This window comes from Tenrec ecaudatus, chromosome 16 (genome assembly GCF_050624435.1).
Source record: "Tenrec ecaudatus isolate mTenEca1 chromosome 16, mTenEca1.hap1, whole genome shotgun sequence".
NCBI lineage: Eukaryota > Metazoa > Chordata > Mammalia > Afrosoricida > Tenrecidae > Tenrec > Tenrec ecaudatus.
The window spans coordinates 12,397,910-12,469,777 of NC_134545.1; the positions used below are offsets into that span (position 1 = coordinate 12,397,910).

General features: G+C 49.6%; 1 long non-coding RNA gene across 2 annotated transcripts; it reads right to left on the reverse strand.

Moving 5' to 3' along the window:
* Positions 1 to 1,665: 1,665 nt before the first annotated feature.
* On the reverse strand, positions 1,666 to 49,677 carry LOC142429105 (uncharacterized). Of its 2 annotated transcripts, none has more exons than XR_012780412.1 (7): positions 49,451 to 49,677; positions 19,102 to 19,401; positions 15,704 to 15,947; positions 14,911 to 14,955; positions 12,400 to 12,543; positions 8,386 to 8,509; positions 1,666 to 7,246 (listed from the first exon to the last, which is right to left on the reverse strand). It is a non-coding gene; the product is annotated as an uncharacterized LOC142429105 (long non-coding RNA). The 2 variants fall into 2 exon arrangements; XR_012780413.1 differs by lacking the exon at positions 49,451 to 49,677 and adding an exon at positions 34,124 to 34,349.
* Positions 49,678 to 71,868: the final 22,191 nt, after the last annotated feature.

The following is a 71,868-nucleotide window of genomic DNA, read 5'->3' on the forward strand; positions in this document are numbered from 1 at the left end:
CCTTTTGGTGTCACTACTCCCATTTCTGTTCCTGAGGGGTTTATCTGACCTGCATTCCATGTGTCATGAGCTTTTATCTGTACCAGTGTACATGCTCCGGTCTAGCCAGAACCAGAGGAATACTGAGTGTTTCATCGGGGTTATATTGCACCCTGGTTGACTCATCCCTTCATTGTGACCTTGCTGTGAGGAAGTGTCCTATTGTCTACAAATGGGTTTGGGGTCTCTGCTTTTACCCCCATTGTTATCAACAATATGTTTTTGTTTTGTTTTGGGTCTTCTGATGCCTGTTACCTTATCCTGTCGACACTTTATGATCACGTAGGCATGTGTGCTTCTTCCGTGTGGGCTTGTTGCTTCTCTGCTAGATGGCCACTTGTTTACCTTCAAGCCTTTAAGACCCCAGATACTATATCTGTTGATAGCCAGGCACCATCAGCTTTCTTCATCACATTTGCTTATGCACCCATTTTGTCTTCAGTGATTGAGATAGTTTATTGTGCCAGCCTGGCCGATAAATACAAGTGGGATGAATTGAAGGGCGGAGAGATAAGTGGCTCGGTGAGCCTCGCCTTTCTTGTCTCTTGCTCTTTAATCATCGGACCAGTGTGCAGCTGCCTTGCTTGTTCTGTGCCTCAATTTAAAGGCACACTACCTGTGGGACGCCTAGCATGTGGACTGTGTCGCTGTAAGTTGAGGTCCCTTTAAGACCACACGAATGAAATTTATATCTCCAGAGCTGAGGACTGACAGTTGGTAACCTAGCTGATGGTTGGTGACTTGCCTTGCTGTTGCTGCCTGTGCTGGTATAGCCTAGCTCTCTCTCTCTACAGAGGACTACAGACAGCCTCAAGACTTGAAGGACTGCTAGTGTCTCACAACTCTCTCACGGGAGTGAGTTGCACTGAGCCATTTGTACTGCTTTATAATTTAACTGTTCATTTCTTGTATTATATATCTGTTTATAATTTAACTGTTTATTTCCTGTGTTATATATCTTTATATATATATATAATCAGCAATCTGGTTTTATCTCTCTAAAGAACCCTGTCTAACACAGTGATCATGGCACGTCAGGAGGGTGAGCATCACAGAATGACAGGTTATTAGAAAAAGTGTCTTTACATTGAAGAAGGGCTTGAGCAGAGGCCCAAAGTCCATCCACTTCCTCAGTGTAGTGGCCTAGGCCAATACCTCTATATTTATAAATTAATATATTTAAATATGTATACACCTATGTTTATACCTCTATCCATAGGTTTGCTTTCTAGATCTTTCTTCTGTTTCTTTTTACCTTCCTCCTGTCCCACCATTATGCTCGCCCTTCATCTGCCTCTTAGTAATTCCCTCAGCTAGATTGCTCTTGTTTCAACATCACCAGGGTCTCTATGTCCTCTTTGTTGCTGATTTTAATTCCCTAGTTGTTCCCCTGTCTTTGGCATTGTTTGCTCACTGCTCCCTTCTCCTGCCTCCTCCTCCCACCAAGTCCCTCCGGAACCATCAGCCCCGTTGCTTTTTCCTTGGGCTTGCTTCTAATGCCTATCTTATATAGATAAGCAAACCAACAATAATGGAGACAAAACATTGAATAAAAAGAGAAGGAAAAAAAGCTAGCACCCCCCCCCCCCAAAAAAAACCACACAAAAGCATACATAATTCCTGGTCTTTGACAGTTTATTCTTTATGCTTTGGGGATGCATGGTATTCCATTATATGTATGTACCAAATCCAGTATCTTTTAATTCCATTTTTCCACGAACTTTTGAAGTCCCCTGGTTTGTCGTGTGTGTGTGTGACCAATATAGGTGAGACGTTCAGAGCTGTATCTGTGTGACTTTTTCAAGGTGCAGCCTCTAGGTACGCTAGCCGCATTGTCGTATGCTCTCCCAGGACAACGTATATCAGCTCAAAGCTTTGGATTCAAAACACGTGTCTGCTCTTTATTACTGGTGTCAGGTTACCCGCATTATTCAATTTCCCTAAGCCTCTGTTTCTTCTATAACAGAAGGAACAAACTGCTGGGCTCTGAGTTGCTGAGATTCATGCATGAGTCAGGGCATTTTGTTTCTTAACATACCAACTCAAGTCCTCGGGAGTACAAGGGGAATGTAGTGTTGCATGGCACCGGAAAGGCAGAGGTATGACTGGCTTCGGACCCTCCTGCATCCCGGGGCTCGGGCCATGTCATCAGGAAGCTCTCTCCAGCCTTCATCTGTGCTTTCCCAGGTGTCAACGTCATTCTCCGCCAGGCTCTCCCAAGGCAGGAGCAGGGGTCAGCAGTAGCAGCTCACAGCTCAGCCCCGTAGTAAAGCCAAGCGAAAGTAAGATTCTCTTTCCCAACAATTCAACAACCTTTCACTTTGTATCTCACACACCCACCCCTGGATGATCTCGACTCTGAGTTGCCAGGCCAGGGGCTGAGAGAAAGAGGTCGCTTCCTGAAGAGAAAATCGGCTGCTGTCCCCAGAACATTGTGTCAGAGATGCTGAATGGGCAACAAACACAGAAAGACATGTCCTACCTCGTGTCACGAGCACTAGACAGTAAGAACCTCCAAGCACGCCCCAGACCCAGTGCTGGGCGTGTAGTGATATCCTGCAGATACACAGATGACACCGCCTTGCTTCCTGAAAGCAAAAGAGAGCTTGCATCCCTTAATAATGAAGATCAAAGACCGCGGACTTCAAAGCGGATTTCAACTCCACAAAAGGCAAAACCAAGATCCTCACAACCGGCCCAATGAGCAGCTGCACAGCCCACGGAGAAAATGGTAACCTTGTCAAGGATTTCATTTCACACAGTCAGCACTCAAGGAAGCAGCAGTCGGAAAAATCAAACGCCATATCCGCATCGGGCACATCTGCGGCACAGGACAAGGGAAGCGCCAAAGAGACAGGTTGTCACTTTGAGGACTCAGGTGGTCCTGACCCCAGATACGGTATTTTCTACCACCTCAAATGCATGTGAAAACCGGACAACTAAATACAGAAGATGGGAGAAGACTTGATGCCCGTGAATCACGGTTCTGATGAAGAATCCTGGAAGCATTGGACTTCGAGAAGAACGGATTCATCTTGGAGGGAAGAAGGTCAGAGGGCCCCTTAGATGGGAAGATGGCGACACTTCGTCTCAAGTGCTGTGGACATGTGATCAGGAGAGACCAGCCCTCAGAGAGGTTACGTAAGGAGGACCTGTCATTAGGTGGTGTCATGTCAGCTCCAGCCCATGGCTACCCTTTGTTCAACAGAGGGGACCACTGCTCAGTCCCGAGCCATCCTCGCAATTGCTACATTTGAGCCTATTGCTGCAGCCACTGTGTCAACCCCTCTTGACAACCATCTTCTTCTCTAAGGGAGGATTCCTTGGGATCCTCATCTTAAAGATGAAGCAACAAGGCCTAAGAGGTTACATACCTTATGCTCAGGCTACACAGCTAGTAAATGATCCAGAGCAACTTGCCTGACTGCCTCCGTGAATGGCGGCTGGTTAACGAGGCCGCACACCTGGCCGGTGGCAGCCTCACTAAGAAACAGGGGTCCCAGTTCCTCTCTAGTCCCTGGGCCTCCCCGTGGCTCCACCCTGCTTTCTGGTAATTACTAAGCCCAACAGAAAGAGGAACCGCAACAGAGTGTATGTGAAAGACACCTTGCAAAGAGACCGCGTGATTCCAACCCGGGAGAGAGGAACTCAGACGAGGCAAGTGGAAGACTGGGTGAATGGCTGAGTTCCCTATGACTGACATCGATTAAGTCCTTGGCATCATAGCTGCGTCACGCCAACCTCGGTCTCTGACTTCACATGACCTGCTCTTCTGTGTGTGTCTGCGTGTCCTCTTCTGTTGGGACCCACCGGGGTCATCCAGAAAGGTCCATCTTGATGTCCTTATTAATGACACCCTCCAAGACCCTGTGTCCAAATAAGGGCAGAGCCATAAGTCCCAAGGATTAGGCCATGGGCATATCTTCTGGGGAGCCACCACTCAACCTGTCAGCTTGCCCTGTTCTGGTAGCTTGTGTGGTGCTGTGATGCAGGAAGCTCCGCCCCCCTGCGTCTCGAATACCAGGAGGAAGAAAGGCCTGGTGATCTATTCCTGACAATTAGCCAAGACAACAACAAAAACCTCTATGGCTCCCAACAGAGCCCTGCCCACTGCAGTGCTGGGAGTGAGCCCCTAGGCTAGAGGGCCCTCCACAATGAACTTGAGCTGACCAACCATCCCCACAGGGATGGAGTCCTGAGAAAATGACACTGTGCCTTTCTCTGGCACCTGAGGCCTCCAGGCGACAGAGCCGACTCTACAACAGGTAACAATTCAACCCACTACAGTGGGGAAACCAGGCAAAAGTCCCTTTCAGGGGCATTGCTGGGCCTGCGAGAGGGTGGGAAGTGCAGGGAAGAGCCCTGTTTGTTTGTTTGTTTGTTTGTTTGTTTGTTTGTTTGTTTGTTTTCCCACATGGCTCCTCCAGCTCCAGGACTCTGGCTCCATCAGCGGTCACTCCATGTAGAGCCCTGGCCTCGGATGAGGGAGTGCATGACAATGAGTTACTCACGGTCTCTCAGTCTCTCTCTCTGTCTTTTTCAGTCCTTTCTTTTGTTTTGAGCGTTTTTGCCCCATTTTCTGGAAGGTGCACAATGCTTGCCTCTGTGGTTATTTTTGCCTAACAGCTGTGTTTCCGGTGAGCAGCTGGGGGATCCTTCTGACTCAGCAGAACCATAGCAGTAACCGCCAAGAAGCCATTCAAGCAAGGCTAGAAATAAAGAGCCTGCTTCTTCCCCCACCCCCTCTCCCTTTCACTTCCCCACCCACGGGTCTCTTTGGAAAGTCTCACAAGAGCCAGTTTAGAAAACAAATAAACAAACAAACAAACACCGCTTGGACCGGTATATTCCAGGGCTGGCTTGGCCATCAACTGAGCTTGATGGGGGCAGGGAGACAAAAAAGTACATGGATTCCAGAAAGTTCTCTTGCAAAACCAGCGGGGCTTTGTCTTGGGAAGGCACGTTCCAAATTTCGCTTTACAAGTTTCCCACAGGCCCGAGCAGGGAAAGCCACGGCCGAAGGCTCTGGTGTGGTTTTCCAGGGTGTGGCTGTAAGCTGCCTGCACTAGGCTCAGTAGCATCTATGTTTTGTTTTGTTTTTCCCAGAAGGTCATGATTTCACCCTGGGTCTGGGAGGGGAAGGACAATTTCTACCCACTGGCACAGGAGCTAGCCCGGGGCTCTGGAAACTTCCTTTGGAGCTGGAGGGGACACAACAGAAAGGAATCCGGGTCTTGGGGAACCAGCCCCAGCCTGTGTGCTTGCAGGAGCCTGCCGACGCCTTGGCGGAGCAGACAGCTGCACCCTGAGCCTCGTCGCTGCTGTGCGGAGAAAGAACCCAACAAATAAATTTAGCTCCAACCTACGCATCCCCCACAGCTGCTTACTGGCCAAACGGAAAGAGGCCTCTATTTCACCCCGGCTTGTCCAGTGTTTTCTTTTCGTGTTCCCTGTTGGGTCTGCGAATGCCCTCTATGCCGGATTTTCCAAGGAGGTAGCTAGCTGGTTCTGGCCTTATTTCAACCCTCAACTAGAGGCTGCACAGGGAGGACTTACTTGGCCTTCCGGAAGGAGGTTCTTATCATCATCTTGAAACAAAATGGTAGCCGGGGGATGTTTCTTTTCTCTTTCTTTCTTTCTTAAAATCACTTGTATCAGGGGCTCTTACAGCTCTTCCAACATTCCATACATCCATTGTATCAAGCATATTTATACATGTGTTGCCATCATCATTTCTAAAACATTTTCTTCTTGAGCCCTTGGTATCAGCTCCTCTTTTTTCCCCTCCCTCCTACCCTCGTGCATCCTTGATCAATTATATATTGTTATTTCATATCTTACACTGTCCGTTGTCTCCCTTCACCCACATTTCTGCTTTGGGTGGGTGGGTGGGCTATATATCCAACCTTGTGATGGGTTCTCCCCTGGGATGTTTCCAAATGGCCCTTAATTCCTAGGATTTCTCACCTATTTCCATGGGAGCCAGACCATGGAGAATGTAATAGAGAAGCGGTTGCTCAGAGGCCAGTCTGTGTCCACCCCACGACGCCATTACTTCAACAGCAAGTAGGAGGACAGGCATGACGCTCGGAGGAGGTTTCATGGGCCCACCAGCATGGAGGTGCTTTGGGGGAACAGGCTGTGGACTCAGAATTAGACCAACCTGGTTTCAAGTCAAGTTTTCTTCTAGGCAGGGGAACCCATTTGTTCTTCTGTGAGACTCTAGCCTTGACATTGAACCTCTCTGCTCCTGGTTCCTGACCTGTAACACAGCAATGCTAGCAAGGCTTGATACAAGGATTAAATGGCGTTGTGTTCCAAGCGTGCCTTCCCAGCCTGCCATGTGCTGTGGTGGCTGTAGTGACCTGTTTCACCCGAGGAAGCTAATTATCTTTGGATCCCACTTTCTCTCCTCTCACTCTCAAGCTTACCCTCGAGCTTGAGGTGAGTCTCACACCAGTGTGAGTCTTGCCAATATGAGTCGTACACACCTCTGACCATTTGGATGGGCATGCCACACCAGCTGTGCCAGTCATAGCCAACTTTAGGAATATTAATGCAGCTCTCAGGATAGAGGGAGGCCTTCTGCAGAGTTTCTTAAGTGGGCCAAGTTCAAAACTTGGCGCTGAGGTTTGTTCTCTGTACATAAAAGAGGGGTGATTCTGCCCGAGAATGAAGACAGGGAAAAAACGGAGCAAGGGTGACCATATCACAATTCAGGCCCCTTGATCTCGTCACCCCTGAAGCTAGAAACCGGTCAAACTTGATAATTTTATCAACCAATCCCTTTCCTTTTTGCTGTTGAATCCAATCTGGGCTAGGTCTCTGCATCTCGCAGTACAAACTAAAAACAAACAAGCAAACATGCCACTCACTACCGTGGAGTGAATGCTGACTCAGAATCCTGCTTTGGACAGCATTGAACTGCCCCTGTGGGCTTCTTAGCCGGCCACTTTTTCTAGAAGCAGAAAGCCTCTGCTTCCTCCGGCCGAGCGGCTGGCCTTGCTGTGAGAAGTTCAACTCCGACACCAGGGCACCTTGACTCGCAGGCAGAAGAGTAGTATGTCCTGAATCCAAATTCTCCTTGTGGCCTCCTCCGGAACCAGAGGCAGGTGAGATGACTCATGCTGCCTCTCGTCATGAGATCTGTGGAGACTCTCTGTCTTCTGCACCAGTGGTTCCCAAACGGATTCTGCCTCCCGCCCCCCTTTCAGAGAAAAAAAAAAGGAAAGAGAAATTACTCAGCATCCACCTGGCATTTAAAAACCTTTGTACTATAATCCAAGATGAAACGTAGCCATCTACTTTTGCAGCCCGCCCCCCTGAATTGCTCCAGTGCCCCCTGTGGGGGGTGCGGTATCTCCCTCTGGGAAACACCGTTTCTGCACACCAATTTCTAATCGGCGCCTCCTGACCCTAGTGGCTCAGTGGTTAACCATGAGGTTGGTGGTTCGAACCCAACAGGCTGTGAGGGCTACAGCCCTGGGGAAAACTCTCCTCTGCTTCATCGGTCACTCTGAGTCAGAGGCCACTCCCCGGCAGTGGCTTTGCCGCCAACAGAAACAAATCCACACAGAGCAAAAGCCATGTGTATGCTTCCCTGGCGCTGGAGAGTGAGTTGGAAGACTCCCTTGGAATCTTCCAGTGATCGGTGCCTGTGGGAGGGAGGGCAGGAAGTAGTAGCAATAGAGCAGCGGTTCTCAACCGGTGGGTCACCCGATTCCTAACAGTAGCAAAATGATAGTGATGAAGTCGCAATGAAAATAATTTGAGGGTGGGGCCAGGGGGATCACCACCACATGAGGCCCTGTCTGAAAGGGTGGCGGCATGAGGACGCTTGAGAACCACTGCCATAGAGGAAGGCCAAGGATCATACAAGCAAGCACAAGCAGTGCCTTTGTTGGGACAAATGGTCAATATGGGTGTCGTCCACAGAGAACAGTGCTTCTGCAGTAGCTGTGTCCCCGAGGTGGGGATGGTACACAGAGAAGCACTCCTGGCAATTGTGTGGATGGCTCGAGGGAGCCGGGGGCCAGTGGGGGTGCGTAGCAGGACTGCATGGTCTGCCTGGAGCCCCTGGGAAGACTTGGCAGGGGAAACCATGTTGGTTAACCTCCTGAGTGGGCTTAACCAACCGCCCAGCAAACAGTGAGGCACCAAGTTAGTTGATGGCACCATGCAGGGACTCCTCCCCCTGTCTGTCGGTCTGTTGTACTGTGGGTGCTAGCGTGTGGCTATGACACTAGGAGTTATGTCCCCTGTATTTCAAATACCGGCTGGGTCGACACCGTAAGCAGGTTTCATCGGAGTCTTGGAACTAAAATAGACCTAGGAAGACAGGCTCACCGATCTGCTTCTGAAAGTTAGTCAGTGAATCCTCTTGTGGATTCCACGCCTTTCTGTCAATGCCATTGTTGATCTCATTCTTGCCCCAACTTTTTCCATGTCACTCTGCTTCAAAGCTCGATCTCTGATGATAGAGGGGATAATGGTGAACAGTGGTGGCTCCCGGTAGGAGTCTTGCTTTCCACACCAGAGACCCAGGGTCAGTTCCTGGCCAAGTGCGCTGCACGTGAGGCCACCACCTGACTGTCAGGGCAGGCTTGCGCGTGGCTAAGATGCTGAGCGGGTTTCAACAGAGCCTCCCCACCAAGACAGACTAAAAAGAAGGGCCCCTCCACCCGTTTCTACAGTTCAGCCAATGAAAACGTATGGATCACAACGATGGGATCAAAAACCGGTTCTGGGGATGGCACAGGACTGAGTAGCTTGGTTCACTGGGTGTGGGGTTGCCAGGAGTCCTGCCCACTGGGCAGCAGTTAGCAGCAACTGATGGTGCACAGACACCCCATATGTTGTTCCTGCCTGCTGAGCACTCTTGTGATCAGCACGCTTCTCCACGGTGGACACCGTGGCCCCCTCTGTCTCCTTGTCCTGGTCAACAAAACACCGGGAGGAGCCTCTGGGTTACAGTCTCGGTACTCTTTGCTCCTCAGGTATCACAGATTACTGTCCAGGAGGCTGAGCCTGACAGTTCTGGCTCCCTTACCACCACCACCCTTGATAGTTTCCAACTTTTTTACTGGGTAGAAAATGGTTTCTCAAGGATTTAAAAAAAAATTATTTCCTGGATTACTTAGGGATTTGAGCATCTTTTCATATACTTCCTATGACTTGTCCATTCACGTGTCCCCTTTCCTATTGGATTCTCCATCTTCTGACTGTGGTTTTCAAGGACGGCTCAGTTAGTGTGAGATATAACCACTTGTCAGCAGTTCACCACCCGTCTATTAACCTTACTTAAGTATGACCTTTTATCATGCTGGCCTTTCAGGTTTTTTTAAAAAAATTAATTTTCTGTAAGAAATCCTGTCTCATCCCAGAGATACAATGGTAGTCTTAGACGTTTCAGTGAGCATGGTCATTTTCTTTTCCTGTTGAAGATTTTCGTCTCTTTGCAGTTCGTTTTTGTGTATGGAGTGAGGTAGGGGTACAGTTTTATTTTTCTGGATGTGTAGAGTGAGGCAGATTTATTTACACCATCTTCTTTGTTTTTTTTTAATCATTTTATTGGGGGCTCGTTCAATTCTTATCACAATCCATACATACATACATACATTGTGTCAAAAACATATGTACATTTGTTGCCATCATCATTCTCAAAACATTTGCCTTCTACTTGCGCCCTTAATATCTACTGCTCATTTCCCCCTCCCTCCCCACTCCCCCTACCCCATGAACCCTTCATCATTCATATATTATTATTATTTTGTCATATATTACACTGTCTGATGTCTCCCCCTGCCTTCTTCTCTGCTGTCCCTCCCCCAGGGAGGAGGCTATATACGTAGCTTCTTGTAATCAGTTCCTCCTTTCTACTCCACATTCTCTCCACCCTCCAGACATCTCCACTCTCATCACTGGTTCTGGAAGAGTCATCTGTCCTGGATTCCCTGTCTTTTCAGTTGCTATCTGTACCGATGTACATCCTCTGGTCTAGCCAGATTTGCAAGGTAGTATTGGGATCATGATAGTGGGGAGGAGAAAGCACTCAAGAATTAGAGGAAAGTTATATGTTTCATCATTGCTGCCCTGCACCCTGCTTGGTTCATCTCCTCCCCACAACCCCTTAGCAAGGGGTGTCTGGTTGGCTACCCTTAGGTTTTGAGTCTCCACTCTGCACTCACCCACATTTTCAATGATATGATTTTATGTTCCTTGATGCGTGATACCTGATCTCTTCGACAGCTCGTAGTCACACAGGCTGTACACCATCTTCTTAACAATCTATCCTTTCCCTCCACTGTTAGGGAGCCACCCCTGCTCCCTGTTTGTACCAGCTCCACACAGTTTTATTTATACTATGTCCTGATACCGGAGAGGCGAGTCTTCCCTCCTCTTCTCATCCACCTCAGCTCACTGTCATCCATCTTTGTCACTCCAAATTTTCTAAGATTAAAATATATATCACTATTGAACTTCGCTCTTCCTTATAAATTTTCAAGTCACCTTGTCCAGTGCCCCCTTAAAAACCTTGATAATAGATTTATTTAAAATCGGGTTAAATGTGTTAACAAACCAAGGGACAAGGGAACAACATGGGATCCAAATTGGTGGTGAGGGGGCAATGGCAGGCCTGGTAGGGAATGATCAGGGGTAAGATTACGTAAAGAAGAGGTATAGCTGTAACCCAAGTGAGGATGGAGCATGATAGTGGGGCAAGAGGAAAGTCAAGGGAAATAAAGGAAAGAGCTAGGAGGCAAAGGGCATTTGTAGAGGTCTAGACAAAGACATGTACATGTAAATATATATGAGAATGGGGAAATAGATCTATGTGTCTATATTTATAGGTTTAGTATTAAGGTGGCGGAAGGACCTTGGGCCTCTACTCAAGCACTCCCTCAATGAATGAATACTTTCTTCTATTAAATTGGCATTCTATGATGCTCACCCTCCCGACACAACTGCTGAAGCCAAAGCGGGTGAACAAGTAATGTGGTGAAGAAAGCTGATGGTGCCCGGCTATCAAAAGAGATAGTGTCTGGGGTCTTAAAGGCTTGAAGATAAACAAGTGGCCATCTAGCTCAGAAGCAACAAAGCCCACATGGAAGAACACACCAGCCTGTGTGATCATATGGTCCCGAAGGGATCAGTTATCAGGCACTAAAGAACAAAAAATCATATCATTGGCTGCACACCTCAATGATACAATTGCCGAGGATAAATGGGTGCATAAGCAAATGTGGCGAAGAAAGCTGATGGTGCCCGGTTGTCAAAAGAGAGTGTCTGGGGTCTTAAAGGCTTGAAGGTGAACAAGCAGCCATCTAGCTCAGAAGCAACAAAGCCCACATGGAAGAAGCACACCAGCCTGTGTGATCACGAGGTGCCAAAGGGATCAGGTGTAAGGCATCATCATCATCATCAAAAAAAAAAATCTTACCATAGTGAACGAAGGGGGAAGTGCAGAGTGGAAACCCAAAGCCCATTTGTCGGCCACTGGAGATCCCCTCACAGAGGGGTCTAGGGGAGGAGATGAGTCAGTCAGGGTGCGATGTAGCACTGATGAAGAATACAGCTTTCCCCCAGATCCTAAATGCTTCCTCTCCCCTAACTACCATGATCCGAATTCTACCTTGCAATTCTGGATAGAGCAGAGGTTGTACGCTGGTGCATATAGGAGCTGGAGGCACAGGGAATACAGGGTGGTGATACCTTCTGGACCAGGGGTGTGAGGGGTGATACTGGGAGGGTAGAGGGTGAGTGGGTTGGAAAGGGAGAACTGATTATAAGGATCTACATGTGACAACCGAAAAGGGGGTGAAGGGAGACTGTGGATAGGGCAAGATATCACAAAATAATAATCTATAAATTATCAAGGGCTCATGAGGAAGGGGGGAGCGGGGAGGGAGGGGGAAAATAAAGAGGACCTGATGCAAAGAGCTTAAGTGGAGAGCAAATGCTTTGAAAACGATTAGGGCAAAGAATGTACAGATGTGCTTTATACAATTGATGTATGTATATGTATGGATTGCGATAAGAGTTGTATGAGCCCCTAATAAAATGTTTAAAAAAAAGAAATAGGGGTGGGATCGGGGAAGGAGGGGGACGGGGGAAAAAAGGGGAAACCGAGCTGATTCCAGGAACCCAAGTGGAAGGTGAATTATGTGAATGACGAGTGCAACGAATGTATAAGGGTGCTTTGCTCAATTGATGTATGTACAGACTGTGATAAGAGCCTTATGAGCCCCAACAAAAAGATTTTAAAAAAAAGAAATAGATATGCATGAAGACAAAAAATCAGGTTAAATGTATAGATTAATTTGAGGAGGTTTATCATCATTCTGTGCGAAGTTTTATTACCAGATAATGTGAAGCAGTTGGTACAGTGGTTAAGAGCCTGAGATCTCGTGCTGTTTCCTCCTGGGTTCGAATCCAGGATACTCCACTTGCTAGTTGTGCAATCTTGGACCAGTCACATAACTTGTCTGTGCCTCAGATTTCTTCCTTGTGAATTGGGAAGGAACATTACCACCTATTTCTGATCAAAACCATAAAACACATAGCCACAATATTTAGCTTTTAAAAAAAGCTAAAACTCATTCCACACACTCAAATCTTTGAAATCCCTAAAAGAAATATTGGACTTTTATCCATTAATCCCTGTGTATTCCTAGATACTTTATTGTTTGGTTACAATTAAGGTAGATATCTTATTTTTCTAATGCCACAGGTTTTTTTTCCTGGCTATATTTCTCTAAAGGAATAGTATTGATTTTTTAGTCTGGGCTGCCTCTTTAGCAGCCTTGCTAAACTCTTTATTTGTTCTAGGTTGGTCTGTTGATTCTGTTTGGCTTTATGCATAGGCGACCATGTCATCCTCACATAAAGGCAAGTTTTATCTCTTCCTGTTAAGTCCTTCATCTTACCGTTTTGATTGGAACGCCCAGTGTTCCCTTGGACATAAGAAGTGACAGCCCATATTCTAATTTAATTCTTGACTTTGACTAAATAGAATGTATTTATCTTTTCTATAGTAAATCTGATTTTTGCTTTTGGTGTGGGGTTTTTTCCTCTTCTTAAAACCATTGGGTGTGTGTGTGTGTGTGTGTGTGTGTGTGTGTGTGTGTGTGTGTGTGTGTGTTTATGGCTAAATATCCATGAACAGTTCAGTGGCATTTGTTACATCTTCCACACAATTTCACCATCTGCCTCTGCCCATATTGCTTCATCATCATGAACCTAAAATTTTCATCTGTGCTTTTGATGGACTGTCATCTGACTACACTCCTAACGTCAATTCTTCAGGAACCCTGCTGGCACAGTGGGTTAGGCATGGGGGCTACTAATCACAAGGTCACTGGTTCAAACCCACTAGCCTCTGTAGGAGAAACATAAGGCTCTCTTGCTCCTGTAAAGATACACAGCCTCAGAAACCCACAAGGAGAATTCCCCTCTGTCCTATGGGGTCATTAAGAGTTAGAATCAACCCAATGGTAGTGAGTTTAAGTTTTTGTTTTTTGTTTTCAAGATAATTCTTCATAAGAGCACTGTGCTAGAAGCAATTTTTTAAATTGGGCTGGCTTGTTATTTACCTTAATGATGGTGTACATTTCTGTGCATATTATCCGTCACTCCTAATTTTCTAAGATATAAAGTTACTGTGGAACGTTAGCAAAAACTCTTCTACGGCTCAAGCCCAGGAACAGTCGTGTGGGTGGCATCGGACTAAGCAGTGTTTCCTTCGGTTGCACATAGGTTACCGGCTCCACAGCACCTAAGAGCTGACAGAGCTAAGAGACTAAAGTACAACTTCGCCCCCTTCAGTTCATGAATGGGCGACTTCATTGATGACGTTTCTGATAGGGTCCCGCCCTTGCCTCCCATTTGGTTATATGTATCTTTTGTGGTGCTTCCTTTAGCTGGAGAACCCAGGGGTGAGTGGTGGGCTGCTTTAACTTCAAGGTCAGCATTTCAAACACACCGGCAGCTCTAAGGGAATCAGACGAGGCTCTCTGCTCCCGTAAGCATTCACAGCCTCAGAAACCCCAGGGTCCATTCCATTGTGCTGTCAGGTCACTATGAGCCGGAATCAACTGGCAGGCAGTGAGGCATTTAATGTTATCTTAACTGTATGTATTTAAACACTTGTGTGACTATTTCTTGAAAGTTTATCTTCCCTGTTACAGTGTTTGTTGCTAGAGAACAAGAATTGTATCTGTCCTGTCCACAATTTAGATAGCATCTAGCTTACTAGTAGGTGCTCAGTAAATATCTATGAATAAGTTTATCAATAGATGAATAAGTTCATCAATAAATAAGAAACAATCACATTTAGACCAGTTTGCTAATTAAATGTGCTAATCAGAACTCTTTTGAAGTAAACAGTATTGAGACTGGCTTATGCAAAAAAGAAACTGTGTATAGATTTACATAAGTGAAAAGTTAAGGCCTGTCTAGCTTCAGGCATAACTGGCTAGGAATCTCTGTTTATTTCATCTCTTGCTTTTTCCCTCTGGACTAGACTCATGCTAAAGCCCATACCAAATGAAATCCTTTGTCATCAAGTGATTCTAACTCATAGAAACCCTATGGGACAGTGGAGAGAGGACCCTGTAGGGTTTCCAAGACTATGACCTTGATGGGGTCAAATTGCCACATCTTTCCCCTGTGGAGTGGCTGGTGGATTCGAACTACTAACCTCTGGGTTAGCAGCCAAGTGGTTAAGCACTGTGCCGCCACGATGGCTTTATTCTCTGGCGAGTTCTCCCTGTGTGATCAGACAGTTCTGAGCAGTTACGGCTTTATTATATCCTACAAAGTTAACACCTTATAAAGAAATCCTCTTAGTAGTTTTAGCATCCTGGGGCTTACCTTCTTTGGGTCTTCTGAGGTCACCTGACCGCTTAAAATCAATCACTGTGAACAAGGATATTGTGTAGTCATCTATGGACCCATGGCTCTCCCCCGTCCCTACCCCTCCCCTTCAGAGTTGGATGTTGTGGTCAGCTCTCTTGAGCCAAATGGACTCCAAGGGTAGAAGGAGCAGACCCCAGTGAGAAAAACAGGATACTGTAGCCAGTAGAACAGAGAATAGATACCAGGTAAGCAAAATCAACACATACCCCTGGTACCTAGTGACTACAGACTCTGTTGACTTGCCTTTCTTCACAGACCACCTTTTCCCATTTTCCCTCTCCTGGCACAATCAAGGGCAAGTGCATGTTTTTCACTAAAGGGACTTGGAATCAAGTCTTACCTCCATCCTCACCCTTCTTTCTCCATTAGCACCCAAATGGAAGCTCAACACATCTCTTCCTCATACCACAATCTATTGGTGGGCATGCCAGCTGGAAGCAGAAAACTCCAACTGGGTCACTTAAAGAGTGTTGTCAATAAAGGAGCTATTTCTAAAGGTGTGGACAAAGAATAGGTAGACTGAAGGGGATTGTGCAGGAACCCATTGGCCCTGAGAAGATGGGTGTGTTGGTCTGGGTAGACTAGAGAAACAAATTCATAGATACTCATATGTGTATAAGGAAGAGCTTTATATACAAGAATAATTGAATATTGAGAAAACATCCCAGCCCAATCCAGATCAAGTCCATAAGTCCGATATTAGCCCAATATGTCCGATACCAATCTATAAAGCCCTCTTCAGACTTACCCAACACATGCAATGACACCAAATACAGGAAGATCACAGGCCAGTGGGTGGGAAGTCTTGTGGATCCAGTTGCAGTGGAAGTGTCTCAGTGCTGGCAGGGGTCTCCATGAGGCTCTTTCAGCTCCAGGGCTCTAGCATAGCTCCATGTGTCTTCTCAATGGGAATGTCTCACAGGGAGTGAGCATGTGTCCTGCCCTCCAGTGAGCTATTTATCTCCTTAGCACCTCCACATGAGGTCGTCAAGCTGCAACGTGATTGACAGGCTAAACTCCACCCCTTCACTCTTAGTAAGTCTCAAATTGACAACAGATTATGTAACTATCACAATGGGTATCTGCTAAGAGTGAGGTAACCAATCCATAGAGACCTTACAGCAAGGCAACTAGGAGAATAAATACCCAAGACTCACTCTTTCCCCTTATTATAATCTGCTTGTATCTCAATGGGCCCACTGGGCAGGAAGCCTGTGATGCAGTCCATGTCGAATTATCTCCCAGGCACAGAGCAGAGCAAAGGGGTTTGGGGAATGGAACTGGAAGGGCAAATGAAAGCTGCCCAGCACGCAAATGCTCATCGCTAAGACCCAAAGATCAGGTTCAGCGCGTTCTAGGCAAGGTCTGAATCCTTGACTTTCTCTGAACATTTGAATTTTTCTTAGACCATTCTCTCAGAGACGATTACTGGTAATTTGCATATATGCATATGCATCTATAAGCATATCTACGTCTATATAGAGCCCTGGTGATGCAGTGGTGAAAGAGACTGGTTGCTAATAGAAAAGGGCACTGCTTCAAATCTACCCACTCACTCTAAAGGAGAGAGATGTGTTCACCTGGTTCTGAAAAGATTTACAGCCTTAGAAACCGTATGGGGGCAATTCCATTCTGTCCCACAGGCTCACTGTGCGTTGGTATCGACTTGATGGCAATATGTTTGTATACATCTACTCATACCTCCATTCATCAATCTACCCATCCATCCATTTATCCATCTGTCCATTTATCTAACCCTCCAGCTGCCTATATTTACATTCATCATTCTTCTATCTATCCATCTACCTATCTATCGATTTATCCTTCCGTCCATCTTTCCATCCATTCATCATTCATCCATCCATTCACTCATTGTACAGGTTTTCATTGAGTGCCCGCCCTGTGCAGCGTACACAGTAATGAACAAGACAAACAGGGCCTCGCCCTCCTGGAGCTCATCATTAGTGAGGAAGACAGACATTAAACTAATCATGATTTAATTAACAAGTGTGATAAGCTCGGCAAAGGAGAAGAACCGTGCCTAGCATCAGGGCGGGTGGGGGGCGGGTCTGACATCACCTGAAGGTCAAAAAAGGCGTCCCTGCAATGGTGGTGTTGCGGCCTGAAGATCTGAGGGATGGGTAAGAAGCAAGGGCAGGCCATGTTCCATGCAGGGAGAACAGCTGTGCATGGTCTGAATCTGGAAAGAGCTCGATGGTCCCAGGAGGTGAAAGAAAGTCAGCAAGGGTGAAGTGCAGGGAGGGCGGGGGAGTAGCCTGAAATGCGGTTTCGGAGCCAACATTGACCCAGGGATCCTCACGCTGGCAGTCAGGAGTCACGAGTCAAGAATGAGGCCCAGCCTGTCTCTGTGGCTCCCTCTGAGGCCAGCCGCCCTCAGTTTGCCAAGAGAGGGGAGTAAGAAGCGAGAAAGCGTCCGTTCTCTCAGAGATGCCTGAAGACCACTAGGACTAGAGTGGTTATGTAAATCCACCTCGGATTGCCTGCATTCACAGGAATGCCTTCAGTGAGCCACACAGGTAGCAAGATGAAAGGAAGGGCCACACTTGGCCTTTCTCTGGTTCTTGTTTCTCTGGACTCATCCTGGAGCAGGAGGACAAGATGGTCAAAGGTGGGTCATTACCAATGAAGAGGCAAAGATACTGTGAGGCGAAGTCATCTCCAAGGTCATGAAGCAGGCCCGTGAAGGGCTAGGGTGGTAGACAGGCTTCCTGCCTCTTGGTCCACTGCCAGACACATTACTGCCAAGGCAGAGAGAAATTGCCTTTCGCCATAATTGGAAATACCACCGAGAGCTCATTTCTCCCCAGTAGATCCAGAGTGGAGAAGAGCACTTGACCTAGAGTTTTGTTAGCGGGGTAGTCGGTCATGTAGACTGTGAAAACAATCAAAGATAGTCATGACATTTCCATTTCTCTTGGACTGCTCTTTTGTGTGTGTGTGTGTGTGTGTGTGTGTGTGTGTGTGTGTGCACCTGCATGCACACATGTGCACGCTCACACACAGACACATGCAGAATGAGCCCTGATCATGGCTGGCATGCTGGATCTGCAGCACATCCACTCCAAGCTGTCGATAATTGGGTTTTACGGACGTCCAGATTCAGAGGCTATAGCTTAGTGCCTCTCCATCGATTTAACTATCATTTCAGGTCCACGGCTCACAGCTCGAAACCAGCCTACATAAATCCCCACATTATGACGCTTCCCTTCTTGTTTAGGACACTGCATTCCATTAGGAAAGCCAAGCTACTTAGAGGAGAGCTTGATAGATGAGCCTGACGTGGTAATCTTGCTGAACAATTACCGGCTGTCCTATTAGAGGGAGACGACCCAGTACACACGGGAGAGAGAATCGCTGGGAAGGCAGAGGTGGGTGGGAAAGCCCAGCAGCCAATCCTTTCGGGAGCCCCAGGTCCACCCTGGGAAGTCTTAAGTGTCAGAGAGAGAGAGAGAGAGAGAGAGAGACCTTGGCCCTGATCTAATTTCAGAGTCAAAACAAAGAATATTAATTACTTAACAAATATTTATAGACTGTCCACTATATCCAGGTTCTGTGTTAGGTAGTGGGGAAGCAAAGGCTTTAAACTCCAATCCCAGATTTCAAGGAACTTAAGATCTACTTAACAAGGTACATAGGTAGTGATAAAGTGATAAATGATGAATAGATAGGTGGATGAATTGAAGGAAGGATGAATGGATGTTTAACTGGATGGATGAATGGGGGCTTGGATTTATGGATGTGTAGGGATATAGATAGATAGATAACTAGTATTCATAACAATCTAATTATTTTCAACTATGTGATACCAAAAAGAAGTCCTCTCTTCTCACCCGTGATCCAAAGGCAACCCCCTGCTGCTGAGTCAATTCTGATTCATAATGACCTTATAGGTAGAGTGGGACTGCCTTCCAGACTTTCCAAGGTTAGAAACCTTTCTGAAGCAGACTGCACACTGCAACAGGTTTCTCCTGTGGAGCAGCTAGTGGGCTTGATCCACTGACCTTAAGGTTAGCAGGTGAGCACTTAATCATTGTCCACCAAGGCCCCTCTCACCCATGACCCAAACCTATTGCCATCGAGTTGATCCAGACTCTTAGTAACCCAGAAGAGCAAGACATCACTGACCTGTAGAGTATCCAGTGCTGTAACTCCTGAGGCAGACAGTGACATCTTTCTGCCATGGAGCCACTGGCGGGTTTGAACCACCCACCTCTGGGTTAATAGCGCAGTGCATTTAACCTGTGAACCACCCGGGCTCCTTCTCATTTGTGACAGACATCATTAGTTGCTCACAGTGTCATCCATGCCATCCAAGAGCTGTTTTCAGCATCCTCCTGTCCACAGTGCTCCCGGTGGTGGTTTGGTGCTGTCCAGGTGAATCCAACTCACGGTGATCCTCCCGGATTGTCCCTAGGGCTTCCTAGGCTGAAATATTTTTTAATTTAAATAAATCATTTTATTGGGGGCTCTTACATATATTATAACAAACCATGCATCCATTATCTCAAGCAGATATGTACAACTATGGGCATCAACAATTCCTAAACATGATCTTTCTTCTTGAGCCCTTTGATATCACCTCTTCTTTTTAACCCCTCCCTCCCCCACCCTGACACCCCTTCGAACCCTTAATGTATTGTTATTATTATTCATACATACATATCTTACAAATCCCATTCTATCCCTTCACTACTATCCTGGTATTCTTCCCCTGATGGGGGTTATTCTGCCATCATTGCTATCCATTCTCCCTTCCCTTCCACTATCCTCCTGGCATTGTTGCTCCCATTACTGTTTCTGAGGGGCATTGTCTTTCCTGAATTCCATATTATTGAAAGCTCTCGCCTGTGCCACTGTCTGTACACCGGTCTAGTGGGAATTGTGACATTGGACTGAGATCATCATAGTGGGGGGAGGGGGGAAGGATTAAAGAACCAGAGGAGTAAATGTGGTGAAGAAAGCTGATGGTGCCTGGCTATCAAAAGATATAGCATCTGGTCTTAAAGGCTTGAAGGTAAACAAGCGGCCATCTAGCTCAGAAGCAGCAAAGCTCAGAAGCAGCAAAGCCCAGCCTATGTGATCACAAGGTGTCGAAGGGATCAATTATCAGGCAACAAGGAACAAAAAAATCATATCATTGTGAATGAGGGGGAGCACAGATTGGAGACCCAAAACCCATCTGTAGGCAACTGGACATCCCTTTATGGAAGTATGGAGAGGAGATGAGCCAGTCATTGTGCAGTGCAGCAATGATGAAACATAAAACTTTCCTTTAGTTCCTAAATGCTTCCTCCCCTCTCCCTACCCCCCAACTACCATGATCCCAATTCTATCTTACAAATCTGGCTAAATGAGAGGATGTACACTGGTACAGATAGGAACTGAAAACACAGGGAATCCAGGACGGATGCTCCCTTCAGGACCAGTGGTGAGAGTGGCGATACTGGGAGGGTAGAGGTAGGGTGGGGTGCAAAGGGGAAACAAGATTACAAGGATCTACATATAACCTCCTCCCTGGGGAATGGACAACAGAAAAGTGGGTTAAAGGAGACACCTGACAGTATAAGCTATGACAAAATAATAATACTCATTTATAAATTATCAAGGGTTCATGAGGGAGGGGGAAGGGGACGGGAGGGGCAAAAATAATGAGCTGATACCAAGGGCTCAAGTAGAAAGCAAATGTTTTGAGAATGATGATGGCAACAAATGTACAAATGTGCTTGACACAATGGATGAATGTATGGATTGTGATAAGAGCTGTACGAGCCCCCAGTAAAATGATTTACAAAACTCCAAACAAACCAGAGCAGGGTTGTGTATTTTGGCAGTGCTAAACTGTCTTAGGCTGAACCCTTAGAGGAAGAGTTAGCCTGCTCTATTCTCTAACAGAGCAGCTGGTAGGCACTGCCAGCTTGACCTGACTCGGGCACTTGAGATGACACATGTTTGCTCCCCCTGATTCCCCACCATGTTCGGTACGTTCAGAGCGGCCAAGCGAGGTGCCCTGGATGGGGAGGGCTGGGATTTGAAGGATAAGCCGTAGATGCAGGGAGCCTGGTACAGAAAGTATTTTGAGACAGGCCTCATTTCATCCATTTCCATCTCCCTCCCATGAAGCTCTGATGTGATCCAGGAGCACCATGGGCGAGGTCACTTCAGGGCAAATTTGTAGACATCTGCTTTGCAGATAGACAGCGAAGCACTCATGTGTACGCGCACATTCACACACACACACACACACAGAGTGCATGTATTCTAGGCATGCTCATTATCAGCTAACTTTAATCAGCTTTAACGCTCGCATCTCAAATACCAAATACTCTGATCTGTGCTGTCTATGAACACACACCAAAAATAGTTCCAGGGAGATAAACACATGAGCGAGGAGGCTCGCTGATTGCAATTTGAGTCGGGTGAAGTCACCGCCGCCTGGATTGCTGGTGTAGCCGCAGCAGGAATCGTGGCACAGGCTATCTGTGAATAACATACCTGCACCAACACCACTGGCCGGTGATGCCTGCAGGTGACCCGAAGCCAGGATAGCCCATCCCTAAACCTCAGATGGGCAGTGTCCTCGGACATCCACTGCTCTGTGCAGACACACTCGCCCCACCTGGGGCTTGGGTAGCTTTTGCAAACCCGTGTCACTTAAAGAGTGGCATAAACACCAGTGACATGGGGGTGTTGCTGCCATCGGCCTCGATTTCCTTCTGCATCCTGAGTACCTGACTAGGAGGCGCCTCGACTTGTTCATTCATGATGGGATAACAGGAAATACACAGAACAAGATATAAGCCCTCTTCCCTGCCCATCACCCATAAGAGGAAGGGACCCAATGTCCCACCAAAGATATGTCCACATCCCAAGCCCCTGAACCTGTGAATTCAACCTTATTTGGAACAAGATCTTTACGGATGTAATTAAGTTAACCATCTTGAACTGAGATCATCCGGATTATCACGTGGGCCCTAAAAAGAGGAGACACACAGAGGAGGCGGCAAATGAACCCAACCAAGATTGCAGTTACAGCCGCCAGAAACTGCAAGAGGCAAGGGACAGGGCCTCCCTGGAGCCTCTGCAGAACAGTGGCCCTGCTGGCACTTTGATTTTGAACTTCTGGCCACTAGAACTGTGAGAGAATGCATCTCTGTTAATTTCAAACCAAGCCTGTGGCCAATTGTCGCAGCAACTCCAGGGAGTTCATCTTGTTGCATGCATGGGAAAAGGGGCCACGTGAGGAAAAAGCATCGGTGGGCTCAACAGGATTTGAATAATAAGAATAAGAGGTTGCGTCCATTGACCCCTTATCACATACCCGGTTAGTAAAAATCAAAACCACCCTCATTGGCCTTGAGTCAGTTTTGATGCCTAGTGACAAAAGGCTGTAAATCTTGGTTTTACTGAAAGTCTCATCTTTTTCTCGCGTGGAGCGGCTGGTGGTTACTTGGCAGTAAACCACGACAGCACCAATGCTCCCAGTTAGAGAGCAGTAGGACTACATTTGAACCCAGGAAGTTGGAAGGCCAAGAGCTTATGCTCTCAACCAACACTGCTAGCCAGGACTCCTCAGAAAGAGTGAAAACTATATTTGGAAAGTGAGAAAGGAAGGTGATAAGAGATGCTCCATCTGAAGAAGAATTTGAGGGGGATTTGAGCAATTCTGGGGCCTGCTGCCAGGGAAGTGATATAGAAAAAATTTTTTGCCTGACATAAATAGAATCTCATTTATGGTGTTCCTTGAGAAGTTTGATAAAGATCTAAATTATTCTCTGGGTATTTCACTTAACATTCATCTACTTACTTTTGGTGTGAGACCTGTACACATGGTGCTTGTATTTTATGCAGGTTACTCTTTCATCTGTTGAACGTCCGTTCATTGAGCTTTGGCTTACCTACCAAAGCCTGTGCTGGCAGACTGACGGATGAATGAAAAACAGATCCTGCCTTGTGGGGCTCAGCACATGCAGATGGGCTGGGGCCAGCATATGAGGGGGGACCCCCCAAAAATGGAAAAAAAACTGTGGTAGGTGGAGCTTTCACAGTATGCATTTGTCCCTGCTGGGTGAGCCTCAAGCAACTTACTCTGAGTTAGTGCACACTGTGGCCTCTCCTGGGAAGGTGCTGTCTGGTCACAGTGTATTTTTTTATGAAAGCAGTTTAGTTCGAACCTCGTTTTCTGTGTTGGCTGAGTTAAGAGGATGGTGTGCAGCTGTGAAACTTTGTTTCCTGCTTGGAGAAAGATGCCACAGAGACCGTTGTGATGTTGAACACAGATTACCAGGACAGCACAGTGGGAAAAACTCAAGTGTGCGAGTGTTTTTCTCATTTCATAAAAGGTGAAATGTCAATTGATTGATGAGAAACCTTGGATGAAAATGTCGACTTGTAATGCATTTGGAGTTCCTTCTACCAGGTCAGACTGTTAATCAAGCTTTCAATTTGGAGGCTCTGAAAATATCGCGTACCAGTGTGGGATGAAAAAGGCCTGATTTGTGGCAGACAGGGGACTGGTTTTGCCACCATGACAGTACATCTGCTCGCGTAGCCATTTCAGTGTGCTGTTTTTGGCAAAGAACAGCATGCCTTTCTTGCCCCATGCACTTGACCTCACTCCGCAAGACTTCTTTTTGTTTCCACGAATATAGAGGGACATGAAAAGTCAGCAATTTGAAGGTGTAAAAGAGGTGAAGAAAAAAATGAGGGCGGTGCTGTCAGCCATCCAAACAGATGAGTTTGAAAAATGTTCCCAAGAATGGAATCCCAGATTTGACAAATGCATTAAGTGTAATGGAGAATATTCTGAAGGTGATGAGGTTGTTTTGTAAAAAAATAATAATAATAATTAAATTAAATACGTAGCTTTAAAAACAATTCTGGATTTTTGGAGGGTCACCCCCTCATAAAACAGCTAGCATGTGTTTTTATGCCGTCAGATAAAGCAGAGGGAGAGAGAACAGTCTGTATGGGACCCCGCCTCCTCTAACCTGTTCCATGTCCTTGGATCATTGTACCTGCCAGCTAACCAGAGGCACGATCCTTGGCAGACAGTTAATGTGTGGTGTGAATTACCCTATCCAACTAACACAATCTGATTTTCTTTTTTTAAAAGAGATTTCTCCAAGGTTTTGGTACAGGCTTGAGTGGAGTGGGGAATGGGACATTGGAGAGAGGCTGATGGACAGAATGGCTATTCCTAAATTTCACCCTTCAGTGGCCTCCCCCAGCCCCTCTTGAAAGGTAGAGTTTGAGGAATAGGTGTGCCGTCTTCCCATCAGCCCAGCGTCACCCAGTTTCTGCCAGTGTCAGAGCAGACTGCCCTTTCTTTGAAAAGCCTCAGTGGCGCAGTGGTCAAACACTTGGCTCTGGTCAAAACTGTCAGGTTGGTGGTTCGAATCCACCAGTTGCTGAAAGATGTGGTGATCAGTCCTTGAAAACCCTATGGGGCCATTCTGCCCTAGAGGGTCGCTATGAGTTGGCTAGTGCCCCTTTCTTCACTTGAGCACCAGAAAGTGGACAGTGTTTGGAGGCCATATGATATGAAAACATAAATCCCATCATGGTTATGGTCACTCTGCTGTATTCCTATAGTTGAATTTGCATAATATATTTACATAAATGATAGGACCAGATAGAAGGACAAGTTTTAGTGGAAGTCATTAGCTGCCACCAGGTTGCCACCAACCCATGGTGACCTTATGTTACCCAATGCTGCTGCCCCCTCAGAATCGCTGGCATGCCCAAGTTCCCTGTGGAGGCTGGGGCACCAGTCCATGTCTCCGAGGGTCTCCCTCGCCCTCGCTGACCCTCCTTTGGTAATCAAAGTGTCCAAAGCAAGTAAGTGAGGCCACGTTCTGTTGTGATCTACCAGGTTTTCCTCGGCTGATTTTCAGAAGTCGATCTCTAGGTCTTATTTCCTAGTGTGCCTTCATTCAGAAACTCTGCTGTCACCTGTCTCTCATGGGCGAACCTCTCTGGTATCTGAACTGCCTGTGGAATAGGATCTGGCACCCTAGCAACACACAAACTACCACAGACGGACGGACAAGCTATCAAAAGTACTTGCCCTATACAGGTACTTTGTGGTAGTCACCTAATCTGGTGTCAATTTAAGGATGTAGAGTGTAGGGGTGGAGCCTAGGCTTTCAATCTGGAGCTAGCCAATGAGACTTCTGTGTGGACATGGACTTCCCCCTGAGAATTCAGGAAAATCTGGTACTTCCTCCTTAGAGGCAGAAGACACATCTCTCTCTCTTTCTCTCTCTGCTACTCCCTGGAAGACATTGCAGAAGACAAGCCACATGGACGCAACCAGACCTTGGCAGCCGGAGAAGCCACAGAGAGACCCTTGCCAGCAGTGAGATGTTATGACGCCACTGGACCCAAAGACTTTCCACCCACTGGCTTGAGATCATCCTACATTTGAGATCACTGCATGTGTTTCGTGAGTCTGAAGAGGACTTTATGGATAGGTATCAGACATATGGGCTCATAGCAAACTTACGGCCTTGGATTGGATGTTTTCTTAATGTACAATTGCTCTTGTAGATAAACCTCTTCCTTCTACACATATGGGTGTCCATGAATTTGTTCCTCTAATCCACCCAGACTAACACATACTTGCTCCGGTCGTTTCTCGGAATAAAATGTGGACTGCTTGGCTGTCCGTGTAGCTGTCCCGAGGGAGGGCAGCCCTCTAGCCAAGTTGAAACTTGTCCACAGAAGTCTGGCAGCCAATTTCCTGAGTCCAACATACAATGGTTCCAGAGTTGACGTATTTACTCAAAAACACGTGTTTTCTCTCACTGTTCATGCGTAAATGGGTGTACCTACTTTCCACTCTCCAGTAGTGCATATTGTGTGACATGTTCCAAAGTGGACTCGGGGGAATGCTGGTGGAAGAAGTTTCCTGGGTTAAGTAAGCGTGGAGCCCACCTCCCCCTGGCTGGGCATTCTCACACCCATCTGGTCTAAACACATCTGGTTAAGTTGATTTCATTTGGCACTGGCCAAATTCCATTGGCCACAAAAGGAGCCCTCTTCTCTGCCTTTTGGGTGCAGAAGCAGAGGAGAGGAGGAGGCCAAGAGGTGGCCAAGGCCACTCCTGGCCTCTGCAGTCTCAGGACAAACCTGAGCGGGGAGAGGATGAAGTTGTACACTGGTTTGGATCTGCATTGGCGGTTTTAGATGGGAAAGTGGCTGGAAGCCTGTAGGACACTGCTAAGGGCTGGGTAAGGGAGGTTTGAACGAACTTGGCTGACAGCTGTCTTGAAAGGAGAATCAACCCACCCCTTTCATGTTTGTGGCCACCAGATTCAAATACACAGAAACCTGGGACAGAGATTGCCAGGCATCTTCTACCCGGAGGCCTCCGTACTGGCTAGAGAAGTCTCTGGGTGGGACGCATGGTTAATGTGCTCAGCTTCTGGCTGGATGTAAGATTGGAGCTCACATCTACTGAGAGGTACCTTGGAAGAAAGACCTGGTGCTCTCTTTCTGAGAAAGCAGCCATTGAAAACCCCATAGTGCATAGTTCTACAGTGACACTCACAGAATCACCGTAAGTCAAAATCAATTTAATAGCCACTGGTGGTGGGTTGAAAGTTGTCCTTTCAAAAGAAGTGTTTGTCTGGAACCTCAGAACCTGGCCTGATCTGGAACAGGGTCTCTAGACATGTAACCCAGGTGAGGAGCAAGATGATATCATACTGGATTAGCTGTTGCAACTCTTGATCTGAGGTGCTATTGCGGAGGTTCCAGCCCATAGCAACCCTTCATACTACACAGCAAAGCCCTGCCTGCTCCTGGACCATCCTCACAATGGTTGTTACATGGGAGCCCATTGCTGCAGCCACTGTGCCCATCCATCCCATGGAGGGTCTTCCTCCTTCTCCTGGACCCTCTGCTTGACCAAGCATGAGCTCTCTTTCCAGGGAGCAATCACTTCTGATAACCGGTCTGTCACATGTGAGACAAAGTCTTGCTATCCTGACGTCTAAGGAACATTCTGGCTGTAATGGGCAGATTTGTCTGTTCTTCAGGCAGTCTGTGGTATAGTTAAGATTCTCCACTGAGACCCTAATTCCAAAGCATCAATTCTTCCATTTTAAAAAATTCGCTATACAACTTTCATAGGCATATGAGTGAATTTTTAAAAATATGCCACTTCGGGTCAGGTGTGACTCAGCCCAGTCAGTGATGTTCTTACTCTGTTCCTCCTTAAAGAAAAATCTTCGGCAGCCGATTTTCCCAATGCAACATATCATTTAATTTCTGGACTGCTGCTTCCAGGGGTGCCGATTGTGGAGAGCCAAGCCAAATGACATGCTTGACAACTTCAGGCTCTTCTCTGCTTATCATGATATCTCTTCCTGGTCCCGTTGTGAGGATTTTTGTTTCCCTTAGGCCAAGGTGCAATCCACACTCAAGGCTCACTCTTGTCTCTGGTCTCCATCAGCAAGAGGCTCAAGTTCTCTTCAAGTTCATCAGGCAAGCTTATAGCATCCTCCAGTTTGGATGTCACCCTCTGCTTCATAATAGCCCTGCTTCTCAAAATATTTGCTCAGCATACAGAATGAATAATGCAGGGAAAGGATGCTACCCGGACACGCCCCTTCCCTGATTTCTAAACCACACAGCCTTCCCTTTCTGTTCCCGAGGACTCCCTTGCTGGATTAGGGTGGACCCTCACGCCAGTGAGTGACCTTTAAAGAAACAGCAAAGGACACACGGAAACGTGGGCCAAGAAGAATGGCATGGGGGAAGAGGCAAAGACAGAGATTGGAGTGGCACTGCCACAAGACAAAGACACCAGCTGCTGGGAAGGTGCAGCCAAGAATCCTCCTCCCCCTCTAGAACCCTGAAGGATGTGGTCTTGCTGACCCCTTGATTCCAGACTGGTGACAACGAAGAGAAGAAGGGCTTCTGTTGTTAAGGGGCCACACTCATGATAGAGGGTTACATAGCCCTAAGGAAACGAAAAGAGTCCCCACTGACCGTCACTGCTGAGTGGGGCGGGTTACCCCAGCCAGATGGCGATTCAAGCTGCACCCCCTGTAGAAGAAGTGACAGCTGAATGAGACGCACGTGAACTTGAGACGTAACCAGTGTTTTGCACAGATGCCCCCGAGTTAGTTCCAACCATAGCAACCCCATGACAAGGAAACACTGTCCAGTCCTGCCTCCTCTTCACAATCCTTCTGATACTGGGGCCCCTGGTCGCAGCCACTGTGTCCGTCCACCTCATCGAGGGCCTTCCTCTGTTTTGCTACCCCTCTATTTTACCAAGCATGACGTCCTTCTCCAGGGACTGGTCTCTCCTGACAATATGTCCCAAGTATGTGAGATGGAGTCTCACCATCTTTGCCTCTAAGTAGCACTCTGGTCTCGTGCTTCCTCTAAGACAAGGCTTGTTCATCCTTTTAGCAGTCCACGGCCCTTTTCTTCACCAGCACCACAATCTGAACACATCAGTTCTTCGGTCTTCTTTATTCGATGTCCAACTTTCACATGCAGAGGAGACCACTGAACATACCACGGCTTGGGCCAGGCGCCCCTTAGTCCTCAAAGCAACCTCCTTGCTTTTCAACACTCCCAAGAGGTCTCATGCTGCAGATTTGCCCAATGCAATGCAGCCTTCGGTTTCTTAACTGCTGCTTCCATGAGCACTGATTGTGGATCCAAGCCAGGCCACTGCTTGGCTGTCATTCCTTCGTCCTGTGGTGGCTTGTGCAATGCTGTGATGCCGGAAGCAATGCCACTAGAATTTTGATTGTCAGCAGAGTCTCCCAAAGCGAGCAGGTTTCGGCGGAGCTCTCAGACTAAGAAGACACTAAGAAGACGAAATGTTCGGCATAGATTCGAATAATTAGCATCAGACTGCTTGGAGGTGTTGGGGGCTTAGCGCCAGCATGGATAAGAAAAGCTGGGTTGCAGAGAAAGGGGAGGATTTAGGGACACAGAATCAGTCAGGGGGATGACAGACACAAAGGGGCTGATGAAGCCCACGAATCTCCAAAGGTAAGTCAACTAGGAAAGATATGAAGGCCAGGGCAGGTCTTCCTGGGAACTTCATCTCGGCAGACCCGACATGCAGCAACTTGAAGAAGAGGATCTGCTGGCAGGAGAACAGGGGAGACTGAATCGCCAAGGTGAACTTGCAGCAGGTTGCCAGGGCTGGGTCCAAGGGGTCAGGCAGCGATTTTGCAATTCATCTCCTTTTCAGCCTTTCCACCCTCACACTGTCAGTCAATGTTCCCGAAGTTCAACTCCTCTCTGTGCCCTTCATCAGGGCTCCACCTCCCTGGGCCTCCATTTTCTGATCTATGAAATGGGCACGTTGGTGTTCTGTACTGCCAAGAAAGAACACACCAGGGAGGCTATGAAATAATGCCTGCCAGGCTGCTTCCACAGTTCTGGGCACAGAGCATTTGCTTGCAAACATTAGTTATCCCTGCTTTAATGCATCCAAAGTGGTACAGTATTGGCAAAGAGTATCACATGTGCCCTGAGCTGCCCAGGGAACGAACAAATAAGGCTCAGAAGACAGTTCAACTAGCATGCCCCTTCGAAGCAAGGAAGGAGAGATTTGATTTGCTGACTTCAGACAGGTCACTAGGAAAGACCGAGGACTTGGAAAGGACGCCGGGGTTGGTAAAATATGAAGCCAAGGAAACCCAATCCACTGCCATCGGGCGGAGGACTAACGGAATGAGAGCAACTCTCAAGAGCTGCACCAACTGGGTCCCAGGTGACAACACTTACCGTATATTCGAGTAGAAGCCGCATTTTTCAGCACATTTTTTAATGCAGTTTTTGTGGTGCCTCAGTGGACATTCGGGTAGGCTTATACTCAAGTACATATGGTAGGAAGATGGTGCAGGGCCAGGCAGCGTTTTATTAGGTTGAACATAACACTGCCATGAGTCGGAGCTGGCCAGCCAGCAATCCCCAACCCAAATCCAAACTGAACCCAAACTCACTGCTTCACAACCCAATAGGACAAGGTAGAACTGCCCTCATGAGTTTCCGAGACCATAACTCTTTACAGGATTAGAAGGCCTCTTCTGTCTCCCGTGGACAGTCTGGTGATTTCGAACTGCTGACCTTGCAGCTCACCCTGTACCCACCATGCCCCAATCGCCCACAGCAGCCAGTAGAAGGCAACAACACTATGCTGCAGCTGATGTGCTTCCGATTCATTTCTTATCCATTTGCTGGCACTTAGCAGATGCTCAGTGTCCACCCTGCCTGGCGCCCGGCACTTTGCCCCTGGTTTCATTTCTCCCAACAGCTAGGGGAGGAAGCAGTGACAAGCGATACCATCTTGCAGTTCAGGACACTGAGGTTGGAAGAGGGCCAGGCCTGGGGCCCAGAGTCACCCAGATGACGAAGTCTGCATTCAAACTCAAGTCTGAAGACATCACCCCACCCCCCTAACCCAGGCTCTCAATGACAAGGGTATCAGTATGTGAACGGACCTACTCCCACGCAGGAGAACCTGAGGGGCAGCAGCAGTTCTATTGCCCTGCACCTTCCAAAAAGACCCCTTTCCCTGGTACAGCAGCAGCATGACGTTTCCCTTTCCAATACACGGACTTAGCCGCTCGATTCCCGCTGGCTGAAAGACAGAGGCAGCCCAAATGCCCATCGGTAAATGAACAGATCAACAACACAAAAACGTGATCAAGCCATACAGTGCAACAGGATCCTGCCGAAAGAGGAGGGGAGTCCTGGTCCCCGCTGCCAGGTGGCGGAGGCTCAGAAACATGCCGCAGAGTGAGAGAAGCCAAACCCAGAAGGTCACATCTTGCAGGGTGTCTTTTATAGAAATATCCAGAATAGGTAAATCCATGGAGACAGGCAGCAGATTGGTGGTTGCCAGGCCCGGGTGGAGGAGGGGGGGCGGTGGGGGGGGGGGCAAGGGGATGTGGGGAGAAAAGAGAAGACACCCCGGAGCGGACCAGGGGAGTTTGACTTGGGGGGTGACAGAAAAGCTGGAACTTGGCTAGCAGTGGCCGTTGGGCGGCATTGTGCAGGCATGAAGGGCCATGCACTCCGTGTCCCCCACCCCCGCAAAGCTTGACATCCATCCGTCCATTGCACCACGTGCCAGTTCAGAAAACAGCTCTAAAAAAAGGAGTCTGTTTATTTCAAGAAAAGGGACGGACACGAAGCAAAGCGTCAAGGTCGGAGTGAGGCAGAGCACTCAGGGTGGCAAATGTTGTGAAGGGGGCCCCTGGAGAACCTCGGCCCTGTCGCCCACAAAAAGCCCTGTAGTTGTTGGCTGCAGGGGATCTGCTCTTCCCCCCTTCACCCCTGCTCACGGCAACCCACCACAGGTCCTGTGTCATGCACCCCCATGATGGGCTCCCAACTCCTTACGTGTGCACACACTGCATCTCACCCTCCCCCGCTCTCCTGCAGGCAGCTCATGCTTCAGAAAGACTTGTTGAGCTCCTCCCAGCTTGGTTAATTGAGTTAAGGCGAGCCGCACCGACTGGACGCGGCAGCTGGCCGGGCTGGAGGACCGCCAAGTTGAGTGTGTGAAGAATTGCACTCCTTCAGTAAGTGGCGGCAGGCTAGTTTTAGTCTTGGGGCCAGAGACTGGGGGGCTGACTTGTGCTGCACCGGCATCTCCTGAGCCAGGCCCACAACATAACATAACCCTCTCTCCCCGGAAATCCTCCAGTGTGCTCTCGCTGAAAGTGATGGGTAAGACGGTGTAGGGAAGTGCATTGGGACTTGAGTCCACTCAGCTCAAAGCCCCTGGGGGTTGGAATGGGGTGCTAGTCCCCAAGGGAGGCAGAGCACTTCCTGTCTGTCTGTCTGCATATAGGTGCGGGCAATAAACTGCCTCTTTGCCGCCAAAGGCCTGATGCCTCTGCAGAGCGCAATCTCTGGGCTCCAGCAGCCTTGGGCTTGCATCTGGCCGAGGACCCAGGCAGGTGACTGCAGCTCCGCACCCGGGTTTCCTGGTTTGTAAAACAAGGGTGTGGGTGATAGCACCCGCAGCACTGGGCTGCTGGGTGGATCCAGTGAAAAGAGTACACAGAGCGCACAGTCCCAGGAACATGGTGCGCTCTCCCCAAAGTAAGCTGTTTGCTTTACGATCCCTGCCGTTGCTATTGTGAGCAAGGTCACCAGGCTGATGTTCCCAGCAGGGTCATGGTGTCAGTACTCAGCGCAGCCTTCCCGGCATGGCAGGGATGGACGGAGGGAGCAGCTGTTTGTAAACTTCCTCTCAAACGGAAGCACATGGATGTGCTTCTGGAACGGGGCTGGGAGGGAGGAGCAGGATTCTGGCTGTTTGTCTCACTTCTGGCAGAAGCCCGAGTCCCCAGCGGCTGCCTAACCCTGGTGCAGGGAGCTGGGAGACAGCAAACAAGTTCCACTCCGGGAAGCTGCCCCACGTGGTAAGGTCTGTGTCCTTGGCTAAATAAATCAGGAATGGGAAGCAGGGAGAGAGAGAGAGAGAGAGAGAGAGAGAAAGCTGCAGAGTGGAGAGGGCAAGATCTGGATCAGGAGGTGCAGGAGGTGAGTTCGCGCATGTTCATTCATCAGTGCTTGGCCTTGATCCAGTCCTTGCCTCTTTCTTCTAAGCCAGCGGTTCTCAACCTGTGGGTCGTGACCCATTTGGGGTGGGTGGGGGTTGAACAACCCTTTTACAGGGGTTGCCCAATTCATAACAGTAGCAAAATGACAGTGATGAAGTAGCAACAAAAACAATGTTACGGTTGGGGGAGTCACCACCACATGAGGAACTGTATGAAAGGGCCGCGGCCTTGGGAAGGTTGAGAACCACTATTAAGTCATTGCTCCTCATTCATGCATAAGAGAAAGGGCAGAGGCTGCAGAACATCACAGCGCTGTGAGCCTACATATATCCAGGGGAGCCTTATGTTTCAATGAAACTACATGAGGGATCCGGAAATGCAGGCAGGCACAAAAGTAGCTGGATGTTTGCTGTCAGGGCAAGCGGACAGCTCACATGCCCCACTGCTGCTAATCAAAAGGTTCAAGGTTTGAGCCCACTCCGGTGCCTCAAAAGAAAGGCCTGGCGATATATCCCAAAGCACTAGCCACCGTGAACCCTGTGTGGCACAGTTATGCTGTGACGCACATGGGCTGCCGTGAGTCAGAGCCAGCAGCATAGCACACGGACGTAGAAGGATGCTACTGCCACAGGCACTGAGCTCCTCCATCACCCTCCAGCAGCTCCCAAGATGCCCACTATGCAAGCTAAGGGCGAGGCGGAGGCAGGCCTGGAGACTCAGGCCGGCCTGGAGACTAAGCCTTGAGACGAAGAGGGCAGACTTTTGGGGCAGGGCGCCTACCCCTCCCTGATGCTGAGACCTGGGTCTCTCACCCACCTGCCACCTCTCACTCCTTGTGGCAAGAGCGCCCCAATCTTCTGTAGGTCATAGCTTCCCTCAGTCCATGTGAGAGGCAGAGCTGGGGTGCGGAAGCCAACTTGTGCCTGGGGCCCGGCTGTGACCATTGGCTCAGCAATGGGCATGGGACCCTGCCAAAGCCATCACTCAGCCTGTCAGTCCCACTCCTGGCACCTGGAGCGGGGGAAACCAGGAGCAAGGCTGGCTTTGACTCTAGGAGCGGTCAAGTAGTATAGATGCAAAACACGCACCGCTTATCAGGCATCAAAGAACAAGAAACCATATCATTGTAAATGAGGGTGAGTGCAGAGTGGGGACCCAAAGCCCATCTGTGGGCAACTGGACACCCCTTACAGAAGGGTCACGGGGAAGAGACAAGCCAGTCAGGGTGCAGTGTAGCAACGATGAGATATACAACTTTCCTCTAGTTCCTAAATGCTTCCTCCCCACTATCATGATCTCAATTCTGCCCTACAAATCTGGCTAGACCAGAGGACGTACATTGGTACAGATAGGAACTGGAAACACAGAGAATCCAGGACAGATGATCCCTTCAGGACCAGTGGTGAGAGTGGCAATACCCGGAGGGTGGAGGGAAGGTGGGGTCGAAAGGGGGAATTGATTACAAGGATCTACATCTAACCTCCTCCCTGGGGGTCAGACAACAGAAAAATGGGTGAAGGTAGACGCCAGGCAGTGTAAGATATGACAAAATATAAGTATGACCCACTAGTGAGGGTTTTGTTTTTCCTTACGTTGAGTTGGAATTGATACTGAAGGCTGCCAGCCTTGATCTTCATCGCCAAATGCTTTAAGGTCTCCTCACTATCAGCAAGCAAGGTTGTGCCATCGGCGTATTGCAGGTTGTTAATAAGCCTTCCTCCAATCCTGATGCCACATCCCTCTGCACATAATCCAGATTATGTGCTCAGCCTACAGATTGAATAAGCATGGTGAGAGGATACACCCCTGATGCGCACCTTTTAAACCAAGTAGTCTTCCCTTGCTTTGTTTGCACAACTGCCTCTTAATCCATCTATAGGTTCCACATGAGCACAAGGAAGTGTCCTGGAATTCCCGTTCTTCTCCAGGTGATCCATAGTTTGTTATGATCCATATGGTAGTTACATAATCTGGTGTCAATTTGAGGATTGGGAGTGTAGGGGTGAAGTCTAGGCTGTCAATCAGGAAATAGCCAATGAGGGCTCTGTGTGGGCATGGCCTTCCCCTAAGGATTCTGGGAATTCCTGGATTTCCTCCTTGGAGGTGGGAGACAGACTCTCTCTCTCTGGGCTCACTCCCTTGGAGACTCTCTACTGATAACACTCACTCCCTGAGATGTTCTACTGACAAGACACGTGGCACTATGCTGATAGACCCTGTGCCTTGGGAACTGGAGAAGCCACATGGAGAATCTTGCCAGTGCTGAGATGCTTCCACTGCCACTGGATCCAAAGACTTTCTACCCACTGGCCTGTGATCTTCCTGCATTTGGCATCATTGCATGTGTTTTGTGAGTCTGAAGAGGACTTTATAGATTGGTATCAGACATATGGGCCAATATCACACTTGTGGGCTTGGACTGGATTGGGTTGGGATGCTTTCTTAATGTACAATTATCCTTTCTACAAAACTCTCTCTTATACATGTATGTGAGTGTCTATGAATTTGTTTCTCTAGTCTACCCAGACTAACATTCACACAGTTGTATGTCATGGCATAGCCAATAAAACACAAATCAATATCTTTCTGGTGTTCTCTGCTTGTGGCCAAGATCTATCTGATGCCAGCAATGATATTCCTTGTTCTGTATCCTCTTGTGAATCCTCTGGCAGCCCCCTCTCGATGTACTGCTACAACCATTGTTGAATGATCTTCAGCAAAATTTCACCTGCATGTGGTATGAATGATAATTGTCCTATCATCTGAACATTCTGATGGGTCCCTGTTCTCTGGAATGGGTACAGATATGGATGTCTTGCAGTACGTTGGCCAGGTCCCTTTCTTCCCAAATTCTCAAGGGAGGCAATCATATCAGTCCAGAGAAAGCCTGGATAAACAGATGAGACACATTGATCTGAGGAGCGAAGGCAGGTGAGCTCCCAGGAAAACCTCTAGCCAAGCACACACCCAGAGTCAGTTCTTCCTGGGACAGGCAGCCTGGCCTTTCCTGTTCCTGACAGCCAGAGGTCTCTGAACACCACTGTGGTCTTCTTGGGAGCCTCCAACACAAAGAGCCCTGCATGCCACCTGCCTTGTCACAGCCGTCACACACACATGCCACCAGGGTAAAACTACCCCATCCAGTTCCCTAGACTGTAATTAGTTTAAGAACAAGTTGCTAGATAGTTTTGAACTGCTAACCTTTTGGTTAGCAATTCAATGCTTACCCATTGCACCACAGGGTTTCTTTAAGTAATAATTAGATGAATAAAAGATATCCTGTCCATAAATTCCAATCACTTGACCACCATGGGCACATCACTGACTCATATTTCCCTCTTTAAATCTACACTCATTCATTCTTCTCCCCCGATCCAGTGTACATTGTCTTCTATGCACTGCTGTTGTTGCTGGTTGCCAGTGAGTTAATTTCAACTCAAACCAACACCCCCTGTCAGGGTTGGTAGCACAGTAGGTTACTCGTCGAGCTGCTAACCACAAGGTCAGCAGTTCAACTCCACCAGTCTACTCTGTGGGAGAAAGATGAAGCTTTCTGCTCCCGTAAAGATGTACAACCTTGGAAGAGGCAATTCTCCTCTGTCCCATAGCACTGCTAGGAGATGTAAGAGACTCAGTGGCAGTGAGTTTGGTTTGGGTTCTTTAAAAAAATGTTTTTACAATTTTTACTCGAGCAGCTTGGCAGGTCTTCCTCCTTTGAGAGACGAGATCAGCCCGAGGCCAACTTTGCAGGTAGTAGCTGGGTACTTAATCTCTGTGACACCAAGACCTTTACATTGTGCTCAGAAAAAGACCATCCAGATCAGCGGTTCTCAATCTTTAGGGGTTGGACGACCCTTTCACAGGGGTCGCCTAAGATCATCAGGAAACATATTTCTTATGGTCTTAGGAACCGAGACACTGCCTCTCTATCAGTCTACAGGCGGGTATGCCCACAGCAGATATGCCCACCTATGACATATGAATACCCGGCATGAAGACTGTTACCCATGCTATTCCATGCTTCAAGACAAAATGTTATTTATTTGTCATTAGAAAGAAATATTTCACAATATGTATTACATATTGTTTTTCTGATTCATTACTATGCTTTCATGATGTTCGATGTGTAACCATGAAAATACATGCTGCCTATCAGATATTTACATGATGATTCATAACAGTAGCAAAATGACAGGGATGAAGTAGCAATGAAAATAATTTTATGGTTGGGGGTCACCACCACGTGAGAAACTACTGAATGGTCAGGGCATGAGGGAGGCTGAGAAACACTAGTCTAGATGGATTCAGTGATGAGTTGAGGGGGAAGGACCTGGAGGTTTGGGGGACCCAAAGATGAAGAAGACAACCTCCCGGTCCATAAGGAGGCCGTAGTCTCACGGGATGGGCAGCAGAGATTTCAAGGCAGCATGGCATCTGCCCATCAGGAGGCTGGAAAGGCTACTGAGAGCACGTGTGTATGAGAGAGGCTGGGAGCGTATTTCAGGAGCAGTGATCTAAGGAGTGAGAAGTCTGGCAGACAGAGTACACATGGTGTCCGTGACCCTGGAAGGGTTGGGCCCATGGGGGTAGCCTGATGCTGCAAGGGTCAGGAACAGTGGGGCTACTTGTCAGCACCCATTCGTTCACTGGTATTTGCTGAGCTATGAGAAGGTGTCAGGTCCTGGGCTAGCTGCTAGGGATACAGAAATTGACCGATGTTCTTCCTCTTAGCAGCTGACACATGAGCACCAGAGATAACCGTGAAGCAAATGTTGTTGATTGTCCATCAACCCAGCTCTGGCTCATGGTGGCTGAAGGAGAACAAAAGAACACAGCCTTACGGGGTCCCACGCCATCGTCAGGAGACTCAGTATGTCTGAGGCTCATTTTGAGACCAGTGTTGTGGTTCTGGTGTCAGTTTGTCTCCTCAGAGGTTTCCCTCATTTTGGATGACCCTCCACGTTACCAAACAGGATGTGCTTTTTGAGTGACTGGTCTGTCCTGATGCCGTGTCCAAAGAAAGGCTCACCATCCTTACCTGCTTGAGGTCATTGCGCGTCTATATCTGTGTGTGTGTGTGTGTGTGTGTATAATAAACAAGCACAAGACGCAGTCATATAATAACCATCAAACACACATGTGAAAATCCACCTGTCCCTCCTCTCCTGAGCCCTCCCTTTGATCCACTGAAGAATCCATGTGTTTGAATTAGGGGGTGTCGAAGAACAGTGAAAGAAAGTTCCAGGGACTGCCAGAACAACAAGCATATCTGTCTCAGAAGAGGGGCCTGTCCGCCAGTGTTCCCTGGAAGGGAGGATGACAAAACTTAGTAACACATACTTTGGACATGTTATCAGGAGAGACCAGTCCCTGGAGGATGTCATGCTTGGTCACGTAGGAGGTCAGAGAAAAGAAGAAGGCCCTCGGGGAGATGCATTGACACAGTGGCTGCAACACTGGATTTAAACATGACAACTGTTGTGAGTGAGGAGGGCTTAGCCCTGGGGAGTGTTTCAGTTGGTTGTGGATACGGTCCCCTGAGTTGAACTGACCCAATGGTACCTAACAATAACACTTTGGGCCATGTGCTCGGGGGATGAGTCTTGTTATTGGTAGGTGTTGTCGAGTCACCAGTACACATCCCTAGTGACCGTGTGTATGTGCACAATCGAATGGAACACCGTCTGGCCCTATGCTGTCTTTATAATTATTCTCGTGCTTGAGCCCATGTTATAGCCATGGGGCTCTGCCTCCCCTTTTATTTTTTGCTGACCGTCTAGTTTACCAAGCATGGTGTCCTTTTTCAAGGGCTGAGGTCCCCTGAGAACATGTTCAATGTATGTCAGATGAAGTCTCGCCACCCTTGCTTCCAAGGAGCACTCTGGTGTACTCCCTCCATGACAGATCTGTTTCTTCTTCTGGTAGGCCATGATCCTTTCAATAGTCTTTGCCAAGGCCATCATTCAGATGTACCTATTCCTCTGTGGTCTTTCCTATTCATTGTCTAGACTTAGCCTGAATATGAAGGTCACTGAAAATCACATAGCTTAGCCCTATAACGCCCGAATTTTTAATTTCAGAGGAAAATTTTGTTTTGATTCTTTACTTTCATAATTATCAATATATATATTAATATATACATTTTAATTAAATGTTACGAAAATGTCACGCTCCGCATTATAGGGTATGGGCAGATGCACCTTAGTCCTCGAATGGCGTCTTTGCTCCTTAACATTTTAAATTGGTTGTGTGCAGCAGACTCGCCTAATGTTTGATTTCTTGATGACTACTTCCATGCACATTGATTGTGGATCCCAGTGAAATGAAATCCTTGAAAATTCCAGGCCAGTTGTGAGGATTTTTGTTTTCTTCATGTTGAGTTGTAACCTATCCTGAAGGATCTAGTCTTTGACCTTCATCAATTAGTGGTTCAGGTCCTATTGGCTTCAGCAATCATGAGTTAGTTAGTTTATTGTGCCAACCTGGCCAATAAACACATGTGGGGTTCATTGAAAAGCAGAGGGATAAATGGCTCAGTGATTCGTCTTTCTAGTTCTCGGGTCTCTTGCTTTGTGATGGTCAGACCAGGCTGAAGCTGCCTTAGCCAGTTCCCTGCTTCAGCTGGCAAGGCTCACTTCCTGCAAGACATCGCTGAGGAGAAGCCACCTGAACCTACCCTGATGCAGCCCTGGGTGCTGGAGCAGCCGTGTGCAGACCCCTGCCAGCACTGAGATGCTTACAGGTTCAATGACTCAGCTTTCCTCCTGCAGCCGGCATCATTGTTTGTGTTTTGAGAGATGGAGGAGGACTCTGTGGATCAGTTTCGGACATATATGGGTTAATGTTGGACTTGTGGGCTTGGGCAGCACTGGGTTGGGATGTGTTCTTGATGTGCACTCACCCTTTATATAAAGCTCTCTCAGACATGAGTCTCTGTGGATTTGTTTCTCTAAAGCACCCAGACTAACACAGTGCTAACTGCATATCACAAATTGCTGGTGAGCCTTCCTTCAATCCCGATGCCACGTTTCTACATACAGTCCACCTTCTAGGAGTATTTGTTTAGCATACCAATGGAATAAGGATGCGAAAGGATAGAACCGTGGCACACACCTTTCCTACTCTTAAGCCATGCAGTGTCCCCTTGCTCTGTTAGAACAACTGCCTCTTGGTCTATGTACAGCTTCCACCTGAGCACACATAGCAAGTGTTCCGGAATCCCTACTCCTGACACTCTACCCATGATTTATCATGTCTGAACCATACCAACAAATGCCTGTTCATAGTCAATAAAACACAAGTAAATATCTGTTTAGCATTCTGTTCTAAGCCAAGATCCATGTCACATCAGTAAGTGATATCCCTCATTCCACATCCTCTTTTGACTACAACATGATTTTCTCACCGCTCCCTGTTGATGCTCTACTATAATTGTCTTTGAATTATTTTCAGCAAAATTTTACTTGAATAAACTATTGATGGATAATTTTTTTCATCTATCGGGTCACTTTTCTTAGGAATGGGCACTAATAAGGATCTCTTCGTGTCAGGTGACCAGGTAGCTGCTGTTCCAATTTTTGGTCATAGATTAGTAAATAATTGGAATTTCATGAATTCTTCAAGCCTGTTTTTTGGGGTTTTTTTGCTAGAGTCTTCAGTGTAACTTGGACTTCTTCCTTCAATACTATCAGTTCTTGATCACATGCTACCTTTTGAAATGGCTGAATGTTGCCCAGTTCCCTTTGGTACAGTGGTTCTGTGTATCCATTTCCTCTTGTTTTGATGTTTCCTGCGTCACTCAATACTTTACCCAAAGAATCCTTCAATATTGCAACTCAGGCTTGATTTCCCCCCCACCCCACCAGTTCTTTCAGCTCAGGATATGCTGAGCAGACCCTTCTTGTCTAGTTTTCTAACTCCAAGTCTGCACATTTCATCATAATGTTTTGCTTTGTCTTCTTGAGCTGCCGCGTGAAATGTTCTGTTCAGTGATTTGAGTTCATCGTTTCTTCCATTATTATGAGTTACTCTACATTTAAGAGCAACTTTCAGAATCTCTCGGTATCCATTTGATCTTTTATTTCTTTCTGGTCTTTTCATGGCCTTTTTCTGTCTCCATGTATGATGTTCTTGAAGTCCTCTCACAAGTTGGTTTTCAGTCATTAGAGTACAACTAATTAAATCTATTCTTGAGATGATCTCTAAATTTAGGTGGCATATGCTCAGGGCCACATTTTGGCTATACTGGTCTTATTTTAATTTTCTTCAGCTTCCACATGAATTTGCATATTTTCAGTTGGTCTTCTCCACAGTTGGTCCCTGGACCTGTTTGGGGTGATGACATTGAACTTCTCCAATGACTCTTCCCACAGATGTAATCAATTTGATTCTTGTGTATTCTATATGGTGAGGTCCACATGTATAGTCATAATTTGCCTTGTTGAAAGGGGGTATTTGCAGTGCACAAGTTGTTGGTCTTGAGACATTCTGCCATGGGATTGCCAGCTTCATTTCTATCACCAAAGTCCCGTTTCCGCACTACTGCTTGTTACTCTTTGCTTCCAACATTGCGTTATTAGTAATTACCAATGAATGCATCTTGATTGCATGTTTGATCAACTTAAGACTAAAGAAGTGGGTAGATGAGACCAGAAAATCGGGAGGTTAGGTGAAGAAGTGGGTAGAATTCTTCCATTTATTCATCACTGGATTTCGTGGTTGGTTTGTAAGTACGAATAATAGTCATATTAACCGCCGTCCAGCCAGTGCACTAAGCACCGCCTACTCCTGCACCATCCTCACAATTGTTCTTATGTGTGAGCCCACTGTTGCAGCCGCTGTGGCAAATCCATCTTGTGGAGGGTGGTCTTCCTCTTCTCCGCTGAGCCTCTACCAGGTGTGATACCCTCTTCCAGGGAATGCTTCTTGATACGTGTCCAGAGACATGTGCGACAAAGTCTCCACGTCCTTACATCTGGGGAACATTCTGGCTGTACTTTAGCCAAGACGGATTTGTTGATTCTTTTGGCATATTCCTTAACATCACCGTAATTAAACACATTGACTCTTCTTCCAGCTTCCTTAGTCCATGTCTAACTTTCACATGCATACGAGCCAACTGGAAATGCCAGGGCTTGGGTCAGGCACACCCTAGTCGAAGTGACATCCTTGCCCTTCAACACATAAACAAGGTTTGGTGCAGTAGATTTACCCAGGGCAATGCATCCTTTGATCGTTTGACTGCTGCTTCTGTGGGCATTGATTGCAGATCCAAGGAGGGTGAAATCCTTGACAACTTCAGACTTTTCTTCATTTATCATGTAACATATTAGTCCAGTTGGGGACATTTTGGTTTTCTTTCCTTGAGTCCTAATGCATGCTGAAGACTGCAATCTTTGATTTCATCAGCCAGTGCTTCAAGCTCTCTCTCTCTCTCAGCAAGCAGGTCTGGATCATCTGGAGATTGCCAAGTTCTTACTAAGCCTTCCTTCAACCCTGATGCCACATTCTACTTCACATAATCCAGTTTCTCTGATTATGTGCTCACATAAAGATTGAGGAAGTGTGGTGAGAGGATACACACACTTGAAAAGAATTTTTAGTGCTTGACACAATGGATGGATGGATTGTGATAAGAGCTGTATGAGCCCCCAATAAAATGATTAAAAAAATTTTAATCCATGCTAGAGTCTCTGTTCTGTTCACATAATTTCCTCTTGTTCGGATACAGGTTCCCCAAGAGCACAATGAAGCATTCCGGAATTCCCATTCTTCTCCAGGATATCCTAGTTTGTTACGATCCACATAGTTGAATGTCTTGCCATCATTAATAAAACACAAATAAAAATCGTTCTGGCATTCTCTGCTTTCAGCCAAGATCCATCTGACGTCAGCATCTGCGGTCATGGGAACTAACTTTATCCGCGCCATATACTGGTGAGGGGGCGGTGTAAAGAAAAGAAAGTTATTACCATCTCGTGGACTCCTGCTCATACAACCCGATCGATGTCCGAGCAGGACGTTGCTCTACTGAGCTGTAAGTGGCAGGGTTTGAGGAAGATCGCCAGGTCTTTCTTTCGAGGACCCTCTATGTGGTGGTGAACCTCCAAACATTATGTTAGTAGCTGAGTGCAGTGAGGGCAGGAGGTTTGTACCTCCTGGAGGAAATTCCCCCGTCTTTGAGAGGTAGTACAAGGAGAGGCCGGGCCCTGGTTCTGCGGCCACACCCCTAGAACGGCGCAACCAGAACTCGAACTCACAGTCTATTGCATCTGAGAACCTGTGGCTTCAGATACCCAGAGGCACCTCCCCAGGGCGGGGCTTGGAGACCTGCCCCAGGAGCCAACGGGAGGCCGCGGAGGGGCGGGGTGCTGGCCTGAGACTGCAGGGCAGCCCGCCCACTTCTTAACAGGGTGGCATCCCGGAGAGACAGACACCCTTGTCCTCTGCCTGCGCCCGGCCTTCGTACCACACTAAATAAAGCCTTAGAGTAACGCGCCCTGTGCCCGGCAGTAAATGATGGCACTGTCAGTTGTACACGACTGTTGAAATCATCGTGCTGTACGGCGAGAAAGGCATTTGGCAAATGAGATTCCATTTTCACATCGGTTTGTGCTGAGCATATAAATTTCCTGCAGGCCGGCCAGCGCTGGGGATGTGTAATTGATTGCCTGCATTATAATAAACAAGCCGTGACAGGTGATCATTCATCATACTCCGCTCAACGTTCCAGCACACCAGAAAACGGAGGGAGAGAGGGAACGCGGGAGCGAGGGGCGGGGAGGAGGGAGGACCTGGGGGAGGGGAGGGGTCGGCCAGACCTCGGATTCCCAAAAGGCAGCGAGCTGGCCCGGGAAGGGGCGGGGAGAGGATCCGCGGAGCAGGGCTCTGGGAAAGTGAAAGCAATTACTATAATTCTTTTGATTATCTAATTTGTTTTCCCCGGCTCTTCGTTCCATGACCCCCTCCCCTCCACACTCCAACCTAGGAGGTCCCCCCACGGGGGCTGGGGGACGCAGAACACACACACTCCTTCCACAGCGGCGGAGAGCTGGGCTGGCGTGGGGGAGGGGACGCGACGAGTTGTAATAGGAGTGGATCCTTTTGGGAAAAGCGAGGAAGGAGGGGTGCGCGCGTGTGTGATATGTGTGCGTGCACGCGCGCGTTCCCCAGAACTTCACTTTGCTTTTACTATGATGCCTCCAATCCGATGTATAGGAACCAGCGTCTTTGGATTCGTTTCGCAAAGGGCGTCTGAAAAAAAAAAAGTTAAAAGTTCCCTTTGTTTGAGAACAAAGAGCAGGATCGAAGTCGGTCCCAGATCTGGCGCCAGCGCTGCCCTAGGGGGTCCCCTTCCTCCCAGTCCCCAGCTTGTCTGCGCCCTCGGCGCTGGGCTAGGAGTCGAACCGGTGGTGTTGGGGGAACCGCTCCGCTCCTGGTGCCTCAATACAGACAAACCAGACAACCCCCCAGGAGGAAGCACAGACGCACGGTGCCCTGCAGCCCAGCAGCGCACGTATTAAAATCGTACTTGGAGCATGCAAAAGCCCAGCCGTCCACGAAGGGGTGTGAGAAGAGGGGCGGGGCGTGGGGCGGGGTTCACTCTCACCGGAGTCCACCCCAGACTGCCAATTTCCAACCCCACCTCCCAAGTATCTGGGAGGGAGTGGGCGTGGCCTGCGCTAACATGGGTGAGGGACACCTTTAAAAATTTTTAAGTTTGCTATTCGAGTCTTCCCTCTTCGTCCGGAGCCCCGGTGACTGCGGCGCGGTGTGTTAGAAGATGAGGTTGTCTGCTCCAGCAGAGGCTTACAAACTTGGGAAACAAACAGGGACCTGGGGGGCGGGGGTCGCTCAGAGTCAGAATGGACTTGGTGGCAGTGACAGTGTCTTCTCATCTCATCCTGCTTCTTGGAGTCTTCTGGATTTTTGTCGGGTGACGTCATCATTTCTGGAAAACCCGGTCAAGGGACTTGCCTCCTAAAAGCCAGAGTATTCGTGTGACTGCCTCCCCTGTGGGGCCCTGAATTGATGGCTTCTTTGGATCTCCCAGACTTTTGAGGGGATAGCTAGGGCAGGAGTCTTTGTCTCTTTATGCAGACCAGTACCCACCTGCACACAACAGCCTACGATGCAGCCCCTCAGTTGGTTCTGACTTTGGTTGGTGATTTTAAGTCTCACAGAACCACATGTGATGGAATCGTTTTCCATGATAAGGCTGTATTTGTTTATCCAATCATCCATCCAGGGCCATTGGGTGGTCTCCACCTTTCAGCTATTGTGTATAACGCTGCTGTGAGCATCCGGGTACCGGTTTTTGTTTGAGCCCCTACTTTCAGCCCTTTGGGGAACACACCTTGGAGCAGAGCTGCTGGGTCATTTGCTACACTGGTGTTTAACTTGTGGAGAAAGCTTCAAGGCATTTCCCACGGCTGCCATACCATTTTTTTTTTTTTGCATTCCCACTCTGTACTTCTGGCTGGGTGTGCCTCACTGCCTCGCTGGGTTCTCTCCCCCTCTGCCTAACTGCTCTGGTCTTTCATATTCTCAGTCACGCAACTCTCTTCTCTTTCACTGGCCTCGGTGAATTGGGAGCCAAAAGAAAGATTTGCCCTGCCCATGAGAATTTAGAGAGGGTCTGAGTTCTGGTTACAGGGTTGATACCCATTAACTACTTCCTCCCTACTAGGGACCTACGTGGTGGTAAAGCATTATAATCCCCTGCCAGAGTCATGTCGCATGTGCCCTGCAAGGCTACCGTGGGTTTCAGGAACCCAGCAGCGTGTTTGCTGGGTGTCAACATGACCCCAGTGCCCCAGGATGATCCCTGTGTTTACCCAGCCGTTCATTTTCATGTAATAACTACAGCTACCGCAAACTCCATCTGCCCCACACTCAGGGTCATCCGTCAGGTCCCATCGGCCAGGCAGTGTGAAGCACAAAGTGCGTCCTCTAAAAGGCCGTGGTCAGTTCTCTGTGTTTACAGCCCTTCGCCAAAGAGCTGAAAATAGATGATTAAAAATTCATACAGCTACTTTCTCCCAACAAACTCCGAATGCTTCCCACCAGCATTATCCTGTGGAATCACTGTCCGGCAGACACGGCCACGCCCATCTCAGAGACAGGGACACAGAGACCCGTGAGGGGCTCTTCCAGAGCACCTGCCCCTCACCATCAGGGAGCAACAGACTCAGGCAAAGAGGCCCCACACACACACACACACATCTTTTTCCAGCCCATGCCCTCTCCATTAGCTTGATTAGGACAATTGATTTATTCATTGTTGGTGGAGGGAAAAGAGAGGGAAAAAGGGGGGGTGAGCCAACATGCCATTTGCATGATATAAATATCTTTGGGAAAAGCTAAAAAAACATTGTGTCATACATACTTTCTTAATACCGCAGTCAATCACATGTGTCCACAAGGATGGGGGAGGATGGATACAGAAGAGAGAAAAATCCTCAGGGGGAACTGTCTCCCAAATCCTCAGACACTCCCCCCGCCACACACACACACACACACACACACACACGGTGACAACTTTTAGCCATCAGCCTAGATGGCTAGCAGGAGTAGGGCTTTGCAGAGTGCCTTTAGGGAACCTTCTAGAAGTCCTAGAAGTTTGATGTTGGGGAGGAACACTCAGTAAGCAGGCTACAAGGAGGGTAGGGCCAATTCCAAAGGAAAAGATGAGGATCCACACTTTCCCACCCAGTATACTCCCTGGACTCACAGAAGGATTTGGATCTCCATGTGGTTCCTCTCCTGGCCACCCTCAACCCACATCCTCACACACAAAACAAAACAAAACAAAAACCCTTTAATGTCAGTGATTCCACTGTTAGGAATTTAGCCCAAGGAAAGAATTAAAGATGTGTTTAAAAAAACTAATCACAGGATGTTCCTCACAACGTATAGACGATGGTGAAGGATTAGAAACGATCTCTATAGCCTACCGTAAGTGACTGATAAGTAAACCTATGTAGTTCATCCTTTTAAACTTTGCTCAGAATAAAACAGACAAGACTAGAAGAAAATGAGCCAAAATGGTTACAGTTTTTCTTTAGATGGGCAATTGTGGATACTTATGTATCTATTTTTTAAATTCCAAAAGTAAGTTTTTTTTTCTTTTTAAAATCTATTCAAAGCTCTAGTGTAGGCCTTGGTCCGCTTTGCCATCATACTGGGTATAAAAGGGGCCATCTCAGCAGTCAAAGGAGTTCTCACACCCATCGAGAGAGGAGAACCAGGAGTGGCGGGCATCTTTGGGCCATGAGAACAACACCCTTGATCCAGGGACAGAAACCTGTGACACCAGAGAAGCAACAGAGGAGTGGTAATAACAGAACCAAGAGCCAGGGCCCAAGGCAGAATGATGGGCTTCCTAGCCCATGGAGCGAGTGAGATTAAGGCTCACTTCCAGAGTGGGGTACTCCCAGACACTTAATTAGAGGAGCTAGGGTCGCTGACCCCCAGGGTTAGCACTGAGAGCCTCTGAACAGAGGCTTGTGGCAGAGTGGTTTGTCCTTGGGGATTTTTTTATCCTAAAAGAGCTTTGTCACATTGCCCAAGCAGGGCAGAGAAGTCAAAGACCCGAGAGAGGCCTGGCTGTGGGCAAGGCTGGGAAGAGGCTGCCCTGGTCTTTATAGAACTGTGTCTCGAGTATTTCTGATCCTGAACTGTAACCTGTTAACTTCCCTACGAAGCCTCATCGTCGTTGTTGAGTGTGGTCTGTGAGCTCTTTGTGGCCATCGCAATGAATTATTAAGCCCAGCTGAAACAACCAGAGTGACGTGAGAGGGATAGTTTGTGTCAGAATTGGCAGAGGAAGAAAGAGGGTGGGGGCATGTCTGACCCCTGCATCATAGGAATCAGCCTTGATGCTGATAGTCCTCCTTCCCCCTTGGGTAGTCAGAGGTCTGACCTTGCCTCTCCACATATGATTTACATCAATTTAGATCTGTTTGACTCTTGAGAAACTTTGAGATTCCCTAAGAGTTAGAAGTCGCCAATGAAAGGGAAGGGGGCCACCAAGAGTACATACTAAGTAAAGGCCTGGAGGCAACTCAAGGTCAGGGAGGAGAGTAGCTTGGCCAGAGGGGTGGATCCCAAACACGGAACCTTGAGAAGGAAGGTGGGTCTGTGGACAGGTTGTGTTTCTTAGGAATGCCAGGGAGACGCTCACATGGGATGTGGCAAGCAGTTGGGAGCCGTGGGAGGATCTTTGAACACGAAACGACACGGTCAGCTCCAAGCTAGACGCAGGAAATGCGGCCAGGACATGCCACCCATGGCCCCACAAGTCTTTCATGGGAGCCCTTGATTTCATCGGATTGAGGATAAGTGCTTCCCAAGCATCTGAGACTCGAGATCTGGAAGATACCCAGAGATGGATCCGAGCCTGGTATTTCAGGTGCAAGCCTTGCATGAGGATTTCTGCCAAGCCTACCTCTCTGCTACCTGCTATCGTCCCTCTGAGATGGACACCACACCTACAGCTTTCAGGAGAGACCTGAAACCTGGGCCCACTTCCTGGAGCCCCAAGCCAAATGCCATCTTCTGAGTCATGAAGTCATTGTGTTAGGGAGAGAGGACGGAGACCGCGGTGGCACCGGGTAGCTGCTCAGTACCTCCTCATGGGAGAAAGCAAGGTAGGGCAGTGCTCTCCCTCATGCAGTCGAAGCTAGTCAGGGAAATGGACACAAGCTGTTTTCACAGAAATAGGAACTCCGGTTCTGTAGGCAAGACATCCAAGAGAGTCAAACGGCCCAACAGGAGACTTCCAACTTCTAGTCTAAAAAGTAGTTCGTTCCGCTGACATGTGTGGACTCCGCCCACCCTGGGCTAGATCCCAAAACAAGCTCGTTGGTTCTAATTCCTGGGGACCCTGTGCGTGACTGAGTAGAACTACCCGCTCCCCCCCCCCCCCCGGCTCTCTTGCCTGCCATCTTTATAGAGACAGGCCTTTCTCCCACAGTGCCAATGAGGGGGGGGAGGGGCGCTCTGATCAACCACTCTTAGGTGAGCACCAGTGATGTGGGCCAGTAAAAAAACAAACAAGCCAACCAACCAACCCACTGATTCTGACTCATAGCAACCATACAGGATGAAGTAGCACTCTCTCTCTGAGCCTGGGAATCTTGACAGGCTCATCTGTCTCCTGCTGAGTGGCTGATAGATTTGAACCCCCAACCTCGAGGTTAGCAGCCCAGTGTTTATTTAACCCCTAGCTACACCAGGGCGTCTCAAGTGAGATCCAATACTCACTCCAAACTCACTGCCATGGAGTCTGTTCGGACTCACAGCAACCCTATAAGACAGAGTAGAACTGCCCCCGTAGGTTTCTAAAACCATAAATTCCCCCAGAAGCAGAAAGCCCCATCATTTCCTGCAGAGCGGCTACTGGGCTCCAACTCCTGACCCTGTGGTGGACAGCCGACCACCCAACCCACAGCCTGGATTGAACATTCCACTGTGCAGAACAGCCCTGGTGGCAGAGGGGTTATGCATCAGGCTGTAAACTGAGAGGTCAGCAGTTTGAAACAAACAGCCTCTCCATGGGAGAAAGGCAGGGTGTTTGTTTTTTAAAACGCCTGTAAAGAGTTACAGCCTCTGAAACCCACAGGGGCAGCTCTGCCCTATCCTCTAAGGTCCCTACGAGTCAGCATCAACTCGATGGCAGTGACTTTTTGAGTACCCCCTCCTGGTAGCATGTGGGGACTGAAATGGCCAGGAGACCCCCGCCCCCCCCCCCCCGGCCCATGGAAGGTACCTCAGGAAGAACAGATGTGGCCAGTTTCTTTCCAAACGCAGACTACCTTGTTTTCCTTTCCTCTACCACACAGGGTGGGGGTGGGCAGCACAGCTCGGTTCGGATGGGGGTCATGCCAAGGCACAAGGCCCACTCCCCCAGTCCTTACCCTGCTCAGCTTTCCATTCCAGTCATCCCGGCTTCCCGGGGCCGTTTTGGCCGCGTGAACATAAATCAGGAGGCTCCTGCCTCTTTGAGGCACACGGAGGGACTTTGTAGACCCTTTTCAAGAGGGTACAGAGTGGGGAAGGAGGGGGCCGGAGAGAGGCCCAGGCTGGGCCTGTAAGCCCTGGGTGGAAGAAGAGGGGAGAGCGCTCTCTGGGGAAGCCAGCTCTGAGCTCCACTGTGTAAGCAACTGCTGCTGGCACCTCCGGGTTTGTCTTGGCCCAAACCTGTCCGGGAACCACAGAGAAACTCACGCTCTTGGAATTCGCTCCATTCACATTCGACTCAGCGACTTGGCTTCGGTGGACCATTAAGAAGAAGAAGAAAGAAAAGGGGGGGAAGCCATTGGAGCTTCTCCCTGGCCCCACCTCTCCCAGCATGGACTTGGGCAGGGCTGGGCTAGCTGGGCTGTGGGTCTGAGGGGAGACCCTTTCTCAGAGCTGCAGCAGGGGGCGGGGGGTGGGGGCATGGGAAGACCTGCCCAGCTGTGAACAACTGTTACCTCAAGTGGGAATCAGAGAGAGACCAAGAAGCAGTGATCTGTAGGCGGCAGCAAAGAGACAAGGGACGCCCACGGTGGCCTTTAAGTAGACTGAGCACGCCTGCATGTGCCAGCCTTGTCCCAGGCTTCCCTGTCCTTTCCTTCAGTGAGTCCTGACGGTGACCTTGCTGAGGTGGATCCTCAGCTAGAGAAACCATCTTTTTCTTGCTCTTGGAACACCGCCCCCCCCCCCCGGGCAGAGTGGGTTATGCATTGGACTTTAACTGCAAGGTCAGCAGTTCAAGCTCACCAGCCACCCCTCAGGAGAAAGATGAGGCTTTCTACTCCCACAAGGATGTCGCTGTAAGTCTCAAATGGCAGCAAGTGAGTAACCTGGCATAGAATTCATTGTTCTATGAATTTAGTGGGGAGAAAAGTGAGCCTCTGATCCCAGGGACGCAGATGGCGAACCCTCGAGGTACCTGTGACTTCGGTCCCCGTGCAAATCAGGACCTTTCATGTCAATGATGGTATTGCCAGACCCCTCAAAGTCTTGTCCCTGTTCCTCCTCACTTACAAATCACAGCTGCTGCCTGGCCAGTTGCTTGTTGTGGTTGTTCGGTGTGATGGGGTCAGTTCCAACTCCCGAATCGCCTGCGCACAACAGAAGCCAACACTGCCCGTCCTGCGCCCTCCTCCCAGGCGCTCTGTGTGAGCCCACCGTGGCAGCCGCCATGTCCGTCCATGTCAGCTAGGCCCTCCTTCCTTGTTGCCACGCGTGTTGTCCTTTCCCCAGGGTCTGAGAACAAGTCCGAAGTACTTGTTCATGCCTCTCAGGAGCAATCTAGCTGTCGTTCTTCCAGAATAGATTTGTGGGTTCTTTTGGCCGTCCGCGGCACTTTTCATCTTCTTCGCCAGCACCGTCACTCAAGTGCATGGCTTCTTCTTGGGTGTTCCTTACTCAGTGTCCAGCTGTCCCAGCGGATGAGGACCTGGCTGGAAATACCATTGCTTGCGTCAGGGGCACCGTTGTCTTCAAAGTGCCTTCCTGGCTCGTCACCATTTTCAAGAAGTCTTGTGCAGCGGATGTACGTAGTGCAAGGTCTCACGGGATCTCTGGACGGCAGCTTCCATGAGCACTGGTTGTGGATCCAAGAACGATGACATCCTTCACAAGTTCAATCTTTTCTCCGTTGATCATGTTACCTCTTGGTCCACTTGGGAGGCCTTTGAACCAATTAGGTTGTAATCCACACTGAAGGCCGCAACCCTTGATGTTCGTCAGCAAGTGTTCCCAGCTGCTAGACCTGATTCTTTAATCCACCATTAAGATGCTGCTTAATATCGTGCTGTTTGGATTGCAGTATCGTTGGTTTTCTCTGCAGTCCTGTGGATGTTGTCGAATGCATTGGAAAGCATGATGTTGAAAAGGGGCCTAGAAAAACTTCAACAAACGGACCAGGGAAACTGTGAGGTGATGGTCCCTCTCTTAAAGAAAGAAAGGAAACACATGCAGCTTGCAGAGAATGGTGAATGTAAACTGCAATGGGGGGGGGGGCGGGGGCGGGTGGAAAGCAGTTTTAATGCAAGGGCAAGTGTGAACTCTTTTAGGGCAAGGACTGCATTTGAAGAGAGACAATGGATGGTGTGAGATACAAAATAACAATAATAATACATCATAGATCAAAGATTCACAGGAGGGAGGGAGGGTGGGGAAGGGAGGGGATGAAATGAGGAGCTGCCACCAAGGGCTCAAGTAGAAAGAAAATGTTTTGGAAATGATGATGGCAACCTAGGTACAAGTGTGCTTGATGCAATTGAATGCTGGATTGTTCTAAGGTCTGTAAGAGCCCCCCCCAATAAAATGCGTAATAAAAAAGAATACAAGGCATAAAAACCAACAAAAACCCTATACATCTATAAGGAGCTGTGGTGGCACAGAGGTTAAAGCACAGAGTTGGTTGCCCAAAGCTTGCCGGTTTAAACCTACCTCCTGGTTCGTGGCAGAAAGATGTGGCAGTCGTGCCCGTAGAGATGGCAGCCTTAGGAGCCCCTGGGGCTGCTCCACAATGTCCTACAAGGTCTTTATGAGCCAGAATCGACTCAGCCACCCAGCCCACTGCCACTGAGTCTATTCTGACTCGTTGGGACCTAGAGGGCACCACCTTGCGTGTGTTTCCAAGCCCGTCCATCCTAATGGGAGGTGACAGCCTCCTCTGTGGCAGGAGGGTTTTTTAGGTTTTCTCTCTCTTCTATCCGAAATGGTAGGGCATCAGTAAGTAATGCTGAGTACATCAGCTCCAACATCTCAGCCCCCCTATAAGCTGAGTGGTCCTGAGCAAGTGGGAATGAGCTTCCTGTGACTTGGTACCCTCATCTGGAAGATGGACTCCAGACAAACGTCCTCCCACATGGTTGAGGCAAGCAGGTGGGGCAGGTGTGGTTCCGGTGCCTCTTGTGAGCCTGGGCTCCTCTTGGAAGTGGGCTGAGCTGGATCTGGCACCAGCTTAGGCTTTGGTTTGGTTTTCCTAGAGACCCAAAGCTGTTTTCCAGCCCTTTGGGGCGTGTGTGTGTGTGTGAGTGTGTGTGCACGCGCGTGCACGTGCTTTTAACATCATCCAAAGTTGATTTGGAAAGAGAATGAGTGGCTTTAATCTGATGGGCTCTATGGTCCCCTTTTGAAGCCAGATAGTCACAGTGTCCTCTGGTGTTTGCACTATGCCTCCCGCCCACTTAGTGTTGGTTCTTCTAGGAACTCGGAAAAAGACACGTCAGCGTTGCTGTTCATTGCCCTCCCTCCTGGCTACCCAATGCACCACTCAGCCCTGAGCTACCCCCAGGATCACTGTGGATCAGGCCATTGCGATCCAGAGGATCCTCACCGATAGGTTGCCATGCCTTTTTTCCTAGTCCATCTTCATCTGGAAGCTCTGCTGAAACCCGTTCAGTATCAGCAGCAGGCCAGGATCCACCAAAAGACATGTTGGCTGCGCAGGAGTTGTGCTGCTTCAGATTGAACCTGTTTCTCCCACCTAAAAGGCAAACATTCTACTACTCATTGCTGAGCTTATTTTCCCCTGTGTTATGCACTGGTTTGGGGCAGCCCACGTTTCTACGATGCCCCTGCAGCTCCTATAACCCCCCTTTCCCTGGGAGACCAGTGCCACGAACCCAGCCTCCACAGACTCAGCACTGCAGTGAGGAAGCCACCTGGTGAGAGAGGCTAGTGGGTCTGCCTGCCTCGTGGAGTGCCTCTGAACTAGGCCAGGTGCCTGGCACCACCTGCATGAGGGGGGCATTGTTTGGCGAGCTGGGCAGAGGATGATTGGCCACTTCTGTCCCCTGGCCGCCTGCCCCACCTCACGCTGGGGCGGCAAGATCAGTGATTGAAGCACGCCTACCTTATCTTGCCAGGAATTGCTTCACCGCTCTCTTGCTCACACATTTGCTCAGAAGATGCCTGGGTCTTCTGCGCAGGCGGGCGAGGCCCTGAACAGCCTCTGACGGTGCCCAGCCAACTGAATTTAATTAACTTGCAGTCCTAGAAGCCAGGGCCATTTCCCTAAGAAAGTCATGGAGCTTCTCAAAGTCCCCCTACACTCCCAGGCAACCCGTTTCCTGTGCTCAGGCTTGTGCTGTCACACTGTCCTAAAGGGAGTTGCCTTTGATGATGGACCCAGTGGGAAAGGCTGCTTCTTCTCCTCCTTCTCCTTCTCCTCCTTCTCCTTCTCCTTCTCCTCCTCCTCCTTCTTCTTCTTCTTCTTGCAGCCAGCATCTCCATCTTGGCCTTCTTCCCTCAGGGGCCACGTGCCCCTCTCCACCGCACTGCAGGTCCCTCTGCTTCCCAAAGCTGAGGGTCTGGGACGTGTCCTTTGTCAACTTTGTATCTCTGACCGCCCCAGATGCTGCCTGTGTCAGTCTGGGTAAACCAGGGAAACAAATCCACAGAAACTCATTTGTATAAGACAGAGCTTTATATAAAGGGTAAGTGCACATTAAGAAATCCTCCCAACCCAGTGCTGTCCAAGCCCATACGTCCAACATTAGCCCCTATGTCCGACACCAATCTACAAAGTCATCCTCAATCTCACAAAACACAGGCAATGACGCCAACTGCAGGAGGAAAGCCGAGTCAGGGAACGTGTAAGCATGTCAGCACTGGCAGGGGTCTCCACACGGCTGCTCCAGCACCCAGGGCTGCATCGGGGTAGGTCCATGTGTCTTCTCCTCAGGGATGTCTCACAGGTAGTGAGCCTTGCCAACTGAAGCAGGGAACTGGCTAAGGCAGTTGCACCCTGGTCCGACCATCAGAGAGCAAGAGACCTGAGAACTAGAAAGGCAAGGCTTACTGAGCCATTTATCTCTTCGCCCTTCAATGAATCCCACCTGTGTTTATCAGCCAGGTTGGCACAATAAACCTTAACTATTTCACTGCCATTCTCTGTGGGCTCCACTCTCCCCAGTCTGGTATCAGGATGGGCTCACAGTCTGGAGCCCAGCGTGGACAGTGGGGTCAAGTGAGGGCCTAGGAACAGGCATTTCCCCTTCAACAATTGAATCTTTATTCTGTGCCAGGGGCTGGGGGTGGGGGTGGGAGTGTATAATGGTTCATGAGGCAACATGGGGTCCAACTTCATGGATCTTTCTACCAGAGAGGGGACACCAAACCCACTGAGTTCCTTAGTCACTCCAGGGAACAGAGTAGCACTGCCCCATCATATTCCCAAGGCCGTCATGTGTAGAGCAACAGATGGCCACAGCTTTCCCCTGCGGGGCACCTGGTGGGTTTGAACCGCCAACCCCTTGTTGAGTACTTAACCAGTGTGCCACCAGGGACTCACAGTGGTCTATCGCTTCTGACTCCTAGCGAACTCATAGGCACAGTAGAACTGCCCCTGTGAGTTTACATGGTTGGCAATCTTTTTTTTTAAGGAGTTTCTTGATTTTTTTTGTAAGTTACATTATTTATGTAAAAAATCATTTTATCGGGGGCTCATACAACTCTTATCACAATCCATACATACATTAAATGTGTAAAGCACATTTATGCACTCGTTACCCTTATCATTCTCAAAACATTTGGTCTCCACTTAAGCCCCTGGCATCAGTTCCTCATTTTCCCCCCTCGCTCCCCCTCCCCCCTCCCTCATGAACCCTTGGTAATTTATGATTTATTATTTTGTCATATCTTACACTGTCCGACGTCTCCCTTCACCCACTTTTCTGGGAGCAGAAAACCTTCTCCCCCTCCCCCACCTTGGGGCACCTGGTGGATTCTAACTTCTGACTTTGGGGTTAGCAGCCCAACGCTGACCCATGATGCGCACCCCACCCCCACCCCCAAGGCTCCTTAGTGAAGGGAAAGATTGATTAAAATCCTGACCACCTATGTGAAGAAAGAAGCAAAGCCATTGCAGATGGTTCTAAAGTGCTACCCAAAGCGGCATGCACAGACACGAGTGGAGGGACAAGGCGATGAAGAAAGGAAACCGTGACAGTTAAATGCTAAGAAAAGTGGACCGACTGCTAAAGACGAAACCAAGAAACCACCTCACAAAATACACTGCCGTCCAGATGATGCCCACTCAGAGCAGTCCTCTAGCACCGCATGGACTGCCTCAGAGGGCTCCCAAGGCTGCGCATTTTGACAGAAGCTGACAGCGGCCAAGTGGCTGGTAGGTTCAAAGCACCAGCCTCTCAGTTAGCAAGCGAGCTCTTTCACCACCGGAGCCAACAGGGCTCTTCCTGCCCAGAAAATAACGGAGGGATATCCTTCTGGGTTGTAACTGACAACTGGAGAATGTGGAAGACCTTCTCTCTGAGAGAGCTGACACTGAGGGATGAGAGAGTCAGCCTTGGGAAGATCCAGGGCAAAACTACCTCCAGGCAGACGGACCGGCAAGTGCAAAGGCCCTGGGGTTGAGGCCTGCTGGCAAGTGCTGGAACAGGCCGCTCAGGGCTGCTGGAGTGTAATGAGTGGCAAGGGATGTGATGAGCAAGGAGCGGGCCCGACCAGGCCTTGGAGAACTTTGGAAAGGGTCTGACTTTATTCAGTTGAAATGTCTGTGGGGAGGCGCTCTCTATAAGAATGTGCTGAGTGAATGGTCAGAGGGGAATGTATCGAATGCATGGGATGACTTAGAAAGGTGCTGCCATTTGCAAGGCCAGGAGTCAGGGTTTCTGGCGAGTGTATTCCTGTCTGAACTCCCACTGGACGAGTCGGCCTTTCACATAGACGTCTGTCTCCAGACCACGGCCAAGGCTAGCTCACGGCAACAGCATGTTGTGCTAGAGCCGATCTGCTCCATGCTGTCTTCCTGGCTGTGGTTCACACAGAAGCAGGTTATCAGGCTTTTCTTTCTTGGTGCCAACTTTTCTGTTAGTCCAGCGGTTCTCAACCTGGGGGGTGTGACCCCTTTGGGGGTCGAATGACCCTTTCACAGGGGTTGCCTAAGACCATATTTCTGATGGTCTCAGGATCCGAGACACTGCTCCTCTATCCGTCTCCAGGCGGGTCCACCCACATGCAGATACGCCCATATACGAGTACCCGGCATGAAGACTGTTACCCATGCTACACCACGCTTCAAGACAAGATGTCATTTATTTGCCATTAGAAAGAAATATTTCACAATATAGAATGGCATATTGTTTTTTGGTGAATCACTACGCTTTAATGATGTTCATTTCGTAGCAATGGAAATACATCCTGCCTATCAGATAGTTACATGACGACTCATCACAGTAGCAAAATGACAGTGATCAAATAGCAATGAAAATCATTTTATGGTGGGGGGGTCACCACCACATGAGGATCTGTATGAAAGGGTCTCGGCATTAGGAAGGTGGAGAACCACTGCATTAGTTGATGAAGGAAAATCATTTGTGACACTTGTCTGGTTATTGGGAGACCCACTCATGGCACCCCCCCAGAGACTGCCTAACTCCAGGGGGGCTCCGGTCCCTTTGGGGTCTACTTAGATGGCACTCCTTGCAGCACCACCGAGAGTGGGATGAAATGGTACACCAGGGTCCGGGTCCCTGCTCAGACACTCCCTAGCCTGGGGGGTGACAGGGGTAAGTTGCTCGCTGTCTCTGGGCCTCCTCTGTTCCGTGTGTTTCCAAAAGAAGAAGGTCATCCACACACCTGCCTACCACCTTCGGTCATCGCTAACTGCCAAAGGGGGAAGGTGAAAGACTCGGTGCTTTGTGAAGTGGGTCTTCACCCGGGGTCGGAGAGCGGGCATGGGCTCCGGGGACAGCGGACCTTAGACATTGCATCGTGTGTGTGTGTGTGTGTGTGTGTGTGTGTGTGTAAGTGAGTGCATATTTCAAAGGAGATGATCCAAAATCCCCCCTTGGTTATTCGGACATCTGCGATCCACCAACACTTAAGGGCTGTCACAGCCTCCTGGTGCTGGGGTGACAGAAATATCACAAGGGGTGGCTTTTGACGAACAGAAATCATTTTCTAATGGTTCAGGAGGCTCGAGTGCAGCGTGCTGGCTCTCTGGAAAGGCTCTCTGTAGGCTCTGGGGAATCTCCTGATCTGAGCTTCTGGGGTCCTGGCAATCCTTACTCATGCTTCTGTCTCCATCGTTCCCCCTCCATACTGCCTCTACCCTTTCGTATGTGTGTGTGTGTGTGTGTGCCTGCGCCTAATTGCTCTGTGTATAACGCAAACGTCATCAGGTGTCAGAGTTACCCTACAAAGCTATGTCTTGTTCGCATCGCAAGAAACCCCTTAGACAGAATGTCACCTGCAGGCCTGCTGTCGTTGTTGTCAGGTGACATTAAGTTCACTGCAACTCATGGTGACTCTACACAGCACAACGTAATGCCCTGTCCTGGGACCTCCTCACAGCTGCCCGTATGTGTGAGCTCCGCGTTGCAACCATAGGGTGGATCCATCTCGTCCAGGGCCTGCCTCTCTCTCTCTGCTCCTCAGGCCCTTCTCCAGGGACGGGTCTCTCCTGACACCACATCCAAAGGACGTGAGACGAGGTCTCATCATCCACAGGTATAGGAGTTAAAATTCCAATTCGTATTTAGTGAGTATGTGTGTGTGGGGGGCACAATTCAACCCGTAAATAAAGGTCTTGTCCTCCCAGTATTTCGAATCGCTATTGGCTCTTGAAGGTGCTGCCTTGTTCTTAAATCTAGTTCAGCCCACAAGGCTGTCTTCACTGACCCTTCCCTTCCCACCGGCTGGTGACGCTGCCCTACGGCCTCCCTCAGACCCTCTCGCAAGGGCCAGCTCCTCCCCACGGCCCAGACAGGAGCCCTCCCAGCCTCTCCCCAATACCTGCAGGCCACAGGGGTCAAACCACCTTATGCCTCCCAGGTACCAAGGTGTCTTACCCCAGTCACACGGCTTCTCCAGAGGGCTAATGGTGAGAGCGAATGGTGGGGATTCCTGCCGCCTCTTGAAGGTGAGGAGGAAGGTGTTTTTGTTCGTGGGGCGAGGAGCTGGGAGGCCTTTTAACTGGCCCCACTACGAGAAGGTTGACCATAGGTGGTTTATATGTGTGTGGATCAGGGACACACACACACACACACACACTATGGCTAGCACCCAGCACATTAAAGGCACTTAACAAAAGCAATAAATAAATAATGGCCCTTTCCAGCTGGTCCACCCACCACACCCTCCAGGCACTTTAACTTCTCCTCTCACCTTCCCCTGGACTGATTTCCCCTCCTCTTCCTGGCAGGTTATAAAGTTCATGAGGCCTGTGTGTCAGTAGTGTTGGCAGCTTTCTGCTCCAGAACTCCAAAACACTGAGCTCTGATGAGCTCTCATCCTCATTTCTGAGTTAGATTTAAAAGGGCCTGGTGGGGGTGTCTCCCAAACCTATCCCCTCCCACTCCCTCCATGGGATTTCTAGGAAACTGAGACCTGGGATGGGGGGACCCTTTGCTCCAGTTTGAAAGTCGGAGGCAGGTGGGGCTGGGAATCAGGACTCAACTCCTGGACCCCACTTCAGAGTCCCACCCCCCTTCTTGAGCTGGTAGGAGCCACTGAGTTGATTTAAAGTCTCAGCCACTCTTTGGCAGAGTAGCATTGCCCCATCGGGCTGTCTAGGCTGTGTGTGTGTGTGTGTGTGTGTGTGTGTGTGTGTGTGCGCGCGCGCACATGCGAGCATGTCTCCCCCCATTGGCCCTGTGATCCATTACCCCAACCCCAGCCCTACTGCCCCTGCAGTAAAACCACCTCCTCTGCAGTGGGCCTGGACAAGCCCTTGGCTGTAATCTTTACAAGAGCAGATTACTAGGACTTCCCCCTGCAGCTCCACTGGGAGGGTTCCCAAGCCTGACCTTTCAGTTAGCAGTCTCATGCTTAACCAGGGCTCCTTTGATTGCTCCTAAACTATTGAAATCTTGTTTTTGTTTTGTTTTTGGGAGGGGTGAGGGGGGGTGTTTGTGCCTGGAAACAAAGAGTTCTCTCCAATTCTACCAGTAACTCCTCAGTCCTTTCTGAGGTTGCAGGGAAAACTCCCCTGAGGAAGAGGAGGTCATTGACAGAGACTGGAAAGTGAGTGTCCTGCCCCCTGGGACCACAGGGCCTGCTACAAAGCCTGGCCAATACTCTGAGGACTGGCCTTGGGCCGGACTCAGCCACCTTCCAGGGCTCGAAGCTGGGGGGTGAGTGGCTCTGGCATGAGCAATTTCGAGGCCCCATTTCTGCCTCCAATTAGCAGGAGGAAGTTGGCACCTCAGTTGCTTCAACAATGAAATGGGTGCCTGATGGCTGGGAGCAAAAGTGAAATAGCAGATGTGAAAATGCTTTGAAAAAAATGTCAGATGCGCTATGGAAACCGCGTGCTCGCTAAGAGGCTGGGCCCGCCAGGGCAGCCTGCAGTGCGTGGGGCACCTGCAGAAACTTGGAGCTGGGGGGAATTTGGAGCTCATTGGACCATCCCTTTCTAAAAAGACCGGAAGAAGGGAAGTGAGGGTGCTTGGCCTCAACATGCCCTTCCTAACCCTCCTCAAAGATGCCCACACCCAACCCAGGTGGACAAAATACTGTTGCAGATGTGACTGAGTGAAGGGTCTTGAAATGAGGTGGGCCCAGAGGCCATGCTATGTATCCTCACAATTCAAACTCACAGAGGAAAAGGACCCATGCAGACAGAGGCCAGGACTGGAGCCAAGTGACCACAAGCCAAGGAACACCTGGCCCCACTGGAAGCTGGAAGGGGCTAGGAGTAGGTATCTCCCAGGAGCCAAGAGGGCATGTGGCCCCTAACTTCCGATCTCTAACCTCTAGCACCAGGAGACAATAAACTCCGGCTATTTTAAATCACCTGTGTGCAGTGGCTTGGCTCAGCAGCCACAGGAAGTGAATATATGAGGTGTCCAAGCCCCACCTCCTCATCTGTGTTGGTGGCAAAACCAGGGGGCCTTGTCCCCCCCTCCCAGTGTGCTACATCCCCACCCACCTCATGTCTTCAGAAGGGATGGGGGACAGGAGCCATCTGCACCCAGGGGCCATGTGGAAGCTTGGGGCTAAGGGATGACAGCAGGAGCCACAAACAGCACCTTCCGCTGGTGGCAGGGAGCGAGGAGGGGAGAGGGGCCGCCACTGAGCCATATTCCAGCTCAGGAAGATCCCACAGCACAGAGCAGGACTGCCCCTAGGGCTTCCGAGCCTGACATCTCTACGGCAGTAGACTACCTGGTCTTTCTCCAGGAGGTCTCTGAGACTGGAACTGTCAACTGGTGTAGAAATACAAAAGTCCATTTTCCTTCCAGAGCAGCTGTGGATTTGAACCGCTGACCTCTTGGATCACAGCTCAAATCGTGACCACTGCACCTTAAGGGCACCAGCACCCCTTCTCTCTGTGTACATGTCACGGAGACATCCATGTCCTCTCTGGTTTCCTGGTGGGGGATTGGCAGGAGTGTCTTCTACACACCTTTCTTTCTGCCCCTTTGTTCTTCCATCCGGCAGTCGTTTCTGGAGTTCCTTGCATGTCAATGTGTCCCGGGCCCTGCTGGGTTCAGGAGGGCACCCCAGCAAATGGATGCCCTGAGAGTAGCTGAGCAGCCCTGTCGGTCGGTCACTCCCACAGGACACACGGGGACAACACCTTCACAAGCTTTCTGAGTCACCCCAGTCAATGGATCCGCAAATGTCTCCTGAGCACCGTTGTGCGAGAAAGGAACTCGGATGGCACAGTGGTTAAAATGCTCAGCTGGAAACCGACAGGTCAGTGGTTATAACCCACCAGCCACTGTGATGGGGGGAAAAATGGGGACAGTCTGCTCCCGAAAAGATTGACAGCCTTGGAAACCCTAGGGCAGTAGTTCTTCGCCTTCCTAATGCCGCCACCCTTTAATACAATTCCTCGTGTTGTGGTAACCCCCAACCATAAAATAATTTTCATTGCTACTTCCTAACTCTCATTTTGCTACTGTTATGAATCGTCGTGTAAATATCTGATAGACAGGATGTATTTTCGTTGTTAAAAATTGAACATCATGAAAGCATAGTGATTCTTCACAAAAACAATATGTAATTCTATATTGTGAACTACTTATTTCTAATGACAAATCAATGACATTTTGTCTTGAAGCATGGTGTAGCATGGGTAACAGTCTTCAGGCTGCGTGCTCATAGGTGGGTGTATCTGCATGTGGGTGGACCTGCCGGGAGATGATAGAGGAACGGTGTCTCAGAGCGGTGCCTCAATTCCTAAGACCATCGGAAATATGTGTTTTCCGATGGTCTTAGGTGACCCCTGTGAAAGGGTCATTCGACCCCCCCAAAGGGGGCTAGACCCACAGGTTGAGCACTGCTGCCCTTGGGGACAGTTCCACCTGTCCTATCCTATGGGATCAGGATGCCTGGGGGAGGGGGGAATCAGGCGGTGGGCGTGGGGCTAGACAATTTGCAGGGTCCGGGAGGCTAAAACCGGCCACAAATGCAAAGTGAGCCCAGGGAGGATCGAACTATAATTACATTCATTTACTTTGTGTTCTTTTGGGGCCCAGCTATAGCCGGGGCTTCCCGTTGCCACATCTGAGCATGAATGGCTGTCCCGTAGGCTGCTTCTTATCCCACAGCTTTTGCTGCCGAGAACACGGGTGGCTCGGAGCATTCCAGTGACTCAGCCAAGGTCGTGCACAAGGTGCAGGGGAGAGCTACGGCTGGAATGCAGGTCCCTGCTCTGACAAGCCGCCTCCTCTAGTGCTGGGTCCTCTCTTCAGTGGGCTTTCAGTGCATGTGTGAGGGCTGTAAATAGGGTGTTCAGGCCCAGACCAGGGCCCTGAAGATGCCCCTCAAGCTCCTCCCCATGGCAGTCACCTCTGAAGTCTTCGTCCATCCATTCATTCATTCATTGTCATTCACACAGCATGTCATCAGTGGTGCCTCCCACATGCCTGACAGTGTGCTCGTGTCAGGGATGCAGATGAACAAGAGGGAACAGGTCTCCGTGCCCACCTGGTATGTTGAGATGGCCCAAAGGAGAGATCGATGGCCATGCCCTAACCCCCAGGACCCGTGACTGTGGCCTTCCTTGGACAAAGGGTCTTTGCAGCCATGGTTGAGTGAAGGGTCTCAAGATGAGATCCTCACGGATGATCAGGTGCCCCCTAAGTGCCAGGACAAGCGGCCTTGTAAGAGGCTGAAGAGAAGACAGTGCAGAGGGGCCAGGTGGAGACAGAGATTGGATTGGTGCTGACACAAGCCCAGCAGCTGGCCCACCAGCTCCTTCCCCAGAGCCTCCCGGGAGCATGGCCCAGCTAGCAGCTTGATGTGGGAGCTGGCCCCCAGCACAGCCACCCCGTCTGTGGTCCTCTGTGCCAGCAGTCGCAGGGAGGGGACAATTCTGAGAATGAAGCCACGCCACCGCGGGTTTCGAGATAGATAACCCAGACAGCGTGTCTCAGTCCCCGGGGGGCAGAAGCACTCACTCTCCCCCACCCCGTCTGGATGTCACAGGCAGGTCCCTCGTGGATAGAAGAGCCGAGACAAACGCAATGCCATTCTCCAACCCCAAAACTTCCAGAGGCTAAAATAAATAAATAAACGAAAAAGGCAGCCAGCAAGTCAGCCGGGTAATTAAACTGAGACAGGCAGGCAAGTCGCTCCAGGCACAATCACGGGAAGGGTGTCACCAGCCTGGGGTTTGTTCATTAATGTCCACGAACTCCTCAATCCTCTCGTCTCCCACAAACATGTACGGTGCGGCGCCATCCCCAAGGACCCCGGAAGCAGGCTGCTGTTGGGAGCCATGTCGAGTGGATTTCGGCACGTATCTGGAAGGGGAGCTCAGAGGCAGAGTGGGCAGGAACGGGGACCGCTAGGCTGTTGGTTAGGATGATGGGCTACCTGCCTGTCTGTTGTTGCTCCCGACCATCGTCCATCAAGTCCACTCCCCACTCACTGGGCACACAGCAGAATATAACGCTGCCCGGCCCAGCCCCATCTGTGTGATCGGCTGCCCATCAGGCCTTGCTTCCTAGACTCTGCGTCTGGAGGCTCTGCTGAAACCTGCTCAGAATCATAGCAGAACGCAAGCTTCTCCCGTGACTGGTGCTAGGCGCACATGAGGGGCATGGGCCAGGAACTGAGCCTAGATCTCCAGTGCCGAAGGCGGGCATTCTACCGCCAAACCACTAAACCACACTTGGTAAATAGCTACTACCCAGAAACACCAAGTGCCAACTAGCCACCTCAGCTACTTCAGCCCTGGGTGCTTCCAAGAGCCAGGGGAACCCCCACCATCCATCCTGGAACAGCAGGGAAGGCTCCTCCAGGGTCTGTGCTAGAGCCAGGGACTGTCCTAGCTGCTCAGTGCCCTGGCTGGGCTGCACAATGAGGGGCATCCCAGGTTAGACCTCAGTACCAAGAGCCCAGGGGCTGCCTTTGAACCTGTATAGCTCTGCTATTTTGGCCCAGCTAGCGAAGGAGCCCTGGTGGCACTGTGAGGTAAGATGGGGTGACTAATTGCAAGGTCACCAGTTCAAACCTACCAGGTGCTCCCCAGGAGAAAGATGAGACTGCCTGCTCCTGTAAAAATTTATTCACAGGCTCAGCAACCCCCCTGAGGGTTGTTATGGGTTGGAATCAACTCAATGGCAGTGAGATCTTAGTCCTGGTGGTGCAGTGGGTCTGGAGCCAGGGGATAAGAAGTCAAGGCCAGATAAGGAGGTCTAGGTGGACCCGAGGTTGCCAATTCAAAGGGCAGAGGGCAGGCAGGCAAGTACAATGAGCCAAGCCTGGTACTGGGGACATCAGACAGTGTAACAAATGGCATATCGAGAATTCTTGCTGTCAAGGAGAGCACTGTGGTGGGCAGGGGGGAAAAGGCTTGGGTCCATGGACATGTCTGGACACGGGCTGCAGGTGCTGTAGAGTGTCTCAGTCTCTTTCTTGGGCTTCCTCTAAAGGCCAATGGGCCAAACACAGAAGCTTCTGGGGTCGGGCCATGAGGTTTTGGAGAGTGACGCTGGACGAGTGAGGTCTGGTGGGTGATCAGGAGGCTTCCCCCTGGTCACTCGTGTTGTTCTGAGTCAAGGTGAGGGTGTCAGGTTCACGAAAGAGCCACGTTTCCCAGTCCTCCCAGAAATCAGAGCGGAAACGCATTGCTTCATCACTGGTTCAGTCCAGCTTTTCTTTTGCACACTGACCATGTGCAGGGTGTTGAGGCACTAATGCTGATCAATAAATCTAAGGTCATATTTGCAATTCAGCCATTTATAGTCAACTGTGCCCCTACTATGTGCCAAACAAATACCAAGCACACTGCCATTGAGTTGATTCTGACTCATGGCAACCTTAGCGGACAGAGTCGACTGCTCCTCAGGCGTCCAGAACGTCTACATTTTTACATTTACACTTGCCCCACCTTTCTCCGGCTACCATGTACTACCTGGTACCTCTCCAGCTACCTTTCTCTGGCTACCTTTACAGAGATGACTGCACTACTGTGGCATAGGTTTGCTGTGAGTCATATGTGACTCGGTGGTAGTGAGTGACTGGCAGTAAGTGGCAGATTCTGAGTCCCTGGGTGGCAAAAATAGTTAAGTAAACCACAAGAGTTTGGTGTACAAAGGTCTGGCGGTTTGGACCCACCCTGCCATGAGTCAGAATGGACGCCATAGCAACTATCAATAGCGGGCTCTGCCCAGAGCAATCAAGTCGTTGTTGTTAGGTGCCAGTGAGTGGCACGTACATACATAGCAACCCTGTGTCCAACAGAATGAAACGCTGTCCCGTCCTGCGCCGTCCTGACAATTGTTCTTATGTTTGAGCCCATTGTTGGAGCCACGGTGTCCATCCATCTTGTGCAGGGCCTTCCTGTCTGTCTCTGCTCCTCTATTTTACCAAGCATGGAGACAACATGTCCAACGTATGTGAGATCAACTCTCGCTATTCTTGCTTCTATGGTTGTACTTCGGCCAAGACAGATTCGTTGGTTCTTTTGGTAGTCCTCGGTACCTTGGCAATTCTTCAGTAGCGCGCATGATTGAAATGCACCCATGTTTCGTCGGTCTTCCTGATTTGATGCTCGACTTTCACCTGCATGTGAGGCAAGTGGAAATATCATGACTCAAGTCCTCAAAGTCACATCTTTGCGTTTCAACCCGTTCAAGATTCACCCAGTCCGATGCATCGTGTCATGTCTTGACTGCTTCTCATTGTAATGCTGACTGACTCTCAGAACCTCCCTCTATGCGTCCTGGCAGGTACTGCGGTCAGGAGACCTGAGACTCTGCTGTCACCTTTGGGTTGGGGTGGCGGAAGACGAAGCCGCATCAGATGCAGGGCTGCACCGCAGAGCTGCATTTTGCGTTCTGAAAAACGTTGCCCAAACATTATTGGTGACCTGGACGACCGAGGTTTGAGGCACCTCCTACGTTCTTCTCCTCACTGACCTCATCCTCTCCCTGCCTTGGATGGCTCCTTCTGCGGGCACCCTTTTATTGAACCCCATGAAAGACGCCCTTTCACCCGTGCCAGGTGACCAAGGTTAAGACTACAGCTCAGAGAGGTGGATGGCTTAGTGTCAGATCAAACCGCGCGTAGGGGCTGAGACTCAGCCAGGCCTCCCAGGAGCAGGGAGGGAGGAGGGAGCCTCCCCATGGTCAGAGCAGTCTGGGCACGGGTGCTACCATTCAGGGAATTGCTGCAGGATATGGGAGGCCGCAGGACCTGCTGACCTCTAGTTCCCGACAGGAATTCCAGCTTTCTACAACCCCATTGTTTCCTGCAGCGCTTGCAGGCTACTCCACTGCATGCCAGACCCGGCTTGCGCCCAGAGGCAGGAGCAGCTCAGGGCAGACGCTGCCGCGACAGCTGTGCTTGCAAGGCCAGTGGGGCCCCGAGCAGCGCCAGCCAGTCAAAGGGACCTCGCGGGTGCGCAGAGCCTCGCTTATCACCGCTTGGAAGAAGCCCGTGGGGGCAGAGGCACTGCATTGCAAGAAAGCTGTCGGTAATAAGCGGAATGGGGTTTTAATGGGGTTCACACTGATAGAACAAAAATCAAATTAGGGCCTAATTGGCATTCACGAAGCAGCAGGCCCGGCAGTGTCGCAGCGGGTCCCCTGGTATCAAGAGGCGCAGAGCCCAGGGACGCGGTGTCTGTCCGGTGGGATGGGAGCGGGGTGTGTTTGGGCGCCCCCGGGAACCCTCCCTGTGGGCACCCTTTTCCAGTAGCAGTGCACTCCAGCCCTGGCCCTGCCCTGCACCCCCGCCTGGAAAATTAGGTCACACACAACCTGGGAATGAGCAGGTCACCAAGGCCCCGCCCACCAAGGCCTCCCTGGCGCTGGAGTTCCCGATGCAGGGTCAGCACGTGACCCTGACTTAGCGCCTGCTTCTAGAAAATGCTTCCACAAGGGGCACAACTTGCTATTTCAGTTCCTTCTCCCCATCAAAAGGAAAGAGAGTGACGGGAGGAGGCGATGGTAAGAGGCACAGGTCAGGGTAAAGGAGAAGAGAAACCGGGGTCTAATCATTGTGAAACGGAGGCTGCCCTGAGCTGGGAGCTGGCAGTGGAGGTGATTGACATCACTTGTCCCAGGAGCCTTGCTGCTCCTGTCTCCGGTTCTCCTGTCTCCGGTTTACAGATGAGCCCTGGAAGCACAGAGAGGTTTAGGGGTAAGCCCTGGATTACAAAGGAGCTTCTGGCCTAAGTATCTAGTTTGTGCTAAGTTGGTATGTCAGTCAGTGTTTGTCTTAGTATATAGTATATATCAAGCCTTTCTGTGCCTTCAAAGAAACGTTCAGGGAAGCCTTCCAGAGATACACTAAAGCGACTTTAACATAATAATAAAAAGTCCCTGCCATCAATCGCTTTTCACTGGTAGCAACCTTATGGGAGAAAGGAGAACTGCCCCGCTGGGTTTCTGTGGCCTCAACACTTTAAGGGAGTAGAAAGCCCCGGTTTTCTCCTGAATATAATAATACCGTCATGATAATGTTTTGAATGTGTGCCCACCCATGACTTCCAACCACTGCATGTCCCTCGAGGATTTAATGCAATAGGCTTTATGAGCGTTGGTTTGCAACGAAGCGTTGTACTTAAATCAGACATTCGGAACCTGGGGACTGCTGTTGTTCCGCAGCCTGCAGCCAGTGGCCTGGAGCTGGCACTCAGACAAAGGGCCGGCTGACTCCAGAGTTTTTGCTTCAGATCTGTTGCTGCCACAAGCAGTACAACCAGTCAAACTTTTTTCTTTCCTTACCTATTTTTAGAAACTCTTTGGAGATTCTTCTCCAAGATTGATAACCCCCGTTGCTTTTCTTCTAAGAGTGTGAAAAGTTATAAGAATGGCATTTCTTTCCTAAGCTCTTCAACTGGGAGTTCCCCTGCCTCGGGTAGAGCTTTAAAACAAAGCAAAACAAAAAAACCCCACTGCTCTTGAGTTGATTCCGACTCGTAGTGAACCCACTAGAACAAAATAAAACAGCTCTATAGGGTTTCTTTACTGGCACCAACAGACTCGTTTTTCTCCCAATAAGCAGTTAGTAGGTTTGAACTGCCAACATCGCCATTAGCAGCCCAACACTAAATCCACTGCACCACCAGGGATCCTTAGATAGAGCTTACATGACTCCGACCACATCGCCTTGTAAAGTCCTTGCAAGTCCTGACCCTCTGTGGTCCACAGGTGGTCCTAGTCTTTGGGGACAGAAACTGAGAAAGTCCCCCAAAATTCCAAGGTGAGCTTAAAATGGCAGAAGTGTCTAGCTTTAAAGTTATAAGAATCCTAAGCCTCCCTTCTCCAGTATGTCAACTTCTCAAACAATCCCTCAATGCTGTTTGTTCCTATTTGAAAATGTGGCAACGGAGGCTCACTGAAGCGCAATGACTGGCCCGAGGTCACGCAATCCATCTGTGGGAGGATGTTATTCAAATCACGTGTCCCAGAAACGTCCAGAGTAAGCATGGGGTGCCTTCCCAGCGGTAGGGAGGTAAAAGCCCGATTTTTCACTGCAAGACCTATGGGTGCCTCGAGTACACCCACCAAATACAACCACCAATGTGTGAACCTCCAAGAGGGTTGGTAGTGAGAAGCATTACGCAAACACATTGAATCATGGGACCCTTCTTCAGAGAGCATCGCGGACAACTGAGGTTCCATAGAACCTACTCTGCAAACTGTGAGCGAGGCTGTTTCCAGAACTCGGTCCTGACTTTCGCATGGTTGGGGGATAGAATCCCCCTGATTGGGGGATAGAATTTGGCCTCTATATTGCTACCCACCGAGACGTCTCCTCTCATCAAGGGCCCCCAAACCAAACCAAGCCCACTGCCATCAGGTCGATTCTGACCCACAGCAACCACACACAAGATGGATGAGACTGCAGATCTTTGCAGGAGCACACAGCCTCCTGGTGGTGCCCTCTCAAGCAGGTGGTGGGTTTGAACTACCGACCTTGTAGTTTGCAACACAGCCCAAATGCCTAACCCATAAAGTCCTGCCCCTGCCGGGGATGGGGACGGAGAAGTGTTTCCAATAGAAATCCTCCATTGTTACATTTCCCAAAAGCATTGCCAACCATGCTGTGCTATCGGAAATCTTTACTGAGCCTTTCTGCCTGCTCACGACATGGTCTATGATCTTAAGATTTGCGAATAAGGGAAATGTAACGCGACAGGGTATGCAGCCTCTTTGACCCTCAGCAGATGGTGGCCTTCCGGCTGGGTTCACACCTTCCGTGTTGCGGTTCGACCTGGTCCCTGCCCTCCTGGAGTGCCCAGTCTGCTGGAAAGACTCAAACACCCGCACCGAACACAGAGCTCACCACTCGGGACGTCTGTGACAAACGCCGCTTGCAAATCTAATATTTCCCATTTCCCAAAGCACATCTTAACGCCGTTATTAGATTTTTAATTATAAAATTAATACAGTGCCCATTGTTTAAAATACAGACAGAAAACAACCACACTCTAGAAAAGAAAAAGGAAAAAATAAATCCCTGTTCTCACTTCCTACTCCACCCACCACCCACCTTCCTCCCTAGAGGTAATCCCCATCGAAGTAGGACTCACCCTGTCCAGACTTTCCTACGCACACACAAACATGTAAATATGGAGTTTTCTTTCTGCAAAACTGGGTCATCCGATACACACTGCTTGTAACCCACTTTTCCCCCTGCTGAACTATCTACACTGTTGGCCTCGCTTTCTGTTGCTTGTCTTATTGTAACTTCTCCTTAGAGAGAGGCCTGTGTGTCAGAGGGTGGAATTGGCTGTCATTTTTTACGGAAGCAGATTGACAGGCCTTACTTTTCCCAGTTGCCACTCATTCATTCACTCACTCATTCATTCATTCACTGCCACTGAGTCGATTTTACTCAGTGACCCTGCACACCAGGGTGGAACTGCCCCTGTGAGTTTCTGAGACTATAACTCTTTACCGGAGTAGAAAGCTGCATCTTCTCTGTGAAACCTACTGTGACACCAGGGCTCCTTCCGGGTGCCAATGGGTGCGCTTAAAGCACCCATCTTGTGATGACCAGCCAAGTGCCCAGGTACATACTCCCCGGACACCCTGGCCTCTTCTTGCTAATGCTTGCAGGCAGACCTCCCGTCTCACTGCCAGCTGCCCCACCATCCACCTCTAGCGTATGGGAAACCGGCTCAGGCTGTGAACCCACCTGGAGAAGGCAAAGCACCAGCTCACCTGGTGGGTGCGGGCCCGCAAGCCAAGCTCACATGCATGGGTGCACTGGGAAAGCATGGAGGTGGAAGGGACAGGCACAGGCAAAGGGTGAGAAGCCAGGGGACCGGGGCTGGAGGTGGGCGGTGTCCCTTTAAGAGCTAAGGGGAGCCTGACCCAAGCCAAGCCATTTCAAAGCTGGACAAGGAAGAAGGAAAAGCCAAAGAGAACGGAGGCCTTTGAATTCTGGCCGGACCGTGGGGCGACCAGAAGCCAGACACATGGGACTTAAGGAGAGTACTGGTGAATTGCTCCTTAGAAGCAAGGATGTCCCAGGAACTCATGACTTTGTCTCTCGCACGTGGCACGTGGTGGGGCATGCTATTGGGAGAGGCCAGTGCCTGGAAAAGGACATCGTGCTGAGCAAGCAGAGGGGGCGGCAGAGGACAGGAAGATCCTGAGACAGTGCCTGTACCGGTGCGTCCAAGATGCTGGATCGCCCAGCGTTTTGTTCTGCGGTCGGTCAGCGAGCAGGTTGCTAGGAGTCTGAGCCCACCCCAGGGCACCCGTGTGCCACGTCCCCTTCCGTGCCCGCATCACCATTCATTGGTCTCGCTCTCCCATGTGCAAAGCTGTTTACAAAAGAGGGCTGCGTGCTGCGGGGTTGCTGGGGCCGGCGCCTGAGCGCCGAGAGGGCAGCGGGCCAGGTCCCTGTAGAGTCTCGCCCCGCGTCCCTCTTCCTGTGAATGCCGGGGCAGTTAAACCATCAGCTGCTCTCACAATCCTTTCCAAAGGCACTTTGGTATGGTCACAGTCAAATGGTACACCCGGCGGCCACAGCCACTTGTCACGCTCATTCACACACTCAAGGGGTCAGCGGCAGCTGCCATGAGCTGGTTAACTAGTATTTGTCAGGCTCTCAGGAGCTGCTACAACACAGCCACTGTGGCAAGAGGAGGGATTCTAATTGCAAGGACAAATATTTGTCCCCTGGCAAAGGGACCGACGGTGGTCGGCGGAGGGTGGAGGCTTTCAGGGTTGCCCGGGGAGGCAGTGAGGAATTCCAAAGCACTCATAATTAGTTGCCAACATGACGCTCGCTCCGCCGAGCAGCAGACCCTCTTCTTGGCTTGCTGCTGCAGACTCTGAGAGGGAGAGGCAGGGCCTCTGCGTGTCCCAGTTCCCTCAAGGAGTCCCGGAGACTCGATTAAAAAGCCCAAATAGCCAGATTCTCCAGGATCAGCAAATCCGCCCAAGAAGACCTGCCATCAGCAGAATCCGCCTGGCTTCGGAGGGAGGCTGGTGCGCGGCGTGTTTCAGTCCGCCCCACTCCGTTCCTCCTGTGGATCTCATATGCAGAGTGAGATCTCCATTATTTGTCACCGGGGCGATGCATGCCCGGCCTGCCACCTCGGCGTCAATCCCAGCCACAGAGAGACAGCAGCCACAGCGGAGGCAGCCTCATAAAGGAGCTGTGGGCCTAGTCCCTGCCCTGCGCCTGCTGCCCTGGCCGAGGATGGCAGATACCTGGGCCTCACTTACCTCCTCGCCAATGTCAGCTGTTGTCCTGCCAGAGTCAAACTCCCACTCATCCCACCCCAACAGGGAGCTGTTGAAAGGTATAGGGAGAAGGTGGGCCTGGGAGCAAGTTTGGTTCTGCTGGTGTGCTCTGAGCAAGCTGTTCACCCTCTCTGAGCCAGAACAAGGGATGATAGAACTTCTCAGTGTTCTTAGCTAGCTTGTTAAAGATAAGGAAATGA